This window comes from Quercus suber, unplaced genomic scaffold (genome assembly GCF_002906115.3).
Source record: "Quercus suber isolate HL8 unplaced genomic scaffold, Cork oak 2.0 scaffold_340, whole genome shotgun sequence".
Classification (NCBI taxonomy): domain Eukaryota; kingdom Viridiplantae; phylum Streptophyta; class Magnoliopsida; order Fagales; family Fagaceae; genus Quercus; species Quercus suber.
Genome location: NW_027069792.1, coordinates 247,774 through 299,259, shown reverse-complemented (window position 1 = coordinate 299,259; position 51,486 = coordinate 247,774). Strand labels below are relative to the sequence as shown.

The following is a 51,486-nucleotide window of genomic DNA, read 5'->3' as shown; positions in this document are numbered from 1 at the left end:
GAGAGTTGTCTTATTTTTTAGGCAATGTTTTAGTGGAAGTTAAAATTATATTTTTACCGAATTATCTTTTATTTTATCTTTACTTAAACATATAAATGTATGAACATTTTTGAATTAAAAAAATAAAAAAGATAAAAAAGAAAAGTCCTTAAATAGTAATATTTTTAAGATAATTGTAAAAAGGTGGAAACAAGAGTTAATTCAAATGTAACTGTGAAATAGTGAAAATAAGAGTATGTAATTATAACGTGTTAAACAGTGTAACTACACTGCTCTTAAAAATTAAAACTAAAACTAAAATTTAAGTAGAAGCAAATTCTGCTTTCTTTTTTTTTACACCAACAACCACTCCACACGCTCTCCCTCTCTCTCTCTCTCTTTTTTTTTTTTTTTTTGATAATACTCTATCTCTCTCTAAAACACTGTGCTATGATGTATTAAATGCGCAGAGAGAGAGATAGACTCAGATCTAAGCTTCAATTCATTCTCACAATCCATCAATCTCAACTCTCCACCTCTAAATTGTTCTCTCTCCCTCTCTCTCTAACTCCTTATGCTTTGTTTGGATACTGGGAAAATACAAAATTACTAAAAGATAGCAATGTTGACTCCCGAAATTCACTTTCTGCTTAGCTTGAGCTAAGTTTGATTCATATTTTTTTGAAAATTTTGTTTCGTTCACTTTTCTCACGTTTTCTCGGCATCTAAACGGAGAATTTTGTGACTATGTGCTGGCTATTTATGAAGAGTTGCTAATTTTATGCTCTGTTTGGTTGCTGAGAAGAGATTGAAAAGGTTCTGCTTAGCTGAGCTGAGTTCGATTCAGATTTTTTTGAAACTTTGTTGTGTTCGCTTTTCTCACATTTTCTCGACACTAAACGGAGAATTTGTGACATGTGCTGGAAATTTATGAAGACTTACTAATTCTGTGCACTGTTTGGTTGATGAGGAAAGAAAAATATGGTTCTGCTTAGCTGAGCTAAGTTCGATTTCAGTTTTTCATCCTTTGAAGCCACTGGACTGTGAGGAAGGCATTTGAATTCTTGTTTTCTTGGCGACCAAACAGAGAATTTTGTGCAGGTATGCTTTATTTTTTGTTACCTGTGCTGGAAATGTATGTAGAGTTAGTTACTAATTTTGGATATTTTTGCTTTTTCTTTAGGGTTTATGACTTGTATTTAGGTATTTTTTGATTGGTTGATGTGAAATCGGAAGAAAATAAACAGACAGTGAAAAAACTGTGGAGGGTATTTGTGCTTCTTAGTTTGCTTTTAACATATGTATATATAATAATTCTCAACTCAACTAAGAAAGGTTCTTGTGCTCCACATATTGGAGTGGAATAATGTAACAGTTTTCAATAGTCGAAATATGTCCTTCATTTTCTTAGCTTCCAAGCAAGCATGAAAGCCTTGTGCAATAATAGTGAAACTTCTTTTGAGAAATATGGGATAATTGAGTGGTTTAGAAGATGCATAAAATTATGACCTTTTGGTTACCTAGAAAAACTGAGAAAAGGAAGATAAGAATGTAACTTGATTCATCTATATATTTTCTTGGCAACTGAATGTGCATTTAGTGTGTTCTCTTTTTAAATTGCATAGATGGAGATGTGAAAAAAGATAAGTCTGCTATAGACTAATTTTATAATATTAAAGAAATTGACTTGTAAGCTAAACTTGGTTTGCAGAAAGTCTTGAGTGGAGGTATAATTTATCAATGGCAAGATCACGACAACTATTTTCAAGTCAAGATTCCTCAATGTCACCCCCTCCAGTAAGATCAAGGGAATGGGAGGGACCATCAAGGTGGACTGAGTACTTGGGTCCACAAATGACACCTCCAATGACATCTAGGAGCTCTAGGAATGCAGGTCCTGATGGACAGGTCCAGAGTTCAGGCGGGTCTCAAAAGGGTTTGAACATGAAGTCGGTGGTCCAACTTAATGAAGTTGCTGAAGGTCTTATGGCTAAAATGTATAGGTTGAATCAAATCTTGGACTACCCAGATCCAGTTGGACATGTATTTACCGAAGCATTTTGGAAAGCGGGTGTGTTCCCTAATTACCCAAAACTTTGCATTTTGCTCTCAAAGAAGTTTCCGGAGCATTTTAGCAGATTACAACTTGAACGTGTAAGAATTCATTTCCTTTCCCATTCAAAGTCAGGTGTTTTCTTTGTTAATTACTTATGTGTCACTAGTGAATTCTTTCACCTTGGGTGACCTTGCTGCAGGTTGATAAGGTTGCATTGGATGTGTTGCATGATAGAGTAGAACTTCATTTGCAGAGCTTGGAACCATGGGTTCAGGTATAGAGTTGGTACTTATGTTTACTTCCTTCTTCTCTTCTTCTTTTACTTATTTTCGACCCATATTTTGTTTTTTATTCTAAATTATGGGCATGGTCAAAGTTAAGCTTGTGTGCAACTGATAAACTGAATGGCTTTACCCCCAAGTTTTTTTTTTCCCCCCAGTGCTGCATGAAAAGCTGAAGATTGATTCTCATCTCACTCTTTTAATCATGTCTTTTGTTTAATGTTCTGATGATCAAATGCTAGTTCGAGTTAATGTTGTCAAATGCACATCCAAGCATGTGTCTTTAATTGTTCAAATATCTAGCTTGTCAACTGTAGTTTTCATAACAATAACACTTTTGTCAAGATAGAAACTCCATGTATCGCAACACATGTTTAGTAGAGAAGATAAGCTATGCCTTAGCCAAAAAATTAAAAGAAACCTAGTAATTACCATAATAAAGTTCTGGAACTAAAAAGAAAGCACTGCAGTTGCAGATGAGCCATATCATTTCATAAATAATTTAGTGTTTTCCTTGTTCCAAATTCTGATTATACCCCCGCCGCCCCAACACCCAGTATTTCATGTAATCAACTGCATAACTGGAACTAACTGTATTACTACTTGGCTACCATGTGAGTGTGCTTACCAAATCATTTGGTCATCTCATGTGGCACAATGATCAGTGAGAATTAAGAAGCTTTATTTAACTTTAATTCATTGTTCTTTAATAAATACTGTGAGAAAACAATTAGAAATTGTTTCCAATGAGGGGATGACAAGAGGATTATTGGAATATTATTATCTTTTGTTAGTATAATTTATAAAATATGATGGATAGCCTCATACTTGAGGTGGCGAAAGGAATTCTGATGTTATATCCTGAATTAGAGTTTTAGTGTCATATCATTTAATCACTTTTCTCTTTCTCTTTATTCATTGCCATTATCTCGTCCTGTGATTATTTGTTGAGTTTAACTTGTGAATAGAATGAGATGACTTCTCTAATTAATATTTTTTAGCATTTTTCATGACTCGAGGAGCAGTGACCTCTTTGTTCCTTTTTTTGTTTTTCTATTTATTAAGTTCATTTAATTTCCCTTTTTATTAAGTGAAATTCATCCATGATTACTTATAAGAAAAACATTTTTCATCCATGATATCAAGTCATGTATCTGGAACTTCCTTGTTCTACTGCAAGCTTGGACTGTACGTGCTAGGAATCAATTGTGGGGATCTGTCGAGCTTCCACTTCATAATATTAATTCAAAACAGGCTCTTTATATAACTCTGTTTAAAATGATGAATTTATAGTTGCAAACTTTTACATAGTTTAAGAATCAATTGCCTGGTAAATATACTCAGTTAATTGCTTTCCTTTGCTTGGACCAGCTTCTTCTTGACTTGATGGCATTTCGAGAACAGGCTCTGCGGCTTATTCTGGATCTAAGTAGCACAGTAATTACATTGTTGGTGAGTTTCAAATTCTCATCATTGTTCAAAATATATGTTATGGATGTAAACTTTGATGAGTGGAAACTGTTAGCAACTGGTCACTTTAGAAAGCTCAGTTGTCAACTTCTTAGAAATGGCAACCAATCGTTGTATAGTGCTTGCCATGGGAACAAGGTATTGAGCTTCCTCTTCCATTTGAAAATCTGACTGAGAACATATGGTTTACAAAAGCTTTTGAGTTCTCGCTTCTATGTCCTATTATATGTAGGGTTGTTCGAACTAACTTTTAGGCTCTTCATAGAAACCTTGACCTCTCCTAGTGTAATGATCTTCCTCTCTCTATGTGTTTTAAAATTGTTTCCTTGAATGGATGTTGCAAAAGATGTATTTGAAAAAACTGTCACTCTGGGAGAGGTGGGTGGTTTGTGTGAAGGCTATTTGAACAGTCTTAGGATGCTAGAAGAATAAAAAGTGAAAGACTGAAGGTATTGGGGATGCAAAATCAATTTATAGTCCGAATGTTCTGAGTCATATTTTTTTAGTGCAGAAGGAAACTCAAGCTCTATATTGAGCATCATATTCTGTATTACTGTTATACCTCTTTTGTTAACTATTTCACAAAAAAAGTGATTTGGCCTCCGTTTGGGAAGTGAGTTTTGCGCGTTTCCCAACGGAAGTGTTTTTTTTTGTGGGTCCTGTGCATTGTTCACGGGACCCACAATTATCTTCATTTAGCAACTTTTTCTTTAAAATTGGGTCTCACGACACTATTCACACATTTAAAAATGATTTTACTACAGTGTTTTCAGTTTTCAGCAATAAATAATATCAAATTGACCCTAGGTAAGTTTAGAGTAATTGATTATTAATGTGGTGCAAGAGTAAGTCCCCTGTGCATTTGTAATGATAAATGTTTGATAGGGTTTTGATGCCCATGTGTGGGTCCCACATGAGGGGGTGCTGAAATAATAAAACTCTACTTTGTTCTCTGACTACTTAAATTGCTAGAGTGATTATTTCTTGACAAAAATCATCAAGGCTATGCTTGTTAACTTAAGACAGTATTTTGCAGCCCCATCAGAACTCGCTTATACTGCATGCATTTATGGACCTCTTTTGTTCCTTTGTTCGTGTTAACCTTTTCTCCGAGAAGGCAAGTCAACTTTCCATTGTGTTTCATTTATCTGTCTTTAATTTTCTTCCTGTTTATCCTTCTCTTAAAAGTCCTCTAGTTGAAACCTTTTGACTGCTTTGTCTTAACTATGTATGTGTATAGTCATGTACTATACAGCATGTTTTTATTTGTGCTAATGCAATGCTTTCATAACAGATACCAAGGAAAATGGTGCTTCAAATCTATAACCTTTTACATGCCATGTCAAATAACGACCGAGATTGTGATTTTTACCATAGGTAGGAGATATTTCTACTTTTCAAAATTATGTTGGTGCTCCTAGAAGGGTTTGTTATTAAGAATATAGGAGTTTCTTGAATTTTCCTTTTTCTTTACTGATTATACACTATACAGCTAGCTTATAATTTTGTTAGTGGCATGTAACCTGATGTCCAAAGATGTTTGGAGGAAACTCTTTACGTCCAAGTCACTGACTGGAATAAATAAGGATTCCATTTACTTTGCTGCTTATAGTAGATGAGCAGAGGAAGTTTTTAGAGGTTGTACTGTGTTTGTAACTGAATGGGTGTGACTCTTTCTTTTGAAGAGAATCTTTTTGTTATGTTTCACACATGAACAAGTGATGCCCACCATTTTCATGCCCACGTGGCCTTATGATCTGCATATGGTGTTTAAACTTGTGCTTATCCTTTTTGTGATAAATAGTAGTTGTGACTTGTCATAATTTTTGTTATGGGTCAATGGTCTTGGAACCAAATGGAATCTACTGCTATAAACAACGGGCAGATGGTGAGGGCACAATTTCAAACCGATAAGGGTGTATCGGTATGATTTGTGTTTGGCTACCCAAAAGAGAGAATCGTCTTTATCATGGTTGATAGGTATGTACTCTGTATGTATTATAACATAACAATCTTTAGGAGAAGGAAAACACTCTTTTAGATGCTTAGATTAACATTTAATGGCCAGTTGCAGATGATACTTCTTTATTTATTTATTTTCTTAATATTGAAATGATAACTGTCATATGATTTGCTAGTGAGCTCCTCTTCTCCTTGTAACAACAGTGTGGGGAGGGGGGTGGGGGTGAGGTTATGGGTTTAGGGTCTACTAAGTGCCTATGTACCTTACTGACAAAAGATAAAAACTGTCATATGATTCTTGTTCTCAATTGATGCATCACACCATATATCTTTCTTTCTCTGGATTTCAGGTTGGTTCAATTTATAGACTCTTACGATCCACCACTGAAAGGATTACAAGAGGACCTAAATTTTGTGAGCCCACGTATTGGGGAGGTTAATATCATTCTTTACTTATCAAAATACTTTTAAAATGATGTTTAGTTGTATTTCTCATTTCATTGATAAGATGATCATCTTATGATGGTTTTGTGCTCCTGCTCTACTTGTGAACGAATTCTTACAAGTGGAATCAGTCTAAGTGAAAATATATAATAGTTGGGAGGTGATAATCTTAAAAATCATCCACGTGTCCTGGTTTGCAATATGTCAAAATTACAAAAAAGAAACCCTCCTCTTCTATTCTTTTTGCCTCAATCATCATAGAAAAGAAAATTCCTGTCATTAAATTCAGAAAGAAAAAAAAATTATGAACTGAAATAATGTATCTCCAATGGTCGTGTATTTGGATTCTTTATTGTTGAAACTAGGAAGTTAGAAATGTGGAAGTCTGTTCTTGTTTGAGGGTGGGAAGTTGGTTCTCATTCTAAGATCCTTCTCCAACTTTCTTGGTTTTTCTCCCCTCCTTCCTTATTCCATATCCCCCCCCCAAAAAAAAATATCAAATTGACCCTAGGTAAGTTTAGAGTAATTGATTATTAATGTGGTGCAAGAGTAAGTCCCCTGTGCATTTGTAATGATAAATGTTTGATAGGGTTTTGATGCCCATGTGTGGGTCCCACATGAGGGGGTGCTGAAATAATAAAACTCTACTTTGTTCTCTGACTACTTAAATTGCTAGAGTGATTATTTCTTGACAAAAATCATCAAGGCTATGCTTGTTAACTTAAGACAGTATTTTGCAGCCCCATCAGAACTCGCTTATACTGCATGCATTTATGGACCTCTTTTGTTCCTTTGTTCGTGTTAACCTTTTCTCCGAGAAGGCAAGTCAACTTTCCATTGTGTTTCATTTATCTGTCTTTAATTTTCTTCCTGTTTATCCTTCTCTTAAAAGTCCTCTAGTTGAAACCTTTTGACTGCTTTGTCTTAACTATGTATGTGTATAGTCATGTACTATACAGCATGTTTTTATTTGTGCTAATGCAATGCTTTCATAACAGATACCAAGGAAAATGGTGCTTCAAATCTATAACCTTTTACATGCCATGTCAAATAACGACCGAGATTGTGATTTTTACCATAGGTAGGAGATATTTCTACTTTTCAAAATTATGTTGGTGCTCCTAGAAGGGTTTGTTATTAAGAATATAGGAGTTTCTTGAATTTTCCTTTTTCTTTACTGATTATACACTATACAGCTAGCTTATAATTTTGTTAGTGGCATGTAACCTGATGTCCAAAGATGTTTGGAGGAAACTCTTTACGTCCAAGTCACTGACTGGAATAAATAAGGATTCCATTTACTTTGCTGCTTATAGTAGATGAGCAGAGGAAGTTTTTAGAGGTTGTACTGTGTTTGTAACTGAATGGGTGTGACTCTTTCTTTTGAAGAGAATCTTTTTGTTATGTTTCACACATGAACAAGTGATGCCCACCATTTTCATGCCCACGTGGCCTTATGATCTGCATATGGTGTTTAAACTTGTGCTTATCCTTTTTGTGATAAATAGTAGTTGTGACTTGTCATAATTTTTGTTATGGGTCAATGGTCTTGGAACCAAATGGAATCTACTGCTATAAACAACGGGCAGATGGTGAGGGCACAATTTCAAACCGATAAGGGTGTATCGGTATGATTTGTGTTTGGCTACCCAAAAGAGAGAATCGTCTTTATCATGGTTGATAGGTATGTTCTCTGTATGTATTATAACATAACAATCTTTAGGAGAAGGAAAACACTCTTTTAGATGCTTAGATTAACATTTAATGGCCAGTTGCAGATGATACTTCTTTATTTATTTATTTTCTTAATATTGAAATGATAACTGTCATATGATTTGCTAGTGAGCTCCTCTTCTCCTTGTAACAACAGTGTGGGGAGGGGGGTGGGGGTGAGGTTATGGGTTTAGGGTCTACTAAGTGCCTATGTACCTTACTGACAAAAGATAAAAACTGTCATATGATTCTTGTTCTCAATTGATGCATCACACCATATATCTTTCTTTCTCTGGATTTCAGGTTGGTTCAATTTATAGACTCTTACGATCCACCACTGAAAGGATTACAAGAGGACCTAAATTTTGTGAGCCCACGTATTGGGGAGGTTAATATCATTCTTTACTTATCAAAATACTTTTAAAATGATGTTTAGTTGTATTTCTCATTTCATTGATAAGATGATCATCTTATGATGGTTTTGTGCTCCTGCTCTACTTGTGAACGAATTCTTACAAGTGGAATCAGTCTAAGTGAAAATATATAATAGTTGGGAGGTGATAATCTTAAAAATCATCCACGTGTCCTGGTTTGCAATATGTCAAAATTACAAAAAAGAAACCCTCCTCTTCGATTCTTTTTGCCTCAATCATCATAGAAAAGAAAATTCCTGTCATTAAATTCAGAAAGAAAAAAAAATTATGAACTGAAATAATGTATCTACAATGGTCGTGTATTTGGATTCTTTATTGTTGAAACTAGGAAGTTAGAAATGTGGAAGTCTGTTCTTGTTTGAGGGTGGGAAGTTGGTTCTCATTCTAAGATCCTTCTCCAACTTTCTTGGTTTTTCTCCCCTCCTTCCTTATTCCATATCCCCCCCCCAAAAAAAAAAAAAAAATATCATTAGGAAAAATGTTCAGGAACTTTTCCTGGATCTGAAGAGGAGTGGAAATCAAATGTCATTTTATTTGCTTAGGTGAGGATTTCAGTTGGTGAAGTTTGAAGATTTGAAATAATTAACTATTAGATCTTTAAAATGGCTTTCCTGGGTAAGTGATATGGAGAAATGAGAATGAAGAGGCAAATATTGAAAGAGGTTACTGCTAAATATTTGCTTTGGTAGAATTTTGTGACATAAGTGCAGTGGCTCAGTAGAAGCAATGATCAGAGCAAGGTCAGATTTTAAGATTGGGTTCTCAGTTGTGGTAGGTTTCGGGGCTTCCATCTGGTCTTGGATGATATATCTTTGGGTCTTCTCATATGTGCTTGAAATTCATGATCATTAGCTGTCAGTGAGGAGGCTTTGGAAATGCCTTCATTGTTCTAATTGGTCATCTGATAAATGGAGGCTTTGTTTTCTGTGTATTGGGGGCCTGATGAGTGAAGTTTTTGTGGATGAGGTGATGGTGCATGTTATTAATTGAAAAGGAGTTTTTTTTTTTTTTTGGGGGGGGGGGGGGGTTGTTGAGGGGGGGGTTGTTGACTTTTTGCGTATATCCAGTTTTCTTTTGGCAAGTTGGTTGATGTGGTCTTAATATTTGCAATGACTTCCCAAAACAAAATGCATTGCAAGACTTCTAGCATTGCATGTGCTGTTATGGAGAAGAATTGTCTTTGTTATATAGGTACTGTTGAATTAGGATGCCTAGTTCTTTGAGATTCACTGTCAAGTTTGATGTGGTATGGTTGTTCAAATGATCTCAAAGTTATAGGGGGTATTTGGTAGAGTAGTTTGAAATGAGATTTTTGTAGTTTTTTGAAATGTGTGGGTGAAAAAGTGTGTGGAAATGTGTGTAATGTTGTTTAAAATGTAAAAATGTGAGTTTGAGTTAAGAGACCAAACAGGCCCATAGTGTCTTCAAGTTTCAATGCTTGATCATTTTAAATGCCTTGTAAATCTTTCAAGTGACTTTTATTTAGTCGATCACATTTTTCTTTTGCATTGAGAAACTTCTGCCAGAGGCATTACTTTCAAAAACTACAATGGAAGTTTCAATTTCCTTTTCCAGGTACTAGAGGCAGTCGGTCCTGTTATTTTCCTATCAACAGATACAAGGAAGCTTAGAAATGAGGGATTTTTGAGTCCATATCATCCTCGATATCCAGATATACTCACAAACTCGGCTCACCCAATGGTAGATTCTGTTTACTTTTGATGATTTTGAGATAGGTCACAATTTGCAACTTTTTTGTTAGTGGTATTACTCTTTACTACACTGCACTGCTTATGTCATTATCCCCCTGCAGAGAGCACAAGATCTAGCAAATGTTACTTCTTACCGAGAATGGGTATTGTTTGGGTATCTTGTTTGTCCTGATGAGCTGCTTCGCGTCACTAGCATTGATATTGCCATGGTAAACCCCAGGCATTGCTCTGTTCCTTTTTGCTCTTGTTATGCAATAAAGTTTGCATTTGAATTCAGCTTATATCAAGAGAAAGAAAAAGTATGTAAATCTATGATAAGCATGCATTATGGAAAGTGTACCCTATATACATAGTGCTAGCAATGCAATTAATAAATTAAGTTTGCAATATTTATAAAAATGGCTTATACTAGTAAAAATGCAAGAGTCCACTGGGAGGCAACAGATTCAAGAAGTGAGTGTGGTGTATTTGACATGGACTTGAGCGCATTTAGGTGTTGTAGACTTGTAGCTAGCATGTATACAAATTTTTTATAGTTTAAACCCAAGTTATTAATACCATAGCATGACTGTTTTGATTTGGCCACTAGAAAGAAATATTTTGGTATCAGTGCATTCTGCTGTACCTTTTTGGATTACCACTATATATATATATATATATGTTAGTAGCATTAGACTAATAAATAAATATAGATAATATTAGAACTTTCATCCAGGCCTACATGCTGGATTACAAATAAAATTGGTGGGAAGTCTTCAATTTTTATATAGTATAGCTCATTGGCCTATATTAAGTTTTGATACTGGTCTGACAATTTTGTTACTGGCTGAGATGCCCGCAATTTGCTGAAATGGCCAGTAGAAACACTCCAAAAATTTAAGCTATACATTTCCAGGGGGTAATGAATTGTGAGAACCAGTTTGGTGAATGGTATGATATATTCTGGCCTTTTTGGCTGGTACAAGATGATATTAATAACTTTGGTTAAGATCATAGTAATTCCATAATGTTATGTAACCATTTTGTTGCTGATATATGTCCAATGTACATGTGTCAATGGAAGACTGATTTCAATGTCATTGACAAAGAGATTTTTAGATCTCTTAAAAAAATATCGTGCCATATAATTTTCATTTATTTAAAACTGCCCTTTAATGTTCACACCCCACATGACTATCAGAAAGACACCACAAACATTAGAGGAAAAGATAGACCTATTGAGTTGTTATTTTTTGGTTTTTTTCTCCTGGTTTCTTATATCAGAGAAAAAAGGTACCTTGATCATATATCTCAGCTGATAATATTTTTTTCCCTTTTCTAAATTGGTTCTGGCTTACAGGTTGTACTGAAGGAAAATTTAGTTCTTACAATATTCAGGGATGAGGTGGGTTCTACTGCCTGTTGTTGAAATTATACTTGTCATTTGCTGAAGTTTTTTTCTTTTTCAGATATGATTCATTTGCAGTTGTTGACTGTCATTGTAAAACATTAAAATGCAGTACATACTTTTGCATGAGGACTATCAGTTATATGTTTTGCCACGAATATTAGAATCAAAGAAGATGGCAAAATCAGGACGCACAAAGCAGAAAGAAGCAGATCTGGAGTATAGTGTTGCGAAGCAGGTTGAGAAAATGATAAGGTAAAATCAGGAATTTTTATTAACTTAGTTTTCTTCTATCCCAAAGTCTAAATGCAATGCACTAAAGGTAAAACAACCTGTTATTGCTGAGTAGAAATATAAGAAGAAAAAACATTTGTTATAGGTTAATTAAAATATTGATTTTACAGTCTCCTTTTACAGCTTAATAATGAAGATACACCTAATTAAACCTAATGCAAATTTTTTTTTCAAGTGCAAAATTTGCATAATATAACTATTTCAGCATTGACCTTGGAATATTAAAAGGGATATAACCAGTATCTATGCATTGTTTGTTTCACAGCTATGCTGGCATTCTCATATCATAAAGTTTGAGTTGTATTCGTGTCCATACTTCATGGGAAATACTTGTTCTATTAGTGACATAACATTTAAGAGTAACTATAATTTTGTTCTTATATATATATATATATAGAAAGAAGCAACTATAAAAATAGCAACCATAATTCTCATTTTCTCATAAACAACCTTTCCTATTATTATTATTATTTCAGTGAAGTGCATGAGCAAGCATTTGTGTCTTGTGATGCCATACATCGTGAGAGGAGAATATTATTGAAGCAAGAGATTGGAAGAATGGTGCTTTTCTTTACTGATCAGCCTAGTTTATTAGCTCCAAACATTCAGGTAAACGTTACAAACTTCATTAAATGAGGTATTGGAAATTGTGTCACATGCCAGAAGTTATGTAGTGCACCCACCCGCCCAAACACGCAGACATATAGCATTACTTGAATGTGACTTATTGGCCGTTGTGGTCAATGCAAACATATGGTTGAATTTATTTGGGGAACCTAAGGTACGTCAATCAAGGAATTGTACATAGGTTTTACCCTACCCCAAAAAAAGAGAATAAGTCAATCAATCCACTCATCAACAAGCTCGAGCTTGTTCAAAAAAAAAAAAAAAAAAAAAATGGAATGCAAATTCTTTTTTCCCTTATATCTGATAATGTGTGATTGGGAAATTTGATTCCATCATTACAAACAGTAGTGACTTAACTGATGGCAATACGCCAGGGTAATGAGTGTTGTCTTTTAGGTGATGCTTATGCCAAGTTCATGTTCACTTCCATCTACTACTTGCTCTTGCTGCCTGATTAAATCCTTCATCAGGTGTTTCATATACACACACATACAGAAAAATGATAAAATGAAATTAAAGTGACTTAACTCCATACTGCAAGCAGGTAACAAAAATTGGTCGGGATGCAGTCCTTTATGTTGAATCTCTCATTGAATCAATCATGGGAGGATTGGAGGGATTAATCAATATTCTTGATTCCGAAGGAGGATTTGGTGCCCTTGAGAATCAGGTTGATACATTTATGTCATGTTGTAACATAAAGAAATACTTGAACTTGATCTCTTGTTCCTGTTTAATGATTCTAATTATGGAGAAATCTCTCAGCTTCTTCCAGAGCAGGCAGCTTCCTATATCAATTTTGCATCAAGAGTTTCAAATCCTTCAACTAAATCCCCAAAGTTATCAGCTGGCTATGCTTTGCCTGGCCATGAGAGTTATCCTGAAAATGATAGTTCTATAAAAATGTATGTTATTTTAAATCAAATGCTGAGTTCTCTTTTGCTTTCTTTCAATTCAAGAGTCTGCAACTTTGCATGTCTAATTCTTTGATGATGGCAGGTTAGAAGCTGCAATGCAGAGGCTGACCAATCTGTGCTCAGTTTTGAATGACATGGAGCCTATATGTGTTCTAAACCATGTCTTTGTCTTGAGGGAGGTAAAACATTTTATCTTCTTATTCTTTCCTTCTGTTTTCCCTTAATCTTTTCACTTCTCTCCTGTTGCTTTGATGATAACAAAATTGTGTAGAAGTGTTTTACAGTGCACTTGTGTGCTTTCTTCTTTTTGACAATAGTTCCTTCTTTTGTTGCTTCCTTCTCTCTTTTGATTAAATCAATTTTGTGCCTTACTAATTTACTATCCTTTCAATAAAATTTAGTTGCTTAGACATCATTGAATCTTTTGTGTTTGGAATGCCATCTTGTACAATATTTGGCAGCTTTTTTCAACCGCTTGAAAACAAATCCCACTTTTTCTTTCTTCTTCTTCTTCCTTTTTTTCCCTTCCCGGTGTTTGATGACTAATCAAGAACAATGTTAGAACTTAGAAGTATTGGTTAAATTATTAAATTTACCATATCCCAAGAGCTTAAACTTTTGGAACAATTGATAATTTAACATGGTATTAGAGCAAGAGGTCTTGAGTTTAATTTTTGTCTCCTTCACTCTACTTCCCATTTAAATTCCCACGTGTTAGGTCTCATCTATTAAAAAGTAGTTTCGGTCCACACGTGAGGGGGAGTGTTAAAACTTATTAGAAGTATTGGTTAAATGATTAAATTTACCATATCCTTAGAGCTCAAGCTTTTGGGACAATCAGTAACTTAAAAAACGAAAAATTTGGTCTCTTCAAAATATGCTGTCAATTAGTGTTTAACTCTTACAATAATGTAATGCTTAATTTTTCAAATGATTTATGTAAATGCATATTGTTTGACTTGTTTGCTTTTTAGCAGTTTGACTGTGGATACTCCCTAATGGAGGCAAATGTTTTGCCGAATAGGATCTGATCCTCATTTAGTTTTAGTTCAAAATTGAACTTCATAGACAATCTACACGGATTAACTTGTAAAAATAACAGAGGTATCAGAGTACCATACTTTGAATGTGAAGAAATTCTAAATGACACAAACACACATAGAGAGACATTCACTCCTAGAGCAATGTATTTTATTTTATTTTAAAATGTGTTATGCAAATACGCAATACAACTTAAGAACTTAAGGTTGCCAACAGGTGCCTAGGTAGTTCATCACCTGAATTAATGAAATTATAAAATAGTTTTGGTTCTAATCTCAAGAAAGCAACTGACTTTTGGTTTGATTTTGGCTGGCTGTTTTATGGAACTCTGGATCTTGACTAAAGCCAAAAACTGGTAGTTATTTTAAGGATATCAAGATATGGTTTCATTGAGTAAACCAAAAATGGTAGTTATTGGATCTTCTTAATATTATTGCTACGGCACAAGTATGACAATAGATAAAAGATTAAGACATGATATAAAATGCTTAAAATACTTGGGATTACTACAATGTAAAGTATAGAAAAGCATTTATCTTCCTCTAGTATTTTATGTGGTGAGTTTCACTGTCTTAAATCTTTAAAATATTTTTAAAATGTCAACTTGTAGGAGACTGTACCATTTAGAAAAGTCAGCTTTTACTATTTTCCTTGTTATTGATATAGTAGTCTTACTGAATTTGTTTTGTAAGACAGCTTAGCATCATGCCTCTTTTGCAGTTAATATCCACAATCTATTAATTCATACATATTTACAATAACAGTAGTTTGTGATCAAATCACATCAAATGCATATGGGTGTGTATTTAAATACATGCATATCGATGCACATGTTTGGGATCCAATAAAACCATAACAGATTCTTGTAATTTGATATTTTGATCCTAACAAACCAATCATTAACTGCAGTATATGAGAGAATGCATCCTTGGGAACTTCAGGAGGAGATTGCTTGCAGTACTTAAAACTGATAATGATCTTCAACGGCCTTCTATTTTGGAGTCTCTGATTCGCAGACATATCAGCATTGTCCATCTTGCAGAGCAGCATATTAGCATGGATTTAACCCAGGGTATTAGAGAAGTTTTGCTCACAGAAGCCTTCTCAGGACCAGTTTCTTCTCTGCATTTGTTTGAAAAAGTGACAGAACAACCTACTGGATCAGCTGCTGAAGCTGTATGTAACTGGTACATAGAAAATATAATCAAAGATGTATCAGGTGCTGGAATCCTGTTTGCACCCATTCATAAATGTTTCAAGAGCACAAGGCCTGTTGGTGGATACTTTGCAGACTCAGTTGCTGATCTGAGAGAACTACAGGCCTTCGTTCGTATTTTTGGTGGCTATGGAGTTGACAGGCTAGACCATCTGCTGAAAGAACACACAGCTGCTCTTTTAAATTGCATTGACACCTCATTGCGCTCAAACCGTGAAGTGCTAGAGGCAGTCGCTGGCAGCCTGCATTCTGGTGACAGAATAGAGAGAGAGGCATCTATGAAACAGGTTGTTGATTTGGATACAGTGATTGAATTTTGTGTTCAGGCTGGGCTAGCCCTGGCTTTTGATGGGCTTCTAGCTGAAGCTGCTGGAGCTGTGCTTGAAGAAGGTGCACCCTTGATATATTCTTTACTAGCTGAGGTAGTTAAGCATGTACCTGATGAAATACCTGAAAAGAAGGAAATTAGGAGATTGAAAGGAGTGGCAAATAGTGTTGGTGTGGTCTGTGATCATGATTCCCAGTGGGTGAGGTCAGTCTTGGAAGAAGTCGGGGGTGCAAATGATGGTTCATGGAGCCTGTTACCATATTTATTTGCCACCTTCATGGCATCTAATGTTTGGANGAATCATATGGAATTGTAACTACTTGGTGGTGAGCTTCAACTTGGTTCTGATCAAAATAAAATAAAATAAGCAAATTATTAACTTTAAATACTTGGCTTGACTCGACTCAGTTATAGCCCTACTTCTGATTGGGTGGCTCACCTGCCATATCCCACACTGAAACTCTTAGTTTTTTTTTTTTTCCCAGTAAAACTGTTAAGTCAATTACATTTCTGGATGAGTTAGGATATGGGCAGGTGGTCTTTACAATGACATTGATATTAAATTCTTAGAACCCTTGGATCAGCTAATTAGTCTTTACAATGACATTGATATTAAATTTCTTAGAACCCTTGGATCTACTATTAGTTTTATTTCCTCCTTATTCTCTCTTTGTCAATGAGTTAGAGTATGTTTTTAAATTACTATGTAAAATACTTAGATATAAAATTGACTCATTAGTAGTTTTGTAGTGCTGAATGATGCATTCTCTAATGATTTAATATTTCCTACAGATGGTGTTTTCTGCCTTGGCTTTTGCTCAATCTGAGGTCATATGGTATTTCCAACATGTAGGAATTGCATCATCAAAATCGAAGGCTGCACGAATGGTACCAGTGGACATAGTAAGTGAAGTTTTCCTTCCCTTTATTGGTCGCACCAGTTACCACTAGTCCTTGTTTGCAAACCAGCTAATGAAGTGCTTGACTTTAACCACTGACCTTTGTTTCAGGATCAAAGTGATCCAACCATTGGGTTCCTATTAGATGGAATTGATCGCCTATGCTGTTTAGTGCGCAAGTATATTGCGGGTTAGAAATTTTTTTATTTTATTATTTGCAGGTTAAATTTATTGTTTTAATATATATATATATATATATTTTTTTTTTTTCTCCCTAGCAAAAAGTTATAGTAACTTGTTCCTTCTAAGATAGTTTATAATGATTCAAGTCCTTGGTAATTTGTACCAAATACAAATAATAAAAATTGAGAAATGCGTTTGGAGTGATAACTTTCTACTATTAAGATGTTCAGACATTACACTAGCAATCTAGAATATTGCATAACCTTGTTGATTTTTAATTGTTGTTTACGTGCAGATTTAAATATGATTTACCTTTTTAAGCTTCTAAAAGTCTGAATCAATTGAGAGGACCATCTGATAATTTAGTACCAAAAATTAAAATAAATTAACCCTAGTCCCTCTTCTCAGACGGTTCATATTCACTTTTGAGCCACAGTAATTCACCATCCATTCCATGATTGGCTTTGTGATTTTAATTATCACCACATAATATATATCTTAAGATTGAATTACTGTGCTACTTTGCATGAAAAAAATATGAATTTTTGTTTTGGTCCATAGTAATTTAGTAGAGTGATGGTTTAGTTAATCATCCACTGCCTTCAGAGCAGCATATCAACAGTGCATGTCTGCAAGACAAGTAAACTAAACATGAATACTCAGTCTTCTGGGCTTCACTTGGATATAAATGAATGCTTTCATGTAGATTTTATCTGATATGACTGATAAACTTTGCTGAGCAGCAACTAGATAGTATGCTATGTTGTTTTGTTACTACAGCCAGAGATCTCTCATATAAATTTAAAGTATATTTTATACTTTTTTTCATACTTGTATGCAGCAATTCGAGGTTATGCATTGTCATATCTTTCTTCCTGTGCTGGTAGAATCCGTTTCTTGCTGGGCACTCCGGGAATGGTGGCTCTTGACTTAGATGCAGGCTTAAAAGGACTTCTTCAGCAAATTGTTCAACACCTTGAAAACATTCCAAACCTCAGGGTGAAAATATTTCTGCCATCACATGTGATCTATCTGTAAGTTATCTCTGCAGACCATGTTCTATTTTTATTAAGTAAATTTGCATATCAGAAATCTTCTGAGGTTTCTGAATCTTTACTGACCTGCTATGGGTCTGTAATTTTGTTCGTCATCTCCTTTGGGTAAAAGTTTCTATAAATAAATTACTTAGTAACAAAACATGGTGACAAATATGTGTGATCTAATAAACATGTTAACTGAGGTTATTTGTTTATGTCAAAAACCCTGGAGATTTCAATTAGTTTCTCATATTTGAGTGTGTTTTTTTGTATAACTTGAAGCTTTTCCTTTTAAGTTATTCAGAGTTTGTAAGTATCATAGTTCTCATTTTTGTACTGGCTTCTTTATTGGCATGTTATGGATAAATAATTATTTGTGGTAATTAATCAGGATTTCCGAAAGGATTGGTTAACGATTTTGATGATAGTCACATCTTCTCGGTCTAACATAAACATAAGACATTTGGAGAAAGCTACAGTCTCCACCGGGAAGGAAGGATTATTATCAGAGGGAAATGCTGCTTACAATTGGTCCAGGTGTTCTATATATCTGACTTGATTAGTTTGCTAAATATCATAGTCCATAGTTGCAATAAGTTACAACAATCAAAATTAATATTGCAGTTGTACTGAAAAGAAGACTCATGGTTTTCAATTTGGAAATAGGGATTCTTAGAGCTTAATTGTCAAGGGGAAAAAAAGGAATACTAGGTATTGTTTGAACTCCAAAAAACATTTTTAAAAAAATGATCTGTATAGGTTTTTTAGATGATCCATATGTTACACACACACACACACATAAAAGAAAATGAGAGGGAAAGAGGTAAGTTAAAGCTGGAATATTTTCTGGAGAAATGCTTGAAGGTACCTTTTTCCTACTTTTAATCATCACTAGTGATTTCAATCTAACACTTAATATCTGGCCGTAAAAAGAAAAAGAAAAAGAAAAATCCAAGATTTAAGAACTTAATGTTCCTTTTTTTATATAACATGTTGGAAAACCAAGAAGGTTAGTATGAATATGCCTGTGTCTTAGTTTTCAGTGCATTTTTTGAGACATTTCCAAGTTTAGCGGGCTAGGTCATCGTATTCTCAAAGTGATATCTAAGTTGTTTATTTGCTTAAAGCTGTTGAACTAGTTCAGAAGCATGTTAGCTTATATTGATAAAATTCACATATGATGAGCATTGATGACATGAATGCATATTTGGATTTCTGCAAAAGAGACAATAATAGCTTATGTGCATCTCTTTCTCTTTTGATGCAGATGTGTTGATGAACTGGAATCTCAATTATCAAAGCATGGCAGTCTTAAAAGCTCTATTTCTACCACCAGCACCTTACAGCAGTAATTTATTGCATTCTATTTCTTTAACTTGTTTTCTAGGCTCCCCTTACTATAACCAAAAAAATTACATTGTCTGATTGATATAGAATTTATTTATTCTATTAAAGTACTGTGTTGCTGACCTTGATCTTAATTGTTGTAATAGGTCTTCAGGAACACCATGTTTGGACCAGAAGGACGTCCTCAGCATTGCTGTGCATGGCTTGGTGTTGCTAGTAGTTTTCCAGAATGTGCTTCTCCCATTGTTCCGGAAGAGGTAAAATTCTCCCCCTCCCACTCCCATGCATCCTTAATTTTCATATTTTGAGGGGCAAGGTTGCTTGTCAACCTACCAATCACCCCTCCCAAACCCCACAAAAAGTGAGAGCTTGTGCATTGGCTATGACCTCTTTTTTTTTGGATTTCTTAGAAGCCTACAAATATCTTAAAAATAGCCACATATCATAACATTTTAATATTTCATCACTAAATGGTTCTAATCTTTAGATAGTGGCTACTGTGTTTTTTCCGTCGGAAATATTTTGTTAATGGTTTTAAAAACCAATGGTCAAAGAACCGTTTTTGCACCCAAAGCTGAACCAAAAGAAACCAGTTTGAAGCGAACCGTTTCACCCACCCCAACAATCCACACCTTTTACCAAGAAAAGGAAAGTTTTCCAAACAACAAGAATTGGATCGAGCAGTGTAGATTACCAAAGACCGCCTTAAAAACCAAATTGGTGGGAAAAGAGTCATACCCCCAAAATGAACCACCGCCCCGTTATGACACAAGGTCCAAGTGCTGCGGTTGTTTAAATCCATAGTTGTGTTGCCGAAAAATCATGAAACAACAAACACCGGGTTTGCAAACATCTTTCCGAAGTTGAATGGTCTTATGCTCAAGAATGTTCACCCCATCGACTACCATCATGTCATCACCGATTAATCTTATCATTAATAAAAGGACAACCATTAAGGCTGAGAAATGAAACACTGTACTTTAGTCATGCAAAAAGCAACCACCTTCATGGCATCTAATGTTTGGAACACCACTGCCTTCAATGTTGAAACAGGGGGCTTCAACAACAATATCAATTGCTTGGCAAGGTGGGTATGCAGTCATTTTTCCTTAAATTGGAATAACGCCGATGACAAGGACTCTTGAATGCTTATTAGTTAAATACTATCTGAAACCCCATGTTAACAAATGCATACACACAAATAAATTAAACCCACTATGTGCCTTAGATCTTCTGGAACTACAACATTTGATAGCACAAATATCTGTGTTTTACCTTCTACACTTCTAGATACCTTTGTGAATAAAAAACCGAAAAGTTAAGCCATAGTCTGCTGCACATGAATGTTGTAGTGGTTCTCGTTACGTTTAGCTATCTTTGACCATCAAATTTCTTCTGCAGGTGTATTAGTGCTGTGATTGCAGGAAGCGAGTTTGTTAGACTAGAACGTGAGCATCAGCAGAGACAATCTTTCTCAAATGGACATGTTGATGAGACACTAGATTCTGAAATACAGAGCCGTTTGTCAGCTGAAGCAAGCATAAAGTCCACAATGCAACTCTTTGTAAAATTCTCTGCAGGGATTATACTAGATTCTTGGAGCGAAACTAACAGGTATGTGAATGATTTCATATTCTGCTGCACGTGTCCAAATGCCCTTTCAAACAGTGATATGGCATGTTTCAAAATGCTCTTGTAGAAATTAGGCTAAAAAGAAAAATGACAACACTGCTACTATGTTTTTCTGCACAACTTGGTCTCTAATTCTCCAGTTTAACCGTTGGTGATATGGTGGTTTGTGTTAATATGTAAATTGTCCAAACTGTTAATGTCTTCTCTTTTCTGCACAGATCTCATCTTGTAGCACAGGTTATCTTCCTAGATCAACTTTGTGAGATCTCCCCATACCTTCCAAGAAGTTCTCTGGAACTCCATATTCCTTATGCCATTCTTCGTTCAATATATAGCCAGTACTACGCGAACAATCCATCCACACTGCTGGCATTACTAAGTGTATCACCCCGCCATTCTCCTGCTGTATCACAATCACATGCATCCCCTGTAATAAGGCAGGGCCGTGGTGACTCAACTCCTCAGTATCTCACTAATGATTCAGGCTATTTTAAATCAGCATCATCATCATATAGTCAGGAGCACATTTATGATAATGATAGTGGAAACTTTCGGGGGAATGAAAACAAACACCGGAATGTTCGCCGGTCTGGGCCACTGGATTACAGTTCAAGTCGTAAAGTGAAACATGTTGAAGGGTCAACTTCGGGAAGCACAGGTCCCAGTCCATTACCAAGGTTTGCAGTATCTAGGTCTGGCCCAATAGCATATAAGTAGAAAGATGGCCAACAAGAAAGAAGAGGGTGGTAAATTATGATATATATATATATATATATATTCCCAAGGATAGTTATATGTATATATAGTTACTGAGATAGTTCGTAAATTTTTTGACATAATGTATACCTGAAATTACTTTCCTCTTTGTGGTAGCCTTGATCGTGTAAATTAATGCCATTTATTTCATTCCTTGAACCTCCAAGCTTTTTATCAGAGCTAGAAATTTGCGAAATATGGTTGCTTCCCCTGGGGAAGTATGAACATTCACTCGTATCTTGTACAAGTATTTGGTTGAGTAAACTACCTGCCAGTGACAATAGCTTCCCATGCATTTGCACCTATCAATCATTTCCAACTTTCTCTCTCACTTCAAATTTTTGGATCTCTATTGTGGCAATTTGAAGGCATTCCTGATATTTCCCATTCTTTGGCTACCTAGATTCAGTTTCCCAGAAACCTTATGGATCATGAAAAATGTAGATTTCCAGAAAAGAGAAGCACACTAACCTCAAGCCAACTCTAATGCTGGACAAACCATAACGATTCAACGGGAATTTTAAGGAACAAGAATAATTTAAATAAAGAACCTAGGAGGCACCTAGACATGCTCGGAGTCAACACCATTTCGGTCCTTGGAGTTGAAACCTAGGATTACCTGGAGTTAGCAACAGACCATTAGAACAATTCCAACAGAAGTTTTATTCATCAAAATAATTTCCTCATAGGAATATATTATTGTGATTATGTAGACTTTAAAATCCTAATACTAATTGATATAGAAAACTCTAATGGATTTATTTTTAAAAAATTAATAAACCTAATTAAATACTAGGGCCTAAAACGAAAAATAATTCACCAATAAAAATACAGTTGACTCTAATAAGACTAAATTTAAATAAATATCTCTTTCTGCCTCCTATATCAAATTCTTCCTAAAGCAAATGTCATTTTTGCCCCAAATATGATTTACCATTTCATTCCATTCCCCCATTCCCCGTCCACCCAAAATGAATACAAATGAGACATAAGGTATGTGACAAATGAGACAATTGTATGTGCAATGGTGGCTGGCTCCATCATCAAACAAAAAAAAAAAAAATTCATGAAGTTCAAAGTGATCACTTTTAGCCCCTTGAAAAACGTGGACTACTGAATTCTAGACCCTCAAAAGAACTAGTTGATCAATTTTAAGGTCAAGTTGTTACTTAGTCAAATTATGACTTATCATTGGTTATGCAAACAATACTAATATTTTTATGCAAAATATTAGTATTGTATGCATAACAATTTTCCTGCTGTAGTGTTAGAATTGGATGCTAAAAGTATCTCTGATGTGCTAACCAATCCGAACCAGTCCAACAATATCATATCTGCCATTCTGGATGACTGCAGGCAGATGATGGTCCATTTTCCTCAGATCCGAGTAAGGCATTGTTACAGAGAGGTGAACCGTTGCGCAGACAAGCTAGCTCGAATGGGAGTGCAGCAACCTGCAAATTTTTGTTTGTATGAAGTCTCCCCTCAGGAGCTTCAATCTGATTTAGATTTTGATAATTTTGGTCTGTATGTTAACAGGCGTTGTCCTGAGACTTTTTCCTCTGTTTAGTTTTTTATAATTTCCATCTTCACCAAAAAAAAAAAAAAAAAAACAATACTAATATTGTGTATTTAAAATAAAATACATTGAAATAAATAACATACATGGTAACTCAGAAAAAACTAATGAACCACCGCGCATCCTTAGTGAGGTGGTCACTCCACAAGTATAAATGCTTGTGGGGTGTGGGAGGCAAGACCGAGGTTCAAGTCTATAGGAAGGAGACTCACACACATATACACTTAGATTAGGCTCAAGTAGAAATTCTATCTTGTAAAAAAAAAAAAAAAAAAAAAAAGAGAAAAAACTAATGGAGCAACTTGTCACAAAGTAAAAAACCATTGGGAGGGGGTAGTCTTCCCAAAAAGGCAATTCATGGATTAACTTTTAGTATAAAACCTTTATACCTAGGCTATACAACCCGTAGATAAACTTACAACATAAATCTTCTACTATTTTAGAACCTTTAAACTCTTCAATATATGAATGCCTTCAAAATGATTCCTCTATGCTCATGACTGGAACATCCGACCAACTCCAAGAATTTCTTAAAGCTTTACTTCACAACATCAAGTCTATGATAACACCGTGACTTTAGTCTTGATCACCAATCTTAAAGGATCATTAGATCTACTTGAATATTGGAATGATGTTGAAATAGAGAGAACTAGGGTCTAGATCTTATTTGTGTGGCAAACAGCTCTCAGCCACTAGTCATCCCTAATGTGTTCTTATATTGTTCAGCAAGTAGGGCATGGATTAGGGCTGAAATAGATGACATATTGGGCCTTTTAGGAATCTAGTTTTGCGATTTCAATAGATAGGTGTTGAAAGCCTTCAATCAACCAAACAGGGGTAAAAAAGGTCAAAAATCTAGAAACTTATTGAAGAGCAAAACCTGGCAGCAATCTTTTCTTCAAAATAAAACTGCTAAAATAACTTACAAGACACATTTTGTGGTTTGCCAACCTAGAGATAAAACCTAACACGGACAAATCAAAAACTAACATATCATTACTCCATTAGACACATTTGGGACCAAAATCGATCACTTTAAGTTTGTTAGAGACCAAATCAATCAATTTAAGTTGTTACAGAATAATAAATGATCACTTTAAACAACAGGTATTAAATCACTCATGGACTAAAGGTTAGATAGGAAAAATGTGTTTTGGACTTATGATTACTATTTACTAGAATGGCATTAGTCTTTGTTTTGAAAAAAAAGGGATAAAGAACAGACATTTGCATTACACCTTTTATTTTATAATTTTCCGTAGCTGACAAAATACAACAAGATTTTTTTATCACAATCAGAAGCTTATTTTCAAGCAAACTTCCTCTAAGATCGGGTTCATTGGCAAATTGCTTATTAAAACATCTATACACACAAAGATATATAGACTATCTGGTTATTGTTGCAGTATGATTTCCTAGTTCACATAGAGCTAATTAATTGAGCTGAAGTTGCAAATTCGCTGTGAAAAGACAAGCCGCTAAATGTCAACGCAGGTGATGCCTACAAGATGAAAAAGGAGACTTAAAAATGTTTCTCAACAGATATTAAATCCAAGATAAGACAATCACTGGGTAAAATGAACCTTAGAGTTTCTTTTGTTCCACGTCGAACTTTGCAACGGATTTTTGGGAGCCCTAGGCGTTGATGGGCCTCATATCGATGGCAACCAGAGAAACCTACAAAACAATGAAAAAGATAATCATGAGCTTTGATCATGGCAAAACAAAAGAAAGGCTTTGATATTTACACACATCCAAATTAGACTCTACATGACTTTCTCTTTATCCTGTTCTTTCAAGTAGCTGTGAAAGTGATTTGTAGAGAAGAATTTAAATGAATAAGGGGTTAATAGCTCTTCACGTAGAATTACTTATCAAAAAAAAAAAAAAACAAAATCAATCTCTTCACAGAATATTTAGATTAAACACCTACCATAGTAAACTCCATCAACCTCAAGAACATCAATCTGCATTGTTAAAAAGACAGTAGGTCAAATAAAATAGAGTTGGCATCATATGACTGTGTTTGTGTATGTGTATGTGTATGTAACCACTATTTGTTTTTTCGATCAAATGAATGTACATTCAGACAGATCATAGATCCTTATCATAGCTTTTTTTATATATCAAGAGAAACCAAAACATTTTGGCATACAGGAATAACAAGAACACATTGCAATTATATTCATATCTTAATTGATCAGAAAGGGCCACAGTTTAAAGTAAGGCAATCACACACATATTCCTCCTTAAAATAGTTTTACTACTTGTTTATCTAAGGGCACAGTTGCACAATTTAAAATTGGAATGCTTCCAACTGTTATTTTTAGCATTGAAAAATTTGTTAACCCCCAATGTGCAACAGTCGGAGAAGATGAGGCATCAAGGCATAAACACCATGAAAAACAATAGAAGCTACCTCACCTTTTGATCTATCACAAGCTCTATATGGATGTTCTTATTACCAATTTCATTTATACAAATTCCACGCCCCCTCCCCCCTCCTCCCCAACCAAAAAGAAAAGAAAATTAAAAAACCTACATTTTCTACAGAGAAAAAAATTAATACATTGATCTAAAGGGTCGCTCTCTAAAGTGAGGAAATTAGGCACATATTCCAACATACAAATAAATAAATAAATAAATAGTTTACTTGTTTATTTAAGGGCACAGTTCCACGTGAATCCACAAATACTTAATAATTTTTTTTATAAGTAAAAATACTTAACAATTTTCCAAGTACAATTGCTCCTGAGAAAAACTCAAAAACATTTGTGCAAATTTTTTTGAGATTCATTTCATATAGCAGGTCTTTCATTCATCCCAATAGGCAACTTATATTAGCTTGGGAAGTGCTATTGGAAGTTGCCACATCAGCTAGGAACAGTCGAGAAAAACTCAATAAGAACTTTGTACTCTTAGCGCATGCACAAGGTCTACAAAGGTCTACAAGAATATGTAAAGAAGTGAGGTGTAAAACTTATTATCATAATGGCAAACTTATTGTAATTTTCACTTCTCTGTCAATATCCAACCAATCTGACAAACCTAAAAGTTTCTGTGCAGCAATACTAATTCAGTAATTCTAAAAGAGAGTTATACAAATTCGAAAAATCATATTGAATGGAAAGCAACATTATATGTTGGTCCTAGGGAGTCTTTTGATGTCTCACAGAAATTTTCTAGCTATCGCCATGACCTAGTCTTAGGTTTGAAGTCTCCTAAAGAGCAACCACTGTCTTCACCTGTTAAAGCCTAAGCAATTTCTTTATTCTTGTTATGCCAATATATTCACTCACAGTTACGTAACTAGAAAATTTAAGAGAACTTTCCTAACAGTGTGTTGTAAATGTGTAGCATTATATTTTGCAAAATGGTTGGGAAACCACAAATGCTTGATGGTATTGTTGGCCCTAAGAAAAGGTAAGGTCTTTTTTCTTGGCCAAACTCTATTCAATATTCAATTTTCAGTATCACATTTCTCGACCAGCAATGTCATGGTTTGCAAACCATCATCCCAAATGACAATGTCATCACTTTTTCAGTCTTGAGTCAAAAACACAATGACCATCTTTCGTCAAATTAATCTCAAGATTGAAAATGAACCAATTGATTGTAGCCTAAAATGACCACAACCAATCTATTAATTCAAAATGTTCCCTCACATAATAAACTAAAAGTGCGGTCTATTTCATTTTACTGCCATGAGGAGGAGAGTGGGAATCCATAAACATCTGGATCCCCTTGACTATTAGCAATCAAACATGAGAATCCTCTAGAATTCTCAGGAATTTTAAAAGATTACCTAAACCAATTGTCAGAGTAGAGTTTTAGAAATACATAACATTTGTAAAGTGACTCCCTAGACCTAACTATTGTGAGAATACGGATTCCCATTTAAAGAAGTGGGTATCTGCAATTCTCATGCCTTGAGAAAGATTACTTTTTTGAAGTCATAATAACACATACAATTTACAACCTTTTAACTAACAAAAAATATAAATCTTTTCTGCTCTAATGCAAACTCTCTTCCATACACTTCACTTCCTACCCAATTGTAACACTGTTGGAACTTTGTGCTTCTACCATAGGGAGGTTGCTCTTCCAGTGAATGTAAATTTGTCTTAATCTATTATATTGTCTATGCTTTATTTTCTAATGATATCTTATTTAGTACCTATGAGCAATATTTTCATATCTTATTCAGCACCTACAATTTATTTGAGGTTTTGGGGCGTGGCTGATACATAAATATGTGGATTGGGAACCATTCAATGTCACATTTACATGTTATATTCTTGTAGATAAAATGATAAATACACTTGACATTGAGTTTATAAACCTAAAAATATTTTGGAAAAAATAAAGAATTCTTAGGGACACACAGTCATTCATAACATTATTCACCACTGCTTCATGGCTTATTGCGATTGAATGAACATCACTTTCACCCTTGGTCCATCATTGACACCCCTTATATTATTCCCTAATCACAATAGGCCATGTCAACTACTGCTAAAGTTGTTTCCTTATACTCAATTGAAATTTGGGTACCGGAGTCATATTGGATTCTCCTAAAATACATGTAGATCTCAGGTAGCTAATCAAATTTAACCCAAAAAAACAAACAAACAAACAAACAAAGCTCATTCATTTTCCTTAAGCTTCTAGTAGTGAAGTCTTCCACCACTCAAGCATGACTTTTAATTGACCAAATTCTACTAAAATTCCCATTCATTTTCTCGCATACCAAACAAAGCACAAACACTCAATGCAGTAATTATTTATAATTTTTTAAAAAAAAAACCCAGTATTTAAAAAAAAATGAAAATGCAAAAGAAACCCAGATAAAGAAAACTAAATAGTAATATACTGACAGGTACTTGGAGGCCAATTTCTTGGATACTATCCATGAGTTCCTTAACTTTGTGAGGATCATTAGCTCTGGTTCTCATCAATGGCCTTCTTATCTTATCAAGCGGCAGCTCCACTATCACTGGGCCCCCATTCCCTCCACTCTGGGACCCACTCACCGATGCCCCTCCTGCACTGTAAACCATTTTAGAGATCATAATAAAAAATAAATAAAAACTAAAAACAAAAACCAGAGAGAAACAGAGCATTCATACTCGTACTCTAAAAAGAGAAAAGAATAAAGCTTTTAGTTTATCAATATCTTTGTACCGTTAGATGAAGCAGAAATAGGGAAGGTTCTCAGGGTCTTTGGGAATTGCAATACAAAGTTCGCCATTTTTTTTTTTTTTTTTTTGGGTTCTGTACTTTCAATTGTGGTTGTCCTCTGTTTTTGTGAAGAGATATAGAAACAGTACAAAGTGAGGAATAACTACAAGAACCAGACAGATATTTGTTTCTTGTTTTTTACTGTAATGATTAGACGAAAATACATTTTTGTCACTGCCTTTTGGGCTATTTTATATTTTGATCCCCATCTTTTTCAAGCTCCTGTTTTGGTCCAAAAAAATAAAAAAAATAGTTTTCAATTTAGTCATTACGCCCTCTTATTAACAGAAAAGTGATCATTAAAATAATGTTAAAAAATTTATTTGTCATTAAAAATATCATGTCAGCATTTTAATAAACAAAAATAATATTTTTTTTTTTTTTTTTTTGGGTTCTGTACTTTCAATTGTGGTTGTCCTCTGTTTTTGTGAAGAGATATAGAAACAGTACAAAGTGAGGAATAACTACAAGAACCAGACAGATATTTGTTTCTTGTTTTTTACTGTAATGATTAGACGAAAATACATTTTTGTCACTGCCTTTTGGGCTATTTTATATTTTGATCCCCATCTTTTTCAAGCTCCTGTTTTGGTCCAAAAAAATAAAAAAAATAGTTTTCAATTTAGTCATTACGCCCTCTTATTAACAGAAAAGTGATCATTAAAATAATGTTAAAAAATTTATTTGTCATTAAAAATATCATGTCAGCATTTTAATAAACAAAAATAATCGTGTAAGAATTTTTTTTTTAAAAATTGAAAAGAAAATCTAAAATCTAATTAAATAAAATAATTGCGGAGGTCAAGCCGACCAAGGTTGCGCTTGAGGGCCTAAAATGTCACAACTAATTTGTTTTGGGAACGAAAAATTAGCTTATAATGGGAGATCCAAAAAAATAAAAAAATAAAAAATAAAAAAAATAAAAATAAAACCAAGAAACTAGATAATAAGAAGGATTCAAGTATATAGCACATATGCAAGTTGTAAAATGAAAGGACTTGAGGTTATAAGGCTCCTTAAATCACTACATAACACTCTTTACAATTCTCATATGAACTCTCTCTCTCTGATTTTTCCACTAAACCCCTTGCATTTGGGGCTTACCTCCTATATATATATATATATATAGGTAGTTTATCCTTTACTTAGTGGGTTGTAATGATGGAGTCTTATGGTGACTATCTTGTTAGATATCTTATCCCCCTTTTCACAGACTAGAGTGAGATTTTGGGTCTAGCACATTGTTTAAGCTAGCCATTAAACAATTAATGTGTGGGTCATCGTTGTCCTGTTCTAACATCTACATTGTTAATTTGTTGTTATTCCTTGTGATCATTGCCGCATCTTTTTTGGGGGGGTGGTGTTGTGGGGTGTGTTCTCAGCTTGGATCGCATCCCCAGGCATTGCACTTCTTCGACTCACCAGCTCAGGTAGACTCTCATGGGAAAGGGACATTGTGCCTAAGGAGACTCCTTGGGTCGACTTGAGGTTGCATGGGCTAGGCCTAGCTGGTATCTCCTCAGCAAGGCTAATTGGGCCTAAGGAGACTCTTCGGATCGATTCATAGTTCCACAAGTTGGGCATGACTGGGCTTTGTTCTTTATTTGGCCTTCTCTATTCCCTATTGGGCCTTTGGCCAACAGCCTAATATTGGGTGGAGCTTATTACCCCTCACAATAATTAAATTAAAAAAAATTCTTTTTATTATATTTTTTGCAAGAACATGTTCTTCCCCCCAAAGAAATGTTCTTTGGTTGTGTAAGGTTGAATTTAATCAACCATTCTGTTGGCTTTATTCCGTGCTAAATTTGTGTATTTAGCATTTAGTAACCCTATATTTCGGTGCGATTCATGTAAGGATAGTGTGTGAGAGAGTGTGAAGAAATGCTCAAGATTATGCAGTGAAACAGAGACTCACGGCTGGATCTCGCGGGTGGCTCGCGGCTTGCAAGTCGCCAAAGCTGGCACACGTGTGAAGCATGCAGGGGAGCTAAAGAGTCACCCCAGCTGTTGCACTACAGGACAAAAGTCCCAAGCTGGCCAGGCCGTTAGCTAGTGATTTGAACTCGCGACTCAGTCCAGTCGCGAGGCCAAGTCACCAGACCACCCTATTTGGGAAAAACTGACTCTTCGCATTCATTTTTCACCCCAGTATAAATACCCCTTATACCCATGAAATGTAGAGAGCTTCTAGAGAGAATTTTGAGAGAGAAACCCTAGAGAAAAATAAGATTGATTCATCCACAATCTTTATATAAAGACTCTTCAAATTCCTCTACTCTCATTCTTTCCATTATTACATCTTTGAGAGTTTCTTACCCAAATCATTTTCTCATCATACCCATATATGTGAGAAGGCTATTTGGTGCTTTGGTAAACAGTTAGGAAGGGACCAATGGTTATTGGTTGATGCTATGGGTTATAGCGGAATCTGGTAAGCTAAAGAAGATAAAGGTTCGGTGCAACCTTATTGGAGCAAGAAGCTTGGAGGGTTTAGGTACNAGAACATGCAATTCAATAGTTAGATTTTCAAAATATATAGTAATATTTATTTTATTGAGTAATTTTGTAGCTAAATTTTGTTCTTAAATTAAATACTAACAAGAAAATAGAAGAACATATTATCTCAAAGAATTTCTTTCCAAAATTTGTTTAAATTCTTCTTGAAAAGTTATACATAAAACCAAAAATTTTAGCTTGTGCTTCCATAAATTTCAGCTTTGTGCTTCCACAAAAATCAATTATACACCTTTACGCTCCATGAATTTCAACCAAAATCATCAAACCAAAATTCAACACAAACCAACTGCCTAGCATTATCAAATCTACCACCGACCCTAGAGAAAACCTAATTAAATTAATTGAATCCAAAATCAATAAACCCATATTCACTATTGATCATGTTTTTTGGCCATGGGTTTAGAGAGAGAGAGAGAATGAGTTCAATCATAATGCTTTGAGATGTGACCCACACCAACAATAAACCTAACTAGTAACCCACCCCCACCACCAGATTCAACCGAATAAATCGACCCACCAACAGGCAAATTAGACCACCGTGACCCACCTAACCACCAACCACCAATCTGTGTTTCACAAAACCCACCAATAATCAATCACAACTGTGAATTCAAACCAATTCATAACCACCAACTCCGATATGGGGTTTCACAACACCACACCCACCAACAACTAATCCACAACTTGCAAATCCAAACAAACCCACCAACAAAACCAATCAACAATTCTCGAGTCCCGCTGCCTTCACTGATCCACAAAGCTCCATTGTCAACTTTACACTCTTAGTACATGTGTCAAATTTTGTGTCAATCAGATATTATTTACTATATGATGTATAAATTTATATTTTATGCACAATTTTAAACTACAAAAATTTGCAATTTAAACAATTTATTATAACATAGCTATTCATCTTTAATTTTCCTAAAATTTTGTAAGCATGGAAGATATAAGAAGAAGATGTAACCCAATTGTAGATTTGTCAAAATTCACATCTAATAAAAAGATATTGAGTAAGGTTGTAACCTTAAGCTACAACTAATTTTGTAGCTAAACGTTATCTTGAATTTAATTTTTTTTTTTTTCATTTGGAATAGATTTGAATTCATGTTTTTTTGAGTTTTTAATTCTTTTTTTTTTTTTGGGGTTAAAATTGATAAATTAACTTTTAAAAATTAGATGCTGATGTGACATTCTTAATTATTATTTTATTAATCATGTCAGCATGTATCGTGCTACCTGTGCACTCCGTGTGCCACATAAATAATTTCCATTAGTTAGAATGTGAGATAATGATAGGGACCAAATTGGAAACAATTTATGATTTTTAAGGATCTAAATAGGAGCTCAAAAAAGTTGGTAACCAAAAATATATTTTCGATTATTATACACTTTGTGTACATACATACAAACTTAAAAGCACTATTTCAATTAAAATGATAAAATCATGTTTTCACAATTTCATAATTATAAATAAAAAATCAAGTTTTTAGAACATGATTTTACAGGTAGTGATTGTGTGTAACTAATTGTATACAAAAATTCTTCTAAAAAAAAGTGTACAACAATAATTAAGGAATTTATTATAACCTGAAACATCCCAACCCTATCCATGTTAGTAAACAAAAGATGGGTTTGTTAATCTGAAGCTAGTTAGTCGATCCAAGTAGGAAGTGACTTTGTAATTTTTTTTTTTTTTTGGTAAATAATAGTAGGAAGCGACTTTCATTTCTCAGTTGTTAGTCTGCTTTTGTTGTCCATGCCTTCTTCAAAATCTATGGTTACGTCTATACTGCACGGAAAAATATACCTTGTTATGGATATACCTTCTCCTATACCATAATTCACTTTTCTTTGCTTCTGATGTAGGACAAAATCTTCATCTATACCACATAGAAAAATATACCTTGTTAGTTTTGGTGTTTTTATGTAAGTTTTCGTTATTTTCCGTTTAGGGCATTTATTTCATTTTTTTATGTGCTTTTAATGTTTTTTAAGTTAAATTTGGTTCCTCATATAGTTAGGTATTAATTAAGACTTATTTTAGAATATGTTTTCTTGTTTGTTAAGTTATATAAAGCCCTTAAATAGGCTTTTAAGTTTGTAAATGTTTTTCTAGAGTTTATTATTAATAAAAATACAAAATTTTGTCAATTAATTTCTCTGGTGCATTTCAGATTTATCACTTTGTGAATTTAAGAGACCTCTTGTGGATTTGAGATTTATTACCAGAAACTAATATTTAGTATCTATTCCATCAAAGAGAGCATTGTATGCACTTTCTTCAGGTTTCAGTGACATCAACTTTATTTGTTCTTTTGGTCCCATCCTATGCCACACCTTAGAGGCTAATTAGGTTGGCCCAAAAGCAAATCCAACTAGATAATCAATTGGTTATTTAATAAAGAGTTATTAAATAACATAATTGCATTGGCAGTTAGATGTATGTATGATTACATACGTAGAATTGATTAAGAGACGACAAATATTTTCATTAAGAATGACAGAGAACATACATAGAACTGATTAAGAGACCACACATCTTGGGAATAAAGTGGAATTGGGGTGAAGATTGAAGGTTTTCCCTTGATCAATCTTCTTCTTTGTTTTTAATTTCACTATATCAAGATACACTTCTCATTCTTTATTTCAAAAATTCTAAGTTCCATGTTATCTTATATGAATGAAATAGATCAATATATTCGTTTGTTTGTTTTATATGAGATATGAAGCCATGTTTTCCAAAACAAAAATTTACAAGTTGTATATTATATTACTGTTACATATGAGAACAACATTGATTCATTCACACCTAAGGAAAACTCGACAAGATGAACCAAGTTAGAAACAACCTTGAACCTACCTGTGGCATTGTTGCTTACCCTTTTTGTTTTTTGGGAATAACAAAACAAAAAGTATTGATGTGGGTTTAACATAAAAACATAATCGTTAGGGAATATTTTTGGTGAGCAAAATTCACATACTAGACTATGAAGAATTTGTTTCATTGAGCACTCCGAGAAAACAACAACAAAAATGGAAACGAAAAAAGAAAGATTAAGATACTTTAACGACTTGCGAATAAGAAGTAAGTGAATTGTAGAATGTTTGATTTGGGAAAGTAATAACAATAACAATAACAGTAACAATAACAATAAAAGAATAAGAAGTGTTCAAGTACTACAACTATTTATACACTACTTGTTACTATTGATTAACTAATTATGAGTTTGTTCATATTAAGTTCCATATTGGTAAAATCGATTTACTATCATTACCATGACATAATGCTTGTGTGCAATTGGTTTACAACTTCTTAATACCTCAATCTTTACCCAAAAAAAGGAAAAAAAAAAAGAAAAAGAAAAAAAGAAAAGAACGAGCAAAGAAAAGTCTCTGCCTCCACCAATTCATAAACTACTAACAAAAATACCATAAAAATATTGAAGGTTTCCAATGAAACTAGGCTATGAATGATACATAATAGGAATGTTCAAGTGTTATAAAATCAAGGGTCAAAAGTAACATAATGTACAATGGATGTTGCTTCCTTTCCATTATGTTGCAGTATGTTTTTAACGACTGTTATAATAGTTGATTAACATTCTGAATAGCCTGCTACCTGACATACATAATAGGAATGTTGCAAGTGTTATAAAATCAAGTGCCAAAAGTGACATGATATATAATGGATGTTACTTCCTATCTATCATGTCGCAGCATGTTTTCAATGAAGGGTGTGGGTTATTAATTGGCTTTCTGAATAGTTTACTACCTGACATACATAACAGGAATGTTCCAAAGTGTTATAAAATCAAGTGTTAAAAGTGACATGATATATAATGGATGTTGCTTCGTGTCCATTATGTCGCAGCACGTTTTCAACGAAGGATTTGGTTTATTGATTGACTTTCTGAATAGCCTGCTACTTGACATACACATGGATTCAAGTAGGATGTTACAATAAATCCAATTACTTGTGATAAATTCTATACTTATACCCTTCCCAAAAGATAACTTTTGAAGTTTGCATCTTTTTGGGCAGATAACAAACGTTCAAACATTAATGCTCTTAATGACAATAACAATACTCGAAAATCCCCAATTCTTGTACTACTCTTTCTTGCTCACAACTTCATCATGGAAACCAATCTACAATGACAATAGCAATAACAATAAAAATAAAAGTAAAAATAAAAATAATAATTCAATCAATATCTACACTTCAAATAAAAAAAATAACAATTCAACAAAAGAAACAAAAAGCCATGATCAATGAATGTAGACAAATTACTACAACCAACATTATGATAGAATCTATGGAAGAACCATCATGGTCAAAGCTATATGAGAAAAGGGTTGAGAGTTTCAAAAGCACGTTAAGTCAAGTCCTTTAGAGAGGACTCAACTATGGTACTTGATCAACTTCAAAGAGAGAACTAGCAAATGTAGAGGCAACTAGACTGTTTTCATGTAACCCAAAAGGCAAGGAAAATTTTAAAGGGGAAGGCCTAAGAGAGAGTTATGAAATCCATTAACAAAATTATAGACTTGGATTATGATAGAGATTTCATAATTTTTAGATTCAAGAAATTATGATTTCTAGGGTTGTCTAAAAAACTTGTTGGATATGTTCTAAGGGTTGTACTCAGCACATCTATACATTGTTAGGTGGAGATTTGGTTTTAATGTCAACGTGAAAAAATAAAAATTGTTATGATTATTGTAACATGTCATTAGTTTCTGTCGAGGCTATCCATGAGTTCCTTAACTTTGTGAGGATCAATAACTTTGGTTCACATAAATGGCTTTCTTATCTTATCAAGAGGTAGCTTCACTATCACTAGGCCCCTATTCCCTCCACACTCGAACCCATTCATCGATGCCCCTCTTGCACTGCAAACCATTTTAGAGATCATAATTACATGGATATGATGTGTCATGATATATATAGTATTGGGAGATTATGGGACCAAAAAAAAAAAAATCCACTTGGTTTTAGTCCTATTTTGTATTCAGTGAGAACCGTTGACCATGAGATATATTGGCAGCTGCGGATCATTTGATTGGAATGAAATTTATAATGGTTACACTTGATGATATGAATCATTTGAAAAATAAATATATTCGGTTTGTAGCAGATCTCTTAGAAGATCAATTCGGAGTAGCTTTGTTTCATTTAGAAAATATGATTAGATGAACTATAAGCAGAGTAATTAGGCATAAATTGATACCAAGTCCACATAATTTAGTAACTTCAACTCCATTAACAACTACTTATGAATTTTTTTTTTGGGATTACACCCCTTATCTTAAGTTTTGGATTGAACAAATCCACGAACGCAAATAGTTCAAGGGAAAAAAATTGAGTTATTTGAGCCTTGGAGGATTGACAGGGTGAACTACTAGTTTTCGGATACGAGATATGCATCCTAGTCACTATGGGCGCATTTCTTTTATGAAATGTTTATGCAGTAAGAGTAGAGGTTGATCCACTAAGTATTCAACTTTCTTAGCTTCCCCTCTAAGAAATGCATTGAGTGTTAAATGTATATATAGGGAAAGTAATGTGCGATGAAAGATGCAAGCATGGCTTGAGGAGGGATTTTTTACCTACTTTTTAACAAGTAAATTTTCTACTTCATCAGACTAGTTTTGAGTTCGAGTCCAGGGCAACCCTTTAGGGGAGGTATTGTTATATCAATATGTTTGTATCGTTAGATGAAGTAGAAATAGGGAAGGTTCTCAAGGTCTTTGGGAATTGCAATACAAAGTTCACCATTTTATTTTTTTATTTTTTATTTTTGGGTTTGTTATGTTTAAATAGTGGTTGTCCTCTTGTTTTGTGAAGAGTTACAGAAACATTGCAAAGTGAGGAATAATTATAAGGACCAAACAAATATTTCTATGATTATCATGCACACACACAGGCTGCAATCTTGCTTTTGAAATCACAATTTGCTAAAATGATAAATCCTATTTTCATCGTTTCATAAGTAAAATCAAGGACGTAACCAGGATTTGAACTTAGGAAGGCCAAAGCATGAACAAAAAAAATTTTCTTGTGACATGGTTTATTAAAAAAAGAAAAATCGTGGTAGACAAATAATTGTACTTTACTACCTAAATATTTAAGTCAAGAAGGATATCATATGAACCAAAAAAGTTGAAACTTACAACATGATATTCTAACCTTTTTCGAAGAAGAAGAAAAAACAGAAGAAGTGGACTTTGGATCTCTAGATTTTGGGTAGTTGGAATTAATATTTTGATTTTATTATATTGACCAACTCACCAATATGATAATCCCATACTTTTGGATTCAACTGAAAATCATATTAATGAAGTTTTTTAAAACTTTGTTTGAAGATTTAAGAAAATTAGGATATCAATATTAAGAGTTGACAATGCTACGTCATCAATATTGGCTTCTAAAAGAATTTTGGCATTTTATCTTTTGAAAAAAAAAAAAATATTGTAATTCACTTTCCTATAGTTTATAAATCAATTAAAAAAGTCATATAAATTGTTGTAACCCCCCTAAAGGGATTTTTTTTTTCTATGAGATTTTTTTGGTTAGGCATTATTGGTGAATTGGAGAATTTTTGTTCATCCCCTGGCCCCTTAGTGGGTCTGTCACTGAAAATAATTGAAAAAAAAAAAATCATATTTTGAAAATATGATTTTACAAGTGGTATAATGCGTGCAACTAAGGCTAAAATGCAAACTGTATCATTTAACTTTAATTTAATTTTCTAACTTTATTTTCCTTTAATTGAATTTTCTAAATTTTAAATTTATTCATTTTAAGCCTTTCCTTCAATTTTGTTAAAAAAATTTCTGTACACAATTAACTAATAAAAAATATTTTTTATAAAAAAATTCTTAATTATTGATTTTTTTTTTAATGTAAGAATTAAAAAAAAAAAAATCATTAGCCAATTGCATACTTAAGAACAAGTTTTTAGCAAAATTGGACAAACAATTCTAATTGAATAAATTTGAAAAACTCAATTAAACAAAAGGAAAAGTAGACGGATAAAATAAATTTCAGTCAAATTTAGAAATGTAATTTACATTTTTAGCCTATTAATTTTCATTTCTCTGTCAGTCTACTTTGGTTATCCCTGCCTTCTTCAGAATCCATGGCTGCATCTATACCACCCTTCTCTCTGCTTCGGTACTCTCTCTCTCTATCTCTCTCACACACACACACACAATTCTATTTCTCATGCAAATAATATATGGGTTTGGTTTTGTTTTGAAATTTGAACCGCAGGAACTATGCAGCAACAACTGCAAGAGCTTTTGTGACTGTGAAAGTGAAACCTTCCTACACCATTTCCTCCACTACCCTCCTTCATCTTCCCTCTCGCTCTCGCAGGTATTTTCATTTACTCTGCTTTCTTTTATTATAAACACTTGTATAATTTTCTTAATCTTCAACTGGGTCTGTCTTATTTTGCTGCTCTTGTTCTTTTTTATTTTATACTTTTTATAGTAAAATTTAATAAAGAGAGAAAAAAGTTTAAAAAATAAATAAAATGAAAAGTACCCATTAAATAATTATCAATTATGTTCATATAGTTGAAATAGATATTGAAAGAGTCAAAATTAACCTAAAGAAGCTTCATTTTTGTTTGATTGGAACTTGTTCAGCCATGGTTTATGCTCTAATCACTCAAGCTTTCAGCTTTCATTTGGGGTCTGATAGGTTCATAGAGTTTGAATTACAGAATAGAATAGTTATTGGCATTCCAACTCTGATGGAATTGAAAATCAGGACAGGATTATGATTTCATTGTTTGGATGGGACAAAATTGGACTATGGAAGTGAAATTTTTTATTCAATTCACAATGAGTTATATTTAACAAATTAGAGAAATTTTCTCAGGAAATAAAGCATATCCCAGGGTAGAAAATTTTCACCCAGGTTATTATACTTCTAGTCCAGTCACTGTTTGATTGTGATGGAAAGCAAATAGTCATGTAAATTATGTGGTTGATGCGGGCACTCATGATCCATTATGCTTGTCTATTGGTGTTTCACTCACCACGATTGGATCGGAGTGTATGACTGCTGCACATATAAGAATAATCAATCTATTTAAATAGTTGTCAAAGGCTAGACTTGGTCTCAATTCTCATATTGCGAGCACGTGTCTAGGTATCATATTTGTTTGAACTCCCAACTTGGGACGTACTCATTTCAATTTTTCTGTAACTTAATCATTTATATAAGAAAAATTCCCAACTTTGGATGTGAAGGCACGTCTAGATTCCTGGATGAGTCTATTTTCTCCCTTATAGCCCCAGTCAATGATAAATGAAAATTTCATAGATAGCTTTTCCCAGATGGGTATTTTTCATAATCAAAATATGTGTGGAATACATAAAGTGTATTTAACTAGTGTTCCTGAAAAAACAGCCATTTCTGTCCATGCCAGGCATAATTGCTGTAGTCAATTTGCATTTCCAAGACATATCCCATACCCTCAACCATGTTACATTTTGTCTAACATGGGTACACTTTTCGTTTTGAAGTGTCTATGTGACATTGTTTGACAGTGCAAAATTTTGCATTTCTGGACCATTGATTGAACATTTGTAAAGGCAATATCTTGGTTGTTAGTTGCAGACTACTTATTTTTCTTGCTGTTGGTGTTTGATACATCTAACATTTCTCACTACAATTGGTCCAATAATTTTATGGATTTTTTAATTCACATGTGTGGAGTGTTTGTGGTTATGTTGGGCACACTGCTGTAGAGCAATACCAATCTTAAAATATGGTTTTTTCCTCCCTTTTCATTATTAATTACATATGCTTCCAGTGGGTTTTAAACTAGGGCTCAATGGGAGGATCTTCACATTGATGTTGTAGTTAATGGTTCTCTTTACTCCATGAAATACACAATTGCACATCAACCTAAAGGAATCATTCTTCTCTGTCTTCATTACGCAACAAAGTTTGATTTTTTTAAGGAACATATATTATAAGATCCTCATTTGTGGGAAAGCTTTAGTGACCATGAAGAGTTGATCCTTCTAATTGTTGCAAGGAACCCCGAGTTGAGGATCTAATATGTAGACAGGGTAAACAAGTTATTACATTATGTGATAGTAACTAGCTATGCATTGCTACATGTGAAGGTGGAATGCTTCTTCCATTTATAGTCTTGACTCTTGAGATTAGAAATTCATGGATTGCTATTTTCTTGGATGCAATTACTTGAGATGAAGTACCTGTAATTGTGATGGTTCAATATTTCTTTGATACTTTTTAGTGTAATTTTGCTGAAATTAACCACATCTTTACTCAAGAAAAGCAAACATTGAAACTGTTCTTCATTTGTGTTGGCTGCTAAAAAATTCAAGTCTTCTATTGGTTTCATCAGGAGGAATGATTGTTTATTTCACTGGTCTGAGTTAGCAGAGATGATACCTGAATTCTCTTAGTGGGTAATCTTTTTTCGAAGAAATGATCTAATTCATGCTTGTAAATTAAATTGCTATCACATTGAGTTCTAAGTATTTCCCCAGCTTCATAAACTATGGATTTGAGTCTGAAATATTTAGTTTTCTTGCTGCTTCTAACAACTGTAATTATTGGTATAAATATCTCTAATCCTCTTGTTTACTTATTATTGGCTTATGCTTCTAGATTGCAGTTTTATGCCAGTGCTACAAACAATGAAGAGGCTGCTGCTAGAGCAGCAGCAGCCAATGCTGACAGCGGAGCTCCAACCATGTACCGTCCCTTGTGATATAGTAACACTGGTTTGATCTCACATTTAAGTCATACGATGCCATTTTTTCTTGGTCATGTGAATTTTCTTTCATTTTGATCATCAAGATTTGGAGTTTAGTAGTGATTGTATACATCTAATTGGAGATACTCAAAAGATGGAGAGGGTTGTAGAATTTTGCAGTGAGAATCTATTGATTTACTACAGATATATAGAATAGTTTTAAATATATAGTCAATCATCAACACTTAAGAAAGTCTTTCTGGAAAAATTCCATATGTAGACAAGCACATATTAAGTTTGAAATACCAGGAAAAAGCTTCTTTTTTTTTTTTTTTTTTCCCCCCCTATATATATATATATTTATATACATAGGACAAGATCTTTTTTTTTTTTTTTTTTCCCCCCCTATATATATATATATTTATATACATAGGACAAGAAGAACTGAGCATCCAAAAAGATTTTGCTTTAACTTATAAAAGAACCACAGAACCTACTAATATAAAATTGAAGACTTGGGAACAAAACATGGTGTATATTTTGTGTACAAGTTCCTGAATTTTGTCTAATATCAATAAAACCATAACTAGATTTTTTTTCCCCCTCGAAAAATATATATATGTGGTCCAGAATGTTTTGAAACTTTTCCCAAGTAAGTTATCTACATTTGAATGAAAAAGTGAGGCCAAAATGAAAAATGAAAATGAAGTCAGTTAAGGCAATGAGCAGAATCTCATATATGCTACAACATGTTGCAATAACTGGTGCAAAGTACACAGATGGATTTAAGAGTTCTTGTTTTTTTATTTTTTATTATGATTATTTTTTCAGATTTGACAAGATCATAGCTAAGGAAATCCCTTCAAGCATTGTTTATGAGGATGAAAAGGTCCTAGCATTTCGTGACATTGATCCGCAGGCTCCTGTTCATGTTTTAGTCATTCCAAAGTTTAGGGATGGATTGACACAGCTTGGGAAGGTCATTTTTGTCCTTTTCTTTTATTTACATAGTTATATGCATCGGTAATCTTCCAAATGGGTGCAATGCATCAGTCTTTTCTGAGACTTATTTCTGGCAATGTGGATGTGAAATCCACACGAAATTACATTTAGTTCCTCTGATAAGATTTCCTTCTCCAGTAAGACAAGTCTCCTATTGGAATATGCAGCTTACTGGCTATTGGTTATATACCACTTCTTCCTGAAATGTATATAACTATAAATCAGTATACTTATGAAAAATGTAAAAAAAGAAAAAAGAAAATTTCCATATGCTCCATTGCTTTACAGGTGGTTCATGGACCTATCTGTCTTGAATTTTGAATATGTTTGACCTTATATTGGCCAAGTGCCCACCAAGGCACACTTTTTGATGGTTGAATGTTTTGGAAGTTGAAAGATGGTATGCATAGACTTTTAGCTTATCTGTAGGTATATGCTTCTGCGTATTTATACCAAATTGATGTTTGATTTCCATGGAATATCAAGTATTATTATTATTATTAGGACAAAACTTAGGTATAGTACCTTAGATGCTGTTCCTTAGGTTCTCATTTTAAGATTCAACCATGTGGCTACTTAACTAAAAATTACACTTCCATCCCATAACAAAAAATCCACATGGCAGAGTCTTAAGAAGGGAACCCAAGAAACAACATCTACATAATGTACTTAAGTCTTGCCCTTATAATTATTATTTTCTTAGAGAAAAGATTGTAAATATCAATTTTAATTTTATGTAATGAGGTATAGTCTGGTAGTAACTTTTTTTGGCAGATTGTTCTTTTTGTTTGCTAATCTTAATGACATGTTGATTTCCGCCTTTTCAGGCTGAAGCAAGGCATGGAGAGATACTGGGTCAGCTTCTCTATGCTGCCAAAATTGTAGCCGAGAAAGAAGGTATTCTTGATGGTTTTCGTGTTGTCATAAACAATGGCTCGGATGCCTGTAAGTTATCATCTCCATTCTCTATAATGTCTCTAGATCCTCTTTAAGTTGTTCTGCAATGCAATATTTCCTTATTCTCTCTCTCTTTTTCCCTCTCTCTGTGCAGGTCAATCTGTTTATCATCTCCACTTGCATGTCCTGGGTGGGAGACGGATGAAATGGCCACCTGGTTGAAGATCGGAAAATATCCTTTAGAACTTCAGGCACGGCGCCGCCCGCGCCCCCCCCCCCCCCCCCCCCGACCCCCCCCCCGGCATTTATCAATCGTATCATATTTAAGACTCTTCTTTGGGTGATATTTTTGGGGTGTGATATGCCTGTATCTTATGTTCCCCATAACATTGTAAGATTGGACCTGAAAACTAGAAGAGCTAATAAATAGAGGCTTTCCATTGGGGACTTAAAAGAGTTAGGAATTGTTTATTTATTAATCCCTGGATAGAATTAAATGGGAGATGGTTTTGAGTAGCCAATTACAAGTTGTTGGGACATGAGGCTTTATTTATTTTGATAAATATTTAAGCAAATTTATTGTCATCTAGTTATCTACAAACCTCAGTATTGTCTACGGGTGCTTCTGGAAGTAAGCACAAGTAAAGAGAGCTTAAAAAATGGCTCATAGGATGATTCTATTCCGTTTGCTTTATATTCAATGAATTCATTGTTTTGTCCTTGTGCTGGGGTAGTATAACCTCTAATGTATGGTCTTTATAATGTGAAGTAATATTCAATGGAAAAGAGCCACTGTTCTCATCAAGTTGGTTCTTTTTGTGTCTATAGGGTGATATTTAGAGGATGAGCAGTGTCATTTCACTTGCATCTTATAAGTTAAATAAAAATTTATCCAATTTGGTTTGGTGATTTCACAATTTAGTCTACCAGTTTTCAATTGTTCATTTGGAATAAAATGAAATCATTAGGGTTTGTCTAAAATAATTGTTTATTTGCACATGTTTTGAGCATTTTATTCTACTGATTTTATTTTATTCCAAACTAGAAATTAAAAAAGTTTGTGAACTAAATTATGATGGGCCTAGATTACAAGTCGGTAAATTGTAATTTACTTATTCAAATGTTGAGGGGTTAAATTTGTTCACAAGATAATATTAATTTGGATGGAACCGTATCAATTTTATTTTAATCCTTCCTTTGTGAACTCAAGTCAATCCACAAGAGGTTAAATTGTAACTTATCTTTTAATAATCTCCTTTTATGCTAACACAATGATAAAATCAAGAAGGAAAGTAGGTAATGGAGGGTCAAAACCCAAGGTTTTAAAAGTAGGATCAAACAAATAATCGAAAAAGGAGGTGGCTTTAGTTTTTTGGTATGATGGCCGATTTTATAACATCATAAATAATATCCATCAGAAAATTATTTAATAAAATGAAAACATTTAAATTTTCTAATATATTCTTCTATTTTATTTTGTAATGTCCAAAATTTTATCCAAAGATATTACTAGAAGAAAGAGTGACTCATTTATAAGCAACATCATTGTTAACATCCATTTATTTTTTCAATTTGACTTGCTTTGTGAGAGAGGGGACTACTTGAAATAAATCTCCACCAAGAATTTTATACATAAACACAACATTGAACTCAATCAAAAGGAAGCCCAATATTAAACAAAAGAATGGTAGGCCGACAAAATAAATTTGTTAATACATTAATGTTTAAAATGCTTGATGGGTCCAGAGACTTTCCCATCGTTGTAACTAATTCTGGAAAAAAAATCTTTATGGAATGAGGCTGTAGAGAAAGTATAGCGTTCTCTTTCATTTTTTCCTTCAAACAAAAATGTGATAAGCCCATATCTTAAAATCTACAATAGGGCACACAATGACTTATACACTAAATATAGCTCACTTCTAACCAATGTGGGAAAAGTACAGCACCCACACATATAACACCCAATCCATAATGAAAATACTCTCTCTCGGGTATTGAACGATCTTCACACACCCAACATTTTATGATCTAACATGATCATTAAGTTTATACTAATCTTGTTGCATCACTTTATCTGATAATTTTATAAGTAAGTAATGTTAGGACCACAACTTTTGTCATAATTTGCTCACATGGCAAGTGCCACAACTTGCTTATGTCGCAAGGCGTGAGTGGTGGAGTTGTGTAACCATTTGGACTCACAACTTTTACTTCACTACTCATGATTTGCCACGTAAGTAAGTTGTGGCAAAATTTGAGGTAAAAGTTATGATCCTAGCATTTTTCTTTATAAACTATGACTAGAGAAGTTGCCTTTCAAGTTATAATGACAGAGGTGTGCTCTATCTGTGGATGAAGATGAACAAATTCCACGGACGTTCCAATATAAACTCTCTCTATTTTTATTTTTTTGGTTGATAAATGAACTTTATTTATCTCCTACGAGGTTGAGTATAAAGTATGTATCATATGCTTACTGTTTTGATGTTATGGGAGAATATTAGCAAAGCCTGCTATTCTAACTACACCGAACATACAATGGAAAAATGTATTACACTAACCTCCTTTTTGTTTTATTGAAATGACACCTTAAAATATTAGTATAAATGGCACTATTATATAAATGCAACAAATAAGTTAATATCCTGAGTTTGTTAACAAAATATTTCCTTTGAAAAGAAATTTCTACCGAAATTATGTTGAGAAATATTATGTTTATAATATTTTTACAATATTTTTATAATATATTCTAAGTGACAAGTTGTTAGTGGCTGTTACGGACGAACTAAAAAGTAATTTAAGTTATAAATTCAAATTAGAACTAATAACAACTAACTACTTAGGATTTGTTGTGAAATTATTATGGACGTAGCAATCTTCTTTGAATTTTTTGAGTTTGTGTTCTTGTTTGTACTTGTTCAAGATATACCTAAATCTAAATTCATGTGATTTTTGGTTTTTAATTATGTTTTATTTTCCCTTTTTATTTAGTTAAAATTAATAAAATAATTTTTTATATTTAGAAGCTGAAGTGGATTTGACGTGGCATTTTTTAAATGCCAAATAAAATTTTTTATTATTACTTTAATAGCCACATTAGCATTTAGTGTATTAATGGTGCACTTCATCTGCTACATAGATTATTTCCATTTATGAGATGATAGTAGGGACCAAAATTAGAATGATTTTTGATTTTAGGAACTAAATGTGTTAAAATTAAAAAGTAGTGACCGAAATGGAAATTGGGTCAAAACATAGGGAACAAAAACATATTTTTGCCTTGGTTTAATGTCAACATATAAAAAAAATAAAAAAAAGTAAAAATGTTATTGTTATGGTAATTGTTACAGGTTGTGAGTTTCTATCAAACCCTTGCCATTTGAGACCCACTTACTTGAACCCTTGGAAGTTTGCTTGGCAAAATATGTGGTATTTGTTTGAAATGTGTGACACTAGGGTGATGTGTGTGAGAGTGAATATTTCACCTTTTTTACTTATTCATTTTTGAGTTTTTAGCAGTATTTGGGTCATTTTTAGCATTTTGAGGGTATTTTGGTCATTTTAATAGTTTTGGGATTATTTTGGTTATCTTATCTTTCTTAGGTGGGATCTTCTGGGGCTTGGGTCTATCTTGTATTTTATTAAACAAGAACAAATGATGGAAATCTTGATTCTATTTTCAATCATATTAATTGGATGTTACATTATTGTTTATTCTACAGGCTTAGGTACAGCCCCTTGGTTGATAAATGTTGAGAGTCATCCCCTCAAATATAGGGCTGAGAAAGAGTGTGTTACTGATGTGATGTTATATTTTATTGTGATGTTATATGTGGTATGTTTTTGAAATGAGTGACGCTAGGGTGATGTGTGTGTGAGAGTCTTTCAATCTTTTTACTTACTCTTTTGTGAGATTTAATAAGTATTTGGGTCATTTTCAACGTTTTAGAGAGTGACATTTTAGAGGGCGAGCAATATCATTTTACTTGTATCTTTATAAGGTAAATTAGAAAATACCCAATGTGGTTTGGGGATATCACAATTTTGTCTACCAATTGTCAATTGTCCAATTTAATGGCCTTCTAACATTTGGAACAAAATGAAACCGTTTGAGATTTCATCTAAAGAAGTGTCTTTTTCACATGTTATCATTTGTCTCCAACGATTTCTTTTTACTCCAAACTTGAGGTGGTTGGATGTGGAAATTAAAATGCTTGTGAACTAAATTGCAATGGGCCAAATTACAAGTGGGTTAATTGTAATTTTCCTTATTCAGATATGGAGGGGTAATTTTTTCACAAAATTTATTAATTTGGATGAAGTTGGTATCCTTACTTTAGGGAATCAAATGTTGCAATTGAATTTAACTCAGTTATGATAGGGTCAATTCACAATAGGTTCAATTGCAATTTATCCTTTTAATAATTATGTTTTTTTTCATGTTAACACAATAATAAAATCATGAAGAACAAAAGGAGTCCAAATCTTCCGTGACATTTTTCTTGTTCCACTATATACTCCACCAATTACTAATCCTCCATCATCACCAACCTCCGCTAAAGTCATCAATAGCCAGACACCAACCACTATAACCACCCACCAACTAAAATAAATTAAAAATTAAGATAAAAACCCTACACATGGTGGATCAAATCGGTCATGGCAACCACTATGCCAAGCCCAACCACACCTATTGAAAAAAATTCTTGGGAAATTTGTTGGAGGGAGTTGGTAGTGGCCGAAGGTGGTGTTGGCTATTGATGACTTCAACAAAGTTTGGTGGTGGTTAGAGGATTGGCGGCGGCGGTGGCGGCTAGTGGGGATGGTTTTGGTTTTTTATTTTTATTTGTATTTGTATTTTTATTTGTATTTGTATTTTAGATGTAAAAAAATTAAATTTTAATTAACTAGGCGTATGTAGGGGCCTTTTTTTGTGTGTTGGGCTGGGCTGCCTCCTGCGGTAGTAAGCCTAAGTATTTTGAGTAAGGGAGTTGAGACCGGTCCAACTGCAACTCAATTTGGTCCGGCTTGTGCGCAAACGTTGAGTCCAAGTCCAAGGGAAGACGCTACAAAGTGGGCTTATCTTCTGTTTCTGCCGCAGAAGATTTTTCTCCAGTTTCTGCCGTAGGATTGACCTTTCTGTTGCTGTGTAGTAAGACTGTCTGCCGTGCAGTAAAACTTTCTGCTATGCAGTGAAGCTATCTGCTGTGCAATAAAGTTTTCTACTGTGTAGTGAAGCTTCTTGCCGTAAAGCCTTCTGCTGTGCATCAAAGCTTTTTTTTGTGCTTTAAAGCTTCCTACCATAAAGCCTTCTGCTGTGCATCAAAGCTTTCTGTTGTGCTTTAAAGCCGTTTGCCGTGTGAATGACTACTCTTCATTTTTACTATAGAAATACTTTTCCACTTCTTGCACATAAACGAATCTAAAATCCAAAAAAAATACCCATCAAAAAAATGTTAGTTTAAATGGGTTAGTATATTCTCAAATATGTACACATATTCATAAATAAAGATATATGTATATATATACTAATGGTAGGATAATGATTAGTTTGTGTCAACAATAAAACACGTAATAAAAAATAAAGAAGAAAGCTTTGGTAGGAAAGGTTTAGCTTGTATAATAATTAACACGGTAAATATAATAAAAAGGTACTACGACAGAATAACTAGTACAATAAGTAAAAACACCACAGCAGGACAACTGATGCGGCAGACATGGTAAAAAACGTGCTACAGCAGGATGACTAAATATGACAGATATAAGTTATAGTGAGAGAAATCAAATATATTTGTAATCAAAATTAAATATTGAATTTTCCCATAGAATAAGTAAACCAAGAAAAAACCCAAACTCCAACTTGAACAAACTTGTCATAGGCTCTTGCCATAAAAGTTGAACATTTTAGAGAATAGGCCTAAATGACTACTAGTTATTACTTTTGGAGACTTCAAAGAGTGAGTTTGCTAAGAGGGAGGGAAAAGATGGTCTATTGATGCATGCCCCTATTCCTACCACGTTTTCTCTCTTCTTTTTCTTTCTCTGTGTTCTTTTTTTTTTACTCTTAGTTTCTAACTACTATCTTGCCGTGGATTGTTTTTCTCACTTGGGTCTTTTCCTTTTTTCTAGGTTCCTCTCTTTGGGTATTTATTACTCTCTTATCATGGGTTTCCTTCCTTAGGTGCTTTTCCCCCACCCCTAGGTGTTTTTCTTCTTCCCCTGCTTTTCACTCTTTCTCCTATTTTTTCCTCTACCTCGGCCCTCCCCTTTTTTTTGCCGTGGTTACCTTCCTTTTAGCGCAAACTGATTCAATGAGATTTCTCCCTTTTACCCTTAGGGCTTCACCAACTGTTTTTGGTTTGTTGTGGGCATCCTTTTAAGATTACCCACCAACCCATTGGTTGCCCTGACCACCAGTACATATTTGTTGCAAGACAAAATTCTCTTTTGTTTGTTCTTACCGTATACTTCTACCTCTAGGTTCAAAGATAAGAATTGGGCTACCTCACTACCTAGCTCTATGGCATGCATCAGATTGTCCCAACCATTTATTACTTCTTTTGGGTAAGATATCATCCCAGCAGGATATATTCCCAAAAGAAGTTATGGCAAGAAACCAAATATAGACTCCATTTTCCCCCCACCACCAAACCACGCCCTCTGAATCCCTTTGACCGTGGGCCCATCTCCCTTGTATTAGCTAGGTACAGGTTGGTGGGGCTCTAGCCTTTCTGTTTTTGTTTTCTTTCATTTCCACGCCGTTCTCGCCATAGCAGATTAGTTCTATTTCGTCCTGCTGCATGTCTCTGTCTTATTTCTTCACACATTTTCAGCTGTGTTTGTCAGTTCCTTTAGCTTGGTTTTTCTTTCCTTCACGCGTTTCCTGCTGCTGACACTTCTTACTGCTCCTTGTTTCTTTTCATCATTCTTTTTCATATTAGTTTTTAAGCCTGTCTTTTTTATACAAAAGGATTTGGGCCTTTGTGAGCCCAATAATGTTGACTGGATCAAAAGGGTATTGGGCCTAATTTATCTTCATCTGCCAAAGCCATTCTGCTAGAGAACTGTATTCTGCGGCAGATCTGTGTTCTGCTGAAGAACTATATTCTGCGGCAGTAAAGCCTTCTGTCGAAGAATAGGGACTTGTGTCTTCATCTGCCGAAACCATTCTGCCAAAGAACTATATTATGCGGTAAAGCTATATTCTGCAGCAGATTTGTGTTTTGCTATAGATTTGCTTTCACTTGCATTTCTTTCTTTGCTCTTCGGTCTTCTTGGTGGTTCTTTGGGCATTGTTTCTCATTGGGCTTTCTTCCTTATGGGCCTTTGCGTCTTACAACTTATTAGGCTTTCTTCCTCATGGGCCTTTGGGTACGAATTTGCAAAAATGGGCATCAACAGCGTACATATGCAAGTTTTTATTGGTAGAATTAGGGTTGTCCAAGGAACCTACCCACCTATCCAACTTGCCTGTACCTAAACCTGACTCCGACAGGTTGGTTGCAGGTCTCCTCTTTCAAAACCCGTGAAACTAGACTCACCGGAATTTTTCAATTCTTTCGGCAATTTTTCAAGTATTCCAGACTAGACCAATGAGATCTCGTCGAGATCTAGTTTAGATCTTTGAAGATCTCGTAGTTATCCGAAGAAATATCAGCCAGATCTCAACAGATGTGACCATATATCAGCCCTGGTGATAAAACTCAAAACCAACTGATACAACCTAAAACCGACAAGACTCGAACCGGCAAATTTGATGAGATATTTCAGGTTGGTTTTGGGTTATGAATTTATTCACTTGAATTTTTCAAGTTGAGTCTGGGTTGGGCACAAACCCGACCCAACTCAACCTGTGGACAATCCTACGTACGTAGAACATAGAGTGAAGCACGAAAAATGGGACAAGGGAAAGGGTGCCTTTTTAATAATCAATGTCATTGTTAATATCAATTTATTTTTCAATGTGGGACTTGTTTTGTGAGAGAGACTTTTTGAAATACCACATGCCACCAAGAATTATAAACTTTTTTTTTAGATAATTAAACTATGTTGCTAACCTTACAATTCGAATCATTTTTCCTAGACTTCCAAACACTTTATGCATGGCAACGAACCAATTAAGTTATAAAGCTCTTGACAAATTATAAACATACAAACAACATTGAACTCAAACAAAAGGCATCCCATTATTAAATCAATGAATGGTAGGCCTACAAAATAAATTAATCCATAAATTCATGTTTATAATTCATAATGAGGTTAAAAGTTTTGTAGCTCAAAGGAAACCTCATGGTATTTCCAAACAAAGACATCCAGGGTTTAAATCCCCTTCTTGTATTGCTGTAACTAATTTTAAATATAAAAAAAAATGTCCTTGATGGAATGTGGTTTTTATAAAGGAGAAAGTATAGTATTCTCTTTCATTTTTGCAACGTGGGACTTTCAGTAACATAATCCAACACTCAGCTTTTCTCACTTCACAAGAAGCATGTGATACAAGGTTCTGCCTAATTGTAATTTATTCACCTTATATATTATTTACAGCTTCTTAAAGTTTTATTTTCCAAGAACAAATGTACTTTTACCTAGCTTATATTTTAAGCCCAATACACCAATGAAATTAAGCTCTCTCTACGGTATTGATTGATCTTCAAACATTCAGCATTTTAAGGTCGAACGTGATCGTCAACTTTATAAAGATCTTGTTGCATCACTCTTATCTGGTAAGTTTATCAGCTATGACTAGATAAGGTGCCTTTCAGATTATAATGACAGAGGTG

General features: G+C 34.0%; 4 protein-coding genes across 4 annotated transcripts; 3 read left to right on the top strand and 1 right to left on the bottom strand.

Moving 5' to 3' along the window:
• The first annotated feature begins 389 nt into the window (after positions 1-389).
• On the top strand, positions 390-21,892 carry LOC111986836 (protein NAP1). The gene is made up of 20 exons (XM_065759760.1): positions 390-1,080; positions 1,691-2,133; positions 2,235-2,309; positions 3,688-3,768; positions 4,823-4,903; positions 5,081-5,163; positions 6,099-6,183; positions 9,915-10,040; positions 10,153-10,260; positions 11,391-11,435; positions 11,551-11,693; positions 12,209-12,341; positions 12,756-12,829; positions 12,879-13,029; positions 13,125-13,264; positions 13,359-13,455; positions 15,227-16,134; positions 20,331-20,414; positions 20,729-20,941; positions 21,178-21,892. Exons 2-20 carry the CDS (start codon positions 1,720-1,722, stop codon positions 21,674-21,676), a joined length of 3,540 nt encoding a protein of 1,179 aa, XP_065615832.1. The 5' UTR covers positions 390-1,080; positions 1,691-1,719; the 3' UTR covers positions 21,677-21,892.
• Positions 18,391-19,623, top strand: LOC136061672 (protein NAP1-like). The gene is made up of 3 exons (XM_065759721.1): positions 18,391-18,517; positions 19,248-19,328; positions 19,474-19,623. Exons 1-3 carry the CDS (start codon positions 18,402-18,404, stop codon positions 19,586-19,588), a joined length of 312 nt encoding a protein of 103 aa, XP_065615793.1. The 5' UTR covers positions 18,391-18,401; the 3' UTR covers positions 19,589-19,623.
• Positions 21,893-24,507: 2,615 nt separating the features above from the next.
• LOC111986909 (sulfiredoxin, chloroplastic/mitochondrial) lies at positions 24,508-28,612 on the bottom strand. The gene is made up of 5 exons (XM_024018605.2): positions 28,479-28,612; positions 28,172-28,338; positions 25,228-25,261; positions 24,878-24,971; positions 24,508-24,795 (listed from the first exon to the last, which is right to left on the bottom strand). The coding sequence occupies exons 1-5, from the start codon at positions 28,543-28,545 to the stop codon at positions 24,780-24,782; spliced, it is 378 nt and encodes a 125-aa protein (XP_023874373.2). The 5' UTR covers positions 28,546-28,612; the 3' UTR covers positions 24,508-24,779.
• Positions 28,613-38,104: 9,492 nt separating this feature from the next.
• Positions 38,105-43,001, top strand: LOC111986897 (14 kDa zinc-binding protein). The gene is made up of 6 exons (XM_024018589.2): positions 38,105-38,235; positions 38,335-38,439; positions 40,720-40,806; positions 41,639-41,786; positions 42,637-42,754; positions 42,861-43,001. The coding sequence occupies exons 1-6, from the start codon at positions 38,201-38,203 to the stop codon at positions 42,926-42,928; spliced, it is 561 nt and encodes a 186-aa protein (XP_023874357.2). The 5' UTR covers positions 38,105-38,200; the 3' UTR covers positions 42,929-43,001.
• The last annotated feature ends 8,485 nt before the right edge of the window (positions 43,002-51,486 follow it).

Bases quoted from the DNA above. Each gene is read 5' to 3' on its own strand.
- LOC111986897 (XM_024018589.2), top strand. From the start codon at position 38,201: ATGGCTGCATCTATACCACCCTTCTCTCTGCTTCG. The intron at 40,807-41,638 runs GTACCGTCCCTT...TTATTTTTTCAG, and splicing joins GACAGCGGAGCTCCAACCAT to ATTTGACAAGATCATAGCTA. The intron at 41,787-42,636 runs GTCATTTTTGTC...CCGCCTTTTCAG, and splicing joins GATTGACACAGCTTGGGAAG to GCTGAAGCAAGGCATGGAGA.
- LOC136061672 (XM_065759721.1), top strand. From the start codon at position 18,402: ATGATAGTCACATCTTCTCGGTCTAACATAAACATAAGACATTTGGAG. The intron at 18,518-19,247 runs GTGTTCTATATA...CTTTTGATGCAG, and splicing joins GCTGCTTACAATTGGTCCAG to ATGTGTTGATGAACTGGAAT. The intron at 19,329-19,473 runs GTAATTTATTGC...TTGTTGTAATAG, and splicing joins ACCACCAGCACCTTACAGCA to GTCTTCAGGAACACCATGTT.
- LOC111986909 (XM_024018605.2), bottom strand. From the start codon at position 28,545: ATGGCGAACTTTGTATTGCAATTCCCAAAGACCCTGAGAACCTTCCCT. The intron at 28,339-28,478 runs GTACAAAGATAT...TTTACAGTGCAG, and splicing joins TATTTCTGCTTCATCTAACG to GAGGGGCATCGGTGAGTGGG. The intron at 25,262-28,171 runs GTCAGTATATTA...TTAACAATGCAG, and splicing joins AAATTGGCCTCCAAGTACCT to ATTGATGTTCTTGAGGTTGA.
- LOC111986836 (XM_065759760.1), top strand. From the start codon at position 1,720: ATGGCAAGATCACGACAACTATTTTCAAGTCAAGATTCCTCAATGTCA. The intron at 5,164-6,098 runs GTAGGAGATATT...TCTGGATTTCAG, and splicing joins GATTGTGATTTTTACCATAG to GTTGGTTCAATTTATAGACT. The intron at 20,415-20,728 runs GTGGGTATGCAG...TTTCTTCTGCAG, and splicing joins AATATCAATTGCTTGGCAAG to GTGTATTAGTGCTGTGATTG.